The 71,724-nt window shown below is 42.2% G+C and overlaps 4 protein-coding genes and 1 long non-coding RNA gene across 7 annotated transcripts in view; 2 read left to right on the plus strand and 3 right to left on the minus strand.

The window, feature by feature from the left end:
• Positions 1-8,048: 8,048 nt before the first annotated feature.
• LOC306698140 (glycine cleavage system H protein, mitochondrial-like) lies at positions 8,049-10,964 on the minus strand. Its single transcript, XM_079162322.1, has 5 exons — positions 10,785-10,964; positions 10,487-10,572; positions 10,317-10,380; positions 9,392-9,523; positions 8,049-8,619 (listed from the first exon to the last, which is right to left on the minus strand). Exons 1-5 carry the CDS (start codon positions 10,933-10,935, stop codon positions 8,522-8,524), a joined length of 531 nt encoding a protein of 176 aa, XP_079018448.1. The 5' UTR covers positions 10,936-10,964; the 3' UTR covers positions 8,049-8,521.
• A 1,845-nt stretch (positions 10,965-12,809) lies between these two features.
• fam107b (family with sequence similarity 107 member B) lies at positions 12,810-29,704 on the minus strand. 3 transcript variants are annotated; one of them, XM_079162575.1, is made up of 4 exons: positions 29,528-29,704; positions 16,854-17,025; positions 14,028-14,184; positions 12,810-13,831 (listed from the first exon to the last, which is right to left on the minus strand). In XM_079162575.1, the coding sequence occupies exons 2-4, from the start codon at positions 16,979-16,981 to the stop codon at positions 13,712-13,714; spliced, it is 405 nt and encodes a 134-aa protein (XP_079018701.1). In that variant the 5' UTR covers positions 16,982-17,025; positions 29,528-29,704; the 3' UTR covers positions 12,810-13,711. The 3 variants fall into 3 exon arrangements, with proteins under 3 accessions (XP_079018701.1, XP_079018702.1, XP_079018700.1); XM_079162576.1 differs by having other exon boundaries at positions 29,524-29,704; XM_079162574.1 differs by lacking the exon at positions 29,528-29,704 and adding an exon at positions 17,803-17,905.
• Positions 29,705-44,126: 14,422 nt separating this feature from the next.
• LOC306698876 lies at positions 44,127-45,875 on the plus strand. The gene is made up of 3 exons (XR_013767158.1): positions 44,127-44,341; positions 44,696-44,852; positions 45,166-45,875. It is a non-coding gene; the product is annotated as an uncharacterized lncRNA (long non-coding RNA).
• Positions 45,876-50,473: 4,598 nt separating this feature from the next.
• elapor2a (endosome-lysosome associated apoptosis and autophagy regulator family member 2a) lies at positions 50,474-60,765 on the plus strand. Its single transcript, XM_079162453.1, has 20 exons — positions 50,474-50,646; positions 50,727-50,874; positions 51,664-51,753; positions 53,165-53,270; positions 53,374-53,526; positions 54,520-54,608; positions 54,693-54,873; positions 54,993-55,121; positions 56,201-56,291; positions 56,410-56,512; positions 56,603-56,740; positions 57,419-57,682; positions 57,790-57,963; positions 58,068-58,254; positions 58,477-58,573; positions 58,665-58,766; positions 58,878-59,004; positions 59,418-59,596; positions 59,983-60,151; positions 60,251-60,765. Exons 1-20 carry the CDS (start codon positions 50,489-50,491, stop codon positions 60,317-60,319), a joined length of 2,754 nt encoding a protein of 917 aa, XP_079018579.1. The 5' UTR covers positions 50,474-50,488; the 3' UTR covers positions 60,320-60,765.
• A 6,569-nt stretch (positions 60,766-67,334) lies between these two features.
• Positions 67,335-71,724, minus strand: part of grm3 (glutamate receptor, metabotropic 3) — a gene marked incomplete at both ends in the record, with an annotated part of 19,221 nt that continues 14,831 nt past the window's right edge. The window contains 5 exons of the mRNA XM_079163310.1: positions 67,335-67,401; positions 68,251-68,432; positions 69,778-69,910; positions 70,193-70,386; positions 70,490-70,799. Of these exons, the coding sequence (XP_079019436.1) occupies positions 67,335-67,401; positions 68,251-68,432; positions 69,778-69,910; positions 70,193-70,386; positions 70,490-70,799 (886 nt within the window). The remainder of the gene's footprint in view (positions 67,402-68,250; positions 68,433-69,777; positions 69,911-70,192; positions 70,387-70,489; positions 70,800-71,724) is intronic.

The raw sequence follows: 71,724 nt of genomic DNA on the forward strand, positions 1-71,724 counted from the left end.
TGAGTGTTTGAACAAGGTCTTTCTTCCAGGAATATGAATACTGAACATTCTATCCACTAAATCACGTCGACTCTAGACTGTGTTTTATGCTGTATTTTGTCTTTGTCCCTTTGTGACTGCGTTGATCTTAATGTGTGGTCCAAACTGTGTGGTAAATTCAAGCTCGCCCTGATAGACGGTGAGTAGCCTTGCTCCTGTCTAGGATAAACACCTATAATACTCTGGCTCCCTTGGCAATCACCATAGCAACAAACCATGGTACCCACGTGAGTTGCATAATAAGATGTTCTCCAAGAGCACGGACCATAAAGCGGCGACAAACTAGACACCCGCAACGATGATTTCAGAAAATAAGTATTCAAATGTCAAAGTTATCAATAGGCTTGCATCGCATAACAAACACTGTCAGATGCTCATGCGCCTTCTCTCTGTCTCTCCAGACCTTAACAGGTGCTGATGAGCCGCAGTCAATGATTGTAATGAGCTATCGATCACCGTGGGAAAACCAAGGGACAGAGAGGGGTGAGGGAGGTAGGGGGAACCAGAGGACACACACACACACAGAAGGAAGTGGACTGCCAGGGAAAGAAAAAAAAACTTCAAATGAACTTAATGGAGACAAGCTACCGACGACAGGGTATCAATACTTGCTTTAATCAAGTCCTTATCTCCTATTGTTCTGCTTAAAATAGAATGTATGGGGATGTGCTTTTTTGCCAGCGCAGGTTGAATGGAAGTGTTCAACTGAGAGCAGCTTCTGGACAGGCTGATCCGCTCAGGATGACCGTGCAGGCATGGTTGTCATGACTGAGTTCAGATGCCAGTGAATGGCACTGACGCAGTATCTCTATTTTCCTCTTTTTGTGCTGTGTGCATGGAGTGGAGGCAGACAGCTTTAGGGAAGGGGGAGGTGCGTTGTGTGTGTGTGTGTGTGTGTGTGTCGTGTGTGTTGGCTGGCGTTTCAGATAATGAAATGCAGCAGGGAACAAAGAGCTGGGGGCCCCTATTCTCTGTGCTGCAGCTTCATTTTCACTCCCGTCAGTCTATGATTCTTCCATACCCTCTTGTGTACGTGTATGTGTGTGTTTATGTTTGTATGAGCGGTTTGTTGTGTGTACCAGTGTCCCCTCCTCCTCCTGTTAGTATTCTGCATGGCAGATCCCCCTAATGTAATAACTGTGTCTGCATGTCTAATTTACAGCAGGAGAGAGTAAATAGCCTGTGGTTAATTACAGTACGTGTGTGTGTGTGTGTGTGTGTGTGTGTGTGTGTGTCTATGCATGCGTCTATGCGCGTGGGTGTGTCAGAATGATTTATGAGTTGCAAATAGCTACACCAGTGGCCCGTTCCTCCTCACTTAGTTTTTAATCTGTCTTTCCATTAATTTTCCTGGAGACGTTATTATGGTTTTATAACAGTGCAGACGATGCACATGTGAGTGCACATATGTGTTAATGAGACAAAGGTGAGGACATTTTGTGAGAATCGAGGCCATTTGGGCATCTGAGCTGTACTTTGCTTTTCTCCCTTCAGACTTCTCCATTTCCCTTCCTTCCTTTCACTATTCCGGTGCTTCATTCACTCTCGTCATTGAGAGCCACAATGAACACAGATCTTTATTGACAGTACACGGTAGAACATGGAAACAGCAGGTCAATCCGTTTAGCCCAAGGGCCGATACACCAATTCACCAATTTGTCAGTGTTAGTTTGAGAGAGAAAAGCAGCTAATCTCTCCTCTCTGCTCTCTATTGATCACACACTTAGACTCCACTTCTCTGTCTAAACACTATTGATTCTCTCTCTCCCTCTCTTTCTGTCTTGCTCTCACCACATACCATAGCTCTCAACACATCTTCCTTCATACACCGACTTCTTCTTAGATAAAAGCTTGAATAATGGAGACTGCATGTCCTTGGCTTGTACATGAAACCCCAAGTCATATTTTGGATTTACAGCTTTGATTAATTTCAGTATAGCTGGAGCTTATCAACTATACAAAGCATTTTAGTGTTTGGTCCAAAAATGTTGTATATTATTGTTCCCTGCTGCGTACATTCACAAGCTTATGCATGGTATCATTAAAGAAATCAATTACTTAGCAACTCCTCTACAGCTTGAATATGGACCATGATTAAAAATTCACTGCTTGGGTACACTGTCTCCTGGCTTTGTTTATCAGTCTCACATCACAGGGTGAACTTGAAAAGGACCACATTCCTGTCAAGATGAAGGCTATGCAAAAAATATAGAATGATTAAGGGAGATGACCCCCGCTTCATTTTCACATCAATAAAAATCACCAAAAGATCTTTATTTGATTGGATTTAGCTTGTGTGGGCCCTTGTCATGGCACATGTGAGTTGACGGTAGATTACCATGTCAGTGTAATCATTACTGTAGATGAAACAGGGAGGAAGAGACAGAAACCTCTGACAAAAACAGAAATTCACGGAGCATTTATTATATATTTAACCCTCTCTACCCTAATATCAAATTAAAGAAATATAAACAAGGGAATCCCAAACGTTCCTCTGATGCTGTGATAAAAACAGGCACCCATGGGTTTCACTATCTTCCCCCCATAACTCTTTATTTTTTAGACTGGTACACCCCCTACAGGTGAGATTAATCCATTACAAACCTTTAACTTTGCAGGTTACAAAACACGAACACATGGCTTGTGTAACTCTGCATCAGCTGTTTGATAACCGGTACTGAAGAGTAGGTTTCGGGACGTAGGGCGCATTGTGTGATACATGTGTGTTTAAACTATGCAGTAGATGATTATTCACAGAAGTTTGAAAGCATTTCATTGCTACAGTTGACCGTTACCTTACGTTTGAAGATGCCTCCTTCAGCAGCTGATAGCAACGTGTTAGTGAGGAAGACGTTAAGGGAAGTGCTGGTGGGTCGAGAGGATCCAGAGGGATTCTTTGCGACGTGTGTGTCCGCTCTGGGGCACCAGGAGACCCGCTCACAGTTCCTGTCCCTCATCCAGCCTCTGTCCACGGCCAACGGACCCCTGCACGCGACCCTCACCTCCATCTACAGGGAATACTTCTCTAAGGTCAGTGTTTGATAAGGATATACGAATATAAGTAACGTATCGGGTTGTAATGTTAGCGTTTTAAGATAAGAATGCATGTCAACGATATAAATAGCCGACTCTTTAGTGATGGTAGGGAGCGTTAAAGTTAGCGTGTGTCCGCTTAGCGCCTGCGGTGGGAGCAGCTCCTCCCCAATAGCAACGTGAGCTTACAACCAAGAAGTGTGCTTACAATGTCTTTAAAAAAGAAAATCCCAATAATTAGTCACTATCAACTGCACACCCAGGTGTTTGACTAGGTTATACTGCTGCTCATCAGAGTTCTGATAATAATTAGTTGTCATAAAAGCAAACAAATCAATTAATAGATATTAGTTTGTTCATGATAAGTGTTAACCCTAATGGCAAAGATGTCTGTGCACACCCACACAATCCTGAGAAGTCGTCTAGTCAGCTTAAATAATAGAAAACACCTCAGTGTGAGGAGTACGTAGGACTTCAAGTTGACACTGTTGACAGCAACCTTGATAGTCTATAGTAAAGTCTAAATCAAAACTTGGTTATTTGTCACTTCCACAATCATACATAGTACAGCGTTTAGTGACATTTCGTGCCTTGCTCCTGAAAGCAACAAACAAATAGAAGAGAAATTGCATAGTTTTTGCAAAACACCAACCCTGGTGTTTGATCGTATACGGTACACAGGTTATAACTACAACAACTTGCTTTCTTGCTCTTGTTATGCTTTTTACTATTTTCATGTTTCAAATATTATACATACACTTTGCCATTTCCACCCCGATGACTATATGCAGTTGTTTTATCAATAAATATAATAATGGATTGTCGTAATTCAATTGTAGAGTGAAGATGATGAACTGGAACTTGCACTGGCACTCTCTCTACTGGAAATGAAAGATCAGCAGCTGTCGACCCCCAGCCACGAGTCCCGACCTCAGCAACCTGGAGACAGACCGAATCAACTGACATCTGTGTCTCAGCCACAGGGAAGCAGACACACGAAGCTAGCAGATGTAGTTGTCAGGACAAAAAACAACAACTTACCACAAACTGGACCCTGGTTCAAGGCGAACCCACCACAGACAAACCAAGAAACAGAGCTTCAGAAAAGCACCCATGTTGACAAATATGAAAAGGAGACACCAGGAACAAGTCGGAACAAGTTTGGCTCAATTTCCAAGCAAGACACGGTTGAAGAAAGTGACAAATTGATGGACGAGGGTGATTTGAATCCATCAGGGAAACCAAAACCCAAAAAGAACAGGCGACAGAGGCGTAAAGGTGCTGGCCAGCAGGTTGTAGGTTTGCCCTGTTCTCCGTCAGCTCTGCCACCGGTTCTGCTGTGGTTCAGGAGGGACCTGCGACTTTGGGACAACCCTGCTCTCACTGGCTCATTGGAGGTTGGGTCACCTGTCATCCCTGTCTTCATCTGGAGCCCTGAGGAGGAGGAGGGACCTGGGATCACAGTGGCTATGGGGGGAGCTTGTAAGTTCACAGAGAAAATAGTGATTATTGGCAATCTTTGTCAAAGCACAATGCATCACTGCTCTTTGTGGTGGCTGCGCTCGCCATATAACTTCACATATAGAACTAAAGCTTAGTCTCCTGACCGTTGTCCAATTACACCTTTTCTTTCTCAACAGGTAAATACTGGCTTCATCAAGCTTTGTCTTGTTTCTCTTCATCTCTGGAGAGCATTGGCAGCCATCTTGTCTTTTTCGAGGCAAGTGGATCTTCTTTGCGTACCCTTAAGGAGCTTGTAAAGGAGACCGGGGCGAGGACCGTCGTGGCTAACGCCGTCTATGAGCCTTGGCTGAAGGAGAGGGATGATGCGGTGGTGTCGGCCCTTCAGAAAGATGGTGTTGATTGCAGGATGTTCCACTCGTACTGTCTCAGAGACCCTTACTCTGTCAGCACGGAGGGTGTTGGACTCAGAGGTTAGTCACAACAAAATGAATTTGGTGTTTGCTTAAATATTGCTATTGGAAAGAAGTTAATTTGGTGCGGAACTGTTTTTTTTCTTCTCTTGATTTAGGAATAGGTTCAGTGTCTCACTTCATGAACTGCTGTAGACAGAACCCAGGGTCTGCGTTAGGGGCCCCCCTGGACCCTCCTGCATCTCTCCCCACACCTGCCCACTGGCCTCAGGGTGTCTCTTTGGGCACGCTAGGCCTGGCACGCATGCCCCGCAGGAAGGATGGCACAACGGTAAGTAACCACAGCAGAGCGATTAGGTCATGAATGGGTGCATGGCTGCATTTCATCCCCTGCCTTTCCTGTCACTCTTCAAGTTATCACTATCCAATAAAGCAGAAATATTGGACAATACCGCAGAAAAGAAGATTAGGTTAGATCATGAAGTCCTCAACATATTTCTTTGTTCATTTTGGCATTCAGATTGACTGGGCAGCTAACATCCGTAAATCTTGGGATTTCAGCGAGGAAGGAGCATGTGCCCGGCTAGAGGCCTTTCTGAATGATGGTGAGACACCTTGTGTGCACTTTGTAAACATATCTATGTTTGGAGGAATGTTAATAAGTGTGACATTGATCTTACAGTATCATATGATTCTTCCATCTATCCAAGGTGTGTATAGATACGAAAAAGAGTCCGGCAGGGCAGATGCCCCAAATACCAGCTGTCTGTCTCCCTACCTTCACTTTGGTCAGCTCAGCCCACGCTGGCTGTTGTGGGACGCCAAAGGGGCACGCTGTCGACCCCCAAAGTTCCAACGCAAACTGGCGTGGAGAGATCTGGCGTACTGGCAGCTGGCATTGTTTCCTGACCTCCCATGGGAATCCCTCAGACCTCCATACAAGGTAGAAATTGGCTACGAACATGTTGATGATACATCAAGATGTACTGAAAGAGTTACTCATAAATGCAAAGAAAGAAATATGTTACGTTGAACTACCCTTCACTTTCTTCATCATTACTAAAGAGCCTATATCACATAATGAAGAACTGTTTTTATGACAAAGCATTATTCATCCACTGGTATTTGCAGGCTCTGCGATGGAGCAGTGATCGGGGCCACCTGAAGGCCTGGCAGCGAGGGCGAACAGGCTACCCTCTGGTGGACGCAGCCATGAGGCAGCTGTGGCTGACGGGCTGGATGAACAACTACATGAGGCATGTGGTGGCGTCTTTTCTGATCGCATATCTCTATCTGCCCTGGCAAGAAGGTTATCGCTGGTTCCAGGTGAGACGTGCCATGTCTAAAAAGGCACAAAATGCACTCGCATTGATATCACAAAGCCGCAACACATAGTATAATAAGTACTGACTGTGTCCAACATTTACATGTGTTTAGGACACCTTAGTGGATGCTGATGTTGCCATAGATGCTATGATGTGGCAGAATGGAGGCATGTGTGGTCTGGATCACTGGAACTTTGTCATGCACCCCGTCGATGCAGCAATGACCTGTGACCCCTGCGGCAGCTATGTTAGGAAATGGTGTCCTGAACTTGCAGATCTGCCCGATGAGCTTATTCACAAACCCTGGAAATGTCCCGGGTCCATGCTTCGACGTGCAGGTGAGGAAACGATCATGCACAGTCTCAATAAATGTTGGTTTTGAAGCGCGCTACCTACAGTTCCACACCGTAACATGTAAATCTCCTTTCCCTGCTATCCTCACTGCTTAGGTGTGGTCTTTGGCCAGACATATGCTGAGCGAATAGTTACAGACTTGGAGGAGCGGAGGAGTCATTCCCTGCAGGATGTCGCTCTGGTGCGAAAAGAGTTTGGACAGTACGTGGACAAGCGTTCAGGCTGCGACATGGTGCCTCTGCCCCCACGCCTCGTCTCTCAGGCTCTGGGCGTATCGCACAGGGATGGCGGTGTGGTAACAGAAGGGAAGCAGTTCCTGTTGCCCGTCATCACCCGCATGGAATTCAAACACCAGCAGGAAGATCCAGATGCAGATGCAGCCTCAAACCCCTACAATGCCGTTCTAAAAGGATACGTGAGCCGCAAGAGGGATGAGACCATTGCATTCCTTAATGAGAGAGACTTCACTGCCAGTGTGTTGTACGAGGGAGTTCAGAGAAAGGAGAGGCTGGAGAGCGATCATCGCAGAATCGAGGGACTCCCTCAGCCTCCTGCTCCTCGGGGCGGAGCCAGACGAACTCCAACAGCCAAGGAGAGGTTTTCTGTGGTACCCGGTGGGGCGGTCTCCTCAGTCAGGTGATCCAGAGGTCCAGATGGAAAGTTTACAGGTTCTAAGTGACCAGACAGTTGCTAGCTATAAAATGCACAAATACAAAATGTTACAGAACAATAGTCTTCAAGTGCAAAGATGAGGAAATAAACTCTACACTGGACTCTAGACTTTGGATAGAGTGAGGAAAATGTGTTGAGACAACTGAGACAAAGAGGAATACAGAATGTTCATTCAAAACATTTTACAAATATACATTACGCCATTGAGTCGTAAGTGAGGAAAAAAGGCATTTGGCATCATCTCAGCATGTCTTTTTTTTTTAAATAGGTCTATTTGTGTTTACAATCTCATCTAAAACACATCAAGACAATTTATATTTACTTGTCAGTGTTTATATCAAAATAAATAAGTTAACTTTGAGGTGACAGCTTATGTTTTGAATTTTGGTTCAGGTGCTACCATATATATATATATATATATATATATAGATAGATAGATATAGAGCTGTATATTTGGGGGAGGACTTGTTGTTGGAAATATGTAGGTGTGGATATAATGTGTGTGTGGGGGGGGGGGGGGTTACTTACTTTTGAGTGATGCAAATGATTAAATATACTAATATAATTCATATGATGCAATGCTCTGAAAGTGTCAAGCATATTACCTGTTCAATACCTGTGTAATGTCAAAGATCTTGTGTAGTCACATGAGTGACATTACAAGCAGTATTTTTTTAACTGCCCACTTTTCTAATATGAAGTCTAGACTTTGGGATTTAATAAAAATGACAGAAAACACAAAGTCGCAGGAAATGTTTATTTTCTAATTTTAAGGTCCAATGTCTACAATTTATCCGTCATACATGCAGAGCAGACCAACATTATTATTGATACCATGAAGACCAAAGTGCTTTTTAAAGTCTGACAATGTCCTACAACAGAGACTCAAGTTTTCCTTTGAATGAAATGTATGGAAACTGCTCTATTGACCGAGTCTCAGTCGCTTTTGTTTGGGGATCTGAGACTGCAAAAACTCAACACAAGATGTTTAGTCAGTGCAGATTCACAGGTCCACTAAAGTCAGTCTTTAACAGTAGATAAAGGATTCTTAATATTCACAGCTTTACAACACTGGCAGGTCAACCTTCTGGAGCTCTGGAGCTCTACTGGTGGATGCTAAGCATAGCGTTGTAGCTGACACAGGCACAACTTGTGGATCTTCCTGCCAGTAGTGTTTGAAAAGGAGAAGGGGCACGTAGCACTTATTAGTGTAGAGGTGTTAGGTTAGTCCTCAATGGAGCGGATGTATCTCTCATAGGCTGCTTCATCCATTAGAGTATCGAGCTCTGCAGGGTTGCCAATGGTCATCTTCATCAGCCAACCTATGTTGAATAGGTTCAAATCAGGTTATGCTGGGACTTTACGACTCTTTTAGCGTACTCAAGCCCATTCAGCACAAGTCAAATGTTTTTATACATCTCTGCCAACGTCAGTTCCAATCAAAGACTTCTTTTGCTCATTACAGTATGGAGATTGAATTAGGCAATCCAACACAGTGAAGAATGTTTGAACAAACTTACATTTTCAATGCACAGAAAAGCAGTTGTGACATGTTCTGTGTGATGGATAACTATATCAACCGAGCTGCAAGTCTCTAAGTGGAGCAGTAATTTAAGTACTAGAGAATGGGCTAAAACATGACGTCAAGAGTAAAGATGGTTCACGCTTGAAAGATAAAATGTGCTATTAAAAGGTTAATTTTAAAAACAAAACAACAGATTGAACAAGGTACGAGATATCAATTTCAAAACAGGCTTCATCTCCTTCATCCACAGTGGCTGCCTTCTATGTTATGTTGCGTTACCGCCATCTACTGTCCAAACAATAAGAAAGTTAGAGAGCCTTTCCTTATCGCATAAACTTCTCCCCAGTGTATCGACTCTTAACACTGAACAAATATATTTAACACGGTGTACACCAATCTGCAGTCATATTTTTTATAAAGGTAAACAAAGACTGGTGTCAATTAAAAATCACACAAATGACCGTAGGACTCCAGAGTGACAAACATCACACTTGCTCTTGTTTAAGCCCTAACTAGAGGCTAGAGTATACTACATAGACTCGACTACGTGTTGGTATGGATGCGCTTACCGTCTTCGTAGCAAGATTTGTTCACCAGACCGGGATTGTCTGCCAGGAGTGCATTAACCTCTACAACTTCCCCAGTCAAAGGGGAATAAAGCTCACTGGCAGCCTTCACACTTTCCAGAGCTCCAAACTCATCTGTGACAGTAGAGGTTAGAAACAAATGCATTTATATACAAGTTATGTCCTTTCACAATGGCACAGAAAGCAAAAGGCAAATATTGCTGCTATGTTCACATTAACTAAGGTGTTTTGTGGAATGGTGACAATTCATGCGTATTCCAAACAAACTACATTCATGTTACTACCAAAAGCATTTATTTTTTTAATTATGGATGGAAAGTAGCCAAACAATTGCTTCTCAACACAACAGCATCTGAGGAAAAAATGATGCATCTCTCTCTATAAAATGCTAAATCATGATTTAGATATATTTGCTTTGAAAGGCATGGTGTGTTGGAAAAAATGCACGCTAAAAATATTGGAAATTTTACCGACAGATTCTCTTAAACAAACGCAGATAATTTAGTTTAAAGTCTTTGCATTGAACGCAAGCGTAGCGATCTTACTGTCATCTATCAAGTAAAGCCTGTGGTGACACTCACAAAATAAGATAATCAATCATTAGCATGTTGATCAACAACATAGAGGAATCATTGATTGTTTAGCCCACTAGTCAGATACCTTTAGAGAAAAAAAGATATACTTTAGCAACATTCAAACTTTAAAACAATACTCAGTTAATCAAAAAATGTAAAAAGTCTACCAATTACAAAGTGTGCACAGTTTGAACGTTCTCATCCACGCCATTAACTAAGATGCATGACATCAGGTTTTATTCCTTCATAACAGTATTTTACACGTGTATTTAACATCTGTGTTTTACATGTGTGTACTGTTAACCTGAGCCACACTGCCCTCAACTTCATACCTTGCTGAGCCAGCTGTGTTCCCACCTCTGGTAGTCCACAGTAAACTACATCTCCCAGAGCCTCCTGCAAGCGACAGAAAGCAAGGTCAAAGACTGTAGCAAAAGTATTTAGTAACCTACACGTGTGTGCGTGGGCGTGTCTGTTTGGGTACACGCACGATATAACTTACTTGCGCAAACTTGCTGATCCCGACAGTCCCGACAGCTCCGTCGTCTCCTACTCGGATCCATTCGTGCTTGTCTGTGAATTTAAGTGCTGCAAGATAACACAACAGACTCAGACCACAACGAGCCTCCCACTGGACGAGTGTGGAGTATTTTGTAATGCATGACAACCAGACTAAACACAGACAGACATGAAGCAGCGTCGTCAGCTCACGTGTCCTTTTCTCTAGCTAATGTTACCCTCTAGCAACCGAAAATGTTAGCTAACATGCTACAATAAAACACGCCCACGGGGGGGAATACCTGCTGCTGATCGACAAGAAGTGGCTAGTGTTCTTCCAAAGTAAGGTTGAGATGCCAGCCGCAGCGGTGAAAGTGTTGCCGAGCGGGTAAGTAAAGGCAAAACTGTGAAAAAGTTGGAAGACAGGGAGCGGAATAGCCCACAGGCGGCCATCTTTGTCGCGTACTGATGAGAGCGTTGAATTCTTCTTCGTGGATCTGCACGCCGCCGAGCTTCTTCTTCTTTGAGGTTAATCAGCAGCTGGCGCGCGCAACGTTTGCATTGCAGGCACCTTGTGGAGTTAGTTAACTCCTACAGTGTCCGGTTTGTCATATTGTTTCCTCATCCTCCTGACTGCTCTCGTAAAGAAGCTGACCCAAACATCTTGTCCTCTGCCAACACACTCCAGTTTGCTGTTTAATCATGGTACACGGCATCACAGTGTTTACAAAGAAGTCCCATTCCTTTCTGTTTCACTCATGAATGTATTACTACTCTAACTTTCCCCATTATAATCTGGAGTCAAACTATACTCCTAAGAGCCAAAATGTCAAAACTGTCTCTAAATTCTTTCCACACAATATCAAATTACTTTCGCTAATAAGAACATTGCTCATCTTATTTCTATTGACAACTAATATCCCCATGTCTCCCCCTCACATTTCAACTTCATTTCTTCTTGACAATTTATTTACTATATGACCCTAATGTCTCCTCCTTTTCAAGAAAGCACCGCCATCTGCAAATTATGATCTTCTCATATCTATTGATAATCAAAAAATATATAATATATCCTAATTAAGAATAGACTTATGTCACTCCTCTGAGGTGTCCCATTTTCTACCTCATACGGATTGGATATTTCAGTTACTTTTACCTGGATAGTTCACTTATTGAAAAAGTCCCAATTAAAAACTTTTCCTCCTGTTCTCATTAAGTGTAATTTAATCAGAAGCCTCTCCTTCCATAACATATTATACATTTTTTCCACATCAAAGAATGCCCCAGCTACTATTTTTTATTATTATACAGTACTTGTAAATAATTAAATCCCTTTGCATTTATGTTTTAATACAATAAAGCATATTTCATCTTTGGTAAGTGCCCTTTTTAACTGGATGAATGTTTATTTTACATAAGACTATTGTCACTACCTACGGCTCCTTATTGGTTTATTTTCTAGTCACATATTGGAGGAATGCTATTTGAAACCAATGTAAGATCGAACACAGACTCCTTTCATGTATTGACATCTTATCTTCTTTGACTACAACCATTGAATTCCTCTCATCTAACAAATCTCCTATTACCTGACCATTGTCATCAGTTTTCTCATTCCCCCACAACGTGTTATGTGCACCGAAGTCCCCACACCACACAATGCCTGCCCTACTTTGCTTCCCAACGACCAACCCTGTTGTTGTTCCAAATACTATTCATCTCGACATTTGACTGTTGCAGTCTGTGAGCAAAACCAACATCTTCAGTCTAAATATCACAGCAATAAGCTGTTTGATAGGCGTACCGCTTTGCTGATACTTTTGGATCACGTTCCACTTAGAAAAGAAAGACAGCTATTAGATAACAAATCCACAGACTCCAGAAGCACACCAAATAAAGAAAAAGAAAAATTAACATGTGTGTTAAAATTATGTTTATTTGAAAGAAGATTCCGAGGAAGAACACAGGGTTATGTTGTCATAAATCTGCTTCTTCCCATCAGAATAATAACTATCATCCCTTGGAGACCCACACATTGTTTTGCAGTCAACGGCCACTTTTATTCAGATTCATTGACTTCAAATATCTGTCTGCACATCTATGGCTCCATTGTTTATAAAAACAAAATACTGCAGTGATTAAGTTCCAGGACTCTTATCAGAGTTGTTTCAGGAGTCACACAGATCCCAAGAACTACTGATTAATTATATCTTTTTGTGACCGGTGGCCTACATGTGTATGCGTCCCACCAAGTCCTTTGCTCATAAAATCACACAAAGACTGATCAGACAGGGCTCAAGGCTTATTCTTATAGACCACCCTATAACAAGAACTTAAATTATTTATTAAGTAACACTTTTATTTATACAAAACAACAGAATATATAAAGAAAAGGTCACTCTCATGCCTGGGAGTTCTACTATTGCTCAAAATTGCATTAGCTGAGGAAATGGCATGTTTGGAATAAAAAATAATAATAATATAGCAAACGCGAGTGTTTCACACTACCATACACTCCCTTTGTCCTGCTCTGGCTTCATAAACTATGCTGTAAAACAAACTAAAATACAGAAAGACTAAAAGTGTCCTCCCCTATACCTGGGCTAAAAGCTACAAACATAAATAACAAAAGCACATTTGTTTGGCTTTTACATTACACAGCTTCAAGAGTCCATCCAGTGTCCACTTTTCCTTATTTGATTCTGAAGATGAGAACAAAAATAACAACAACAACGGTAACAACATTGATAACAGTAAAGAGAAATGACAGCTTGCTGTGGAGAGAGGTGTGAAAACAGAGGGGATGAAAACTCCTGTCTGTGTGTGTGTCTGTGTGTGTGTGTGTGTGTGTGTGGTTGTTTTCTCCATCAGAGCTCATTGGAAGCTTGTTCGCCCTCAAGGCGTTTCGCATGAAACATGTCTGTGTTAGGTCCCTCCTGCAGGGGGTGCTCTGTGCTGCTGAATGGGTGCGAGGAGCAGAGGTGAGTACTGGCGGTCCATGGCAAGCAGAGGGGGGTCTTTAGTCTGTAAAGTCTCTCCTCACTGCGGGAAGGAACAGCTAGGTTGGGAAAGCCAGGAAGTGCGTCTTGGACCGCGGTTAGGTCACCGCCGTGCACCAGACAACACACTCTCTCTCTCTCTCTCTCTCCTTTGTACACACACACTCCTGAAGTCTTCGTGTTCTCAAACACGCGCACAATCAGCCAGACCCAGACACCCCGGCTGGTTTTTAGGTGGTCCGTTCTTCCCCGTCAGCCTCCTGCTTGGTTCTGCGCAGGTTGCTCTTCATCTTCACAAACTCAGGGGTGTTCTCCTGTTCCTCCTCATTTTTCTGTTGGTCCAGCTCCAGCTGTAAAACCACACAGACGTCGCCAAATTCAGATTAAACAAATTACAGAGGTCATAATCTGTTGATGCATCTTGTTTCAGCTTGCAAGTTCCAGTCAGTACCTTTAATCCTGGTTTTTGCTTGTGATCATACACAGTAGCAATGTGCATCCATCTAAGTGACGGTTCATAATTCATATATGCTTTCAATCATTTACCTGCTCTAGTTTCTGTTGCCTTTTCATGAGCTCTATCTCCAGGTCGCTCCTCTTCGTGTGGGCCTCCTGCTCCTCCTTCTGAGCCTTGAGAACTTGCTCCCTCTTTCTCTTCTCCAGAACCTTCTGGAGCTCAGGTTTGTTCTGAGGAGCCAGACCCCTGTGCAGAATCAGCGAGACAGCATGTTCAGAGGGAGATTAGCATTCACATTCATGGGTAACACATGACGACTATGACCTCATTCTAGTTTGACGTGCAGATCTGCATTTGATTTTCTGGAGTGAGTCAGTTTTGAAAAAGTTTTGATTCTGACCCCAATCTGTATGTGGTGGTAGGCAGAATTGGACTGACTTTGGAAAACTGGGTTAAAACCAAGAGCCGTTGCTCATTTTCTTTCCCTATTCTAAGTACCAAAACAATCCCAATGTATCAACCCATATCTTAAACTATCCAACGTGGAACTGTTCCTCACATGGAAGTGGTCTTGGGGTGATAAATCAGTGGCACACCAGACAGATTGTTGCACAACTGTCTGGGTTTGTGCAGCAACATTAAAAAAAAAGGGACATCATAATAAAGTGCGAGTGTGCCTTGTGAAGAATAGCAAAAAATACCGAATGTTACGTAATGCCACAAACTCCTCCAAATTACGAGAGAGAAGGGTGGGGGCTGAGGATGAGGCTTGGGAGAAGGGTTACTTAAGACAGAGGGGAACAGAGATGGGCTGGAGTCAGCTAGAAAAGGCTGAAGCCAGTAAACAGCCAAGTCCACAAAGGATTAGGGAGGCACAATAAAGTGCCACACACGAGAAAAAAAGAAATCAAGAGCAGTAAAAGGGCCGAGGCTATCCGTCGGTCAAAAAAAACATGCCGCAGCCCTTGATCACTTGATCAATTCAATTTAAAACCATATTATCCAGATTACTTTCCTCGTAGTTAATCATTTTCCGTTCGTCATGAAAGCTCGTCTCTGCACAGGCTGCGTCTGTCCTTCAAAGAAAACACAGCGCGCTTACCTGACTGCAGTTCGGCAACAACAATGTCTTAATTAAATGTATTATTAAATCCTGAAGATTGCATAACCGGGCCCACGGTGGTCCAAGACGGAGTGGGAGTTAATTTACAACAAGGCCCTACTTTATTTCAAGCCGCGGCTGCAGTTAAATGCCCTGGTTTTCCTCACAGTGAGGGTTCTGTGAAAGCACTTGACGTGCTGAAGCAGAGCAGAGGGTGAAAGACGCGATTGAGTCGGGCTGTTTTCGAGCACCACGCGCAGAAAGGGAGCAGGGTTAAGGTCAATGAAGGCACTAAGACGGGCTATAAAGATGCTTACTCCACTCTCCTTTCACAGTTGGCATCGTTTACATAATCACTGACCCTCCTATCCATGACCCCTCCTCCCATGAGTGCACACCCTCTAGCAGACTAGGACGAATGTGTGTTCAATATCTCACACATCAATATCTCCATCTGCTCAAATGCTTCCCCAGTCTTGGTGGCTGAAGTTCTGAAATTCCTCTGTAAATACTTCATGTGTGTGTGTGTGTGTGTGTGTGTGTGTGTGTGTGTAGGAAGAGTCATCACAGCTAAGGTAGCAAAGGCAGAGAAAGGCCCTCAGCTAAGAATGTTTTGTAATCTTGATTACATAACACATTTTTTCCCCTCTTCGTGCAGCCAATCTATCCAGCCATGCCTCCATCCACCCTCCCCACTCTCATCAGCGTGACTAATCCACTATGCATGCAGACAAGCTTTCCAGCTTCAGTACACGATAGAAAGCCCAAACATAACAAGTATATCCCCCCAAAAGCCCACTAGATTTATCTCACGGACCTCTGACACTGCAGGACATTCTCCGTCTAGACGACTACAAACAATATTCTGCAGCATTTGGAACTTTTTCTCTATTATTTTTTTTTTGGGGAATTACATTTCTTGTATGGCCTCCCTATCCTGCCCATCCTGGCCTCTTCCCATTATTCATTAATGCCTCCATCACTACAAAAGCACCTCACTGTTTGACCTGTTTAGGACAGAGCATCACTGCTGCTGTGATGTAACAGCTGTCAACAGCATGTGTGTTTACGTAGCTATTTATAGCTCAGGCACAAAGCTGCCGCCACTGTTTGGTGAGAGAAATTACAAACATTTAGTGTCAAAAGGGTGATCTCAGGTCCCAGTACGCATGTTTACTGATGCATGGATGCTCACATGGACCGCGTTAAAGCCTGTATTGTATGATCCAGTATTAGTATCAGCAGCCAGACCAGGTTTAACCATCTGTAGAATATATCTGCGTGACCTTTACGTAGCCAATTTTTGACACATTAATGCACTTGGGGTTTTATATAATAGATCACTATGACAGTTTTATTTCCTGAACTTTACATAATACTGCTGCTGCTGGAGGTCGAAGGGACCAGTGAAGTCAACAACAGTGACACACTGCAGAAGTATCAGTACAGTCTGCATGGATACTAACAGACCAATTAGAAGAAAGTCGCAGGGCTACTGGTATAACTCATCTTCCATTAGTAAGTAAATTAGCCTGGATCTGGACACTGTATTGTTTCCCCCCGTCTAACCCATTCTGAATAGGGGCACACTTGATATTGATGTTGTATTTTACCACCCAATATATGCATAAACCATGAAATGTTGAACACTGATCTGAATTTGTTCATGTGCTATAAGCCGTGGTAAAACCTCCGGTTGCTAATTGTAAAATATGAATCCCTTCCTTAAAAGTAACCTGGGAATTACTGCGCATGTTCGCCAGGCAACACAAAGGGAGAAAGGTATCGAAGGTGTATTTTTCTGTCTCCTGACCTCTTCTGGTTCATGAGCAACTCTCGGTGCAGGTCCTGGTGATTACGGGAGGTCTTGACTGGGTTGATCAGCTTTTTAGGTTTGATGAGCTCATCACAGTCTCCGTTCAGGTAGTCGGGCTCCGCCATGACACTCCTCCCCGGTGACAGCGATAGACCAGGGTCACGCGGATCTGAATCGACAGAGACAAGTAAAGATACTTTAATTTGACCACTATGTCACAAAGACATGAATGCAACAAATGCATCGGTGACAGAAGTCTTCAAATCTGCATTTTTCATTTTCAGTGGTCTATTAATTCTCCTTTCAACCTGTGATATGAGCATCTGCCTGATCCTCCGTCACCAGCTCTTTTGAATCGTCTCTATAGTGATAGAAGGACTCAGCGCTGGAATTACATAATTGTTCCCACAGAGTGAAGAGGAACATTTCGTTCCCCTTTATAATGAACAAATGAATCAGAACCGTACTATCAATATCGTACAGGCACATAGTTATGTACATATTTCAATACACACCAAAAGGTTCAATCCATTGTTCAGTATTTTCTTCAATTAATAGACATTTAACCAGATCATGTGTGGAGATCTACTATCTCCGAACCAAAGGGTCACCTATCAGGTCATTATAAAGCTGAGAAATAACTGAGATACAGCAAGGTGCCTCATGTTTATCACATACAACAACACAACAGTAGGAAACTTTTAGAGGAGCTAAGTGCCACTGCTCCCCACACTGCTTATCTCAATGAAAACAATCCAATTTGCATCCGTTTGATGGCTCACATGCTGCATTTAAAATAATGAAAGATCAGGAATAAAAAATAAATAAAAGTACACTTTAACCGATACAAATAAGTTTTGACAAAAAAAAAAGAAAAAGTTTAAAAACACAAGTAAAGCACATGTAAGACAAAAAGTGCACAATATTCAATCTTGGCTTAACTCACCCTGCAGATGAGGAAAGACGGAATATCTAAACATTGTCGTCATCGCTGCTATTTTGATCCTGAATATATTTTCCAGAAAAAGCTATTAAAACTCGCTGTCCTGTTTATCAGTATGTTGCAGAGCCTCACACAGGAGAGGTGCTTTGTCCTGCACAGTTGTCTGCTACTGAGCTGGTTGGAGATCAAAGTCGGTTTTATAGCTACCCTCACACTGCCACCGCCACTGCCCCCCCCCCTCTCTCTCTCTCTGCTCACTCCCTCACCTACTCCCTCCCACTCACTTTCAACATACATCACGAGGCGAGGAAGAGTTTCTGAATATCCTTGCTCGTCACTGTAAAGAACTTCATGCCATATTTATCTTGTGGGTAATATACTCCCATATAGAAGAGTAGAGGAGTAAACTGGTGTACATCGTACACAAAATCAGCTGAGATTAGATAGCAAAGTCACATGCATTTCTTCTCCCACAGTCTGAGGAATGACTCAGATTTATAAACAATCATGTTCTCAAATGCCCGTGAGTGAGTCTCTCATGTCAGCGACTGATGAAGACTGAAAACATGGAGGGAAGTTTTGGGACCAGAGCGGGCCAATCATATTCATCAGTGGTGCCAAAGACGCATTTTACTGCACGTGCTAGACACAGAGGTGGGGGGGGGGGGGAAGAGTGTGTCCTCAGAATCAAAACATACATGCAGAGGTTTGGTGTAATGAGTTAAAGACACCACAAGAGGTCGACATTCTTGCATTCCAGAAACTAAACCATGTCAGTTACATAACAAAGAAGCCTAAGATAAACACGGTTTGTGGCGGCACACTGCTGAACAAAGGGGGAGAAATACCACATAATAATACTCTTGATGGATATAGCGAATATGTTGACGTACGTAATTACTGCTTTTTCCCCCGTTGGTTATCATCTACAGTCACAGGGATAAGTAATCCCTTCTAATCGCAGATTATTCATCTTTCAAAAAAAAATGTGTTTACTAACCCATGTGGCCAACACGAATCTTAAAATGTACATAGTAAATTCATGAAACAATCATCTTAAGTATCACAAGTTTAGGGTTGAAGTTTGGAAAATAAATATTCATGAATCTGTTTCTAGAAATAAGAGATTGTACCAGTTTGGTTAGATATTTTCACCTACATGCTACATCATAGGCCAGAATGTTGTTCGGAACATGCCAGACACGGCGTATTTTGTGACACAGGTATACAACGGTGACAGTGTTTGTGCAAGAGATGGCAGAGGTGGGCAGAACAGTTTGTGGCTGTAACCGAGGGTTGCGTGTAAGCACACAGGTGCCGTGTACATCAAAGGCGGTTTCTGTTGAAGCCGGTAGTAGGGGGGTAGAGGAACTTACAGACTGGCAGTGTTGTCAAAGTGTCCGTTAGCTTAACACATCTGCTCCTACTTCCTCTGTGCCCCAAGGGAGAGGGGAAGTGACATAGGGAGTTCAAAGGGAACCTGCAGCCTCAAATTGGAGCCCCGGAGCCCCTTAAATCCTGCTTTATCACTGGTGGTTCTGCATGTTATAGTGAGTCTCGTTTTACCTCAAGAGTATATAGATAACACGTTTCACTCATCAGTTAAAAAGTCCAACACCTTTAGAGAAATATACAGATAAACGAGTTAACATGCTTATGCACCTGCATTTAATGCATCAAAAGCTCTCCTTCTACAGGTGTCTTATGTGTGGGTTTAAGAACTGCAAAACAGTAGTCAACACATACTTTTTATATTTATATTATAATTAAACAAAACATATTCTATGGAAGCAACCCTCCAAGCACATCAGTGGGTGGATAAGGTTACACAGTTTTAGGGGCAATACTTCCAGGAATCCCATTAAAACAGTTTGTTTATTGGTTGTGGAAACACAGCCTTAGAGCACAGACAACAGACAGGCAAACACACACACACACACACACACACACACACACACACACACACACACACACACACACATAATGAGCATCCAAAAGACCTGCATCTCCATTATGTCCAAGATAAATGGGGCAGCATTTAGAGGATTCAAAATGTTCAAGCAATACGGGATAAAATGAGAAGAAAGTTGGTGAAACCAATGGAAAAGAAAGAAGAAAAAGTGGGTCAGACGAGGAGAAGAGGGAGATGGTGAGTTGAAGACTTCACTCACTCCCCATTATCCTCATGACTGTGATCTCATATACCGTGAAATGACACATGGTTTCAATCTTGCAGCTAAAGGAAAGATCAGATCAGTCATGTAAGACACTGAAAGTTAAATCCACATGGAGGCTGAAACTAAACGCATACGTTTTGAATAATATATCACTCATATGATGCTCACACACACACACACACAAAATAAAAATAGGTGTATTTTGCAGCTTTTCTTTTCAAGGTTTAAAAAAGGAAGTAATTGGATGAGTGTTTGATAAACATGTTTGCTGTGGTGTGTGTGTGTGTGTGTGTGTACCCCACAGTGGCAGGTTGCACTAGAGTTTGTAGAATGACTTATCTTAGACGGATAAGAGTGCCTGCACTGTGCCAACTGATTGCATTACCACCGGCCAGCTCGGCTATATGAGCACGCACAAAGACTTACATTCATAATACAGACTCATTTCTCAATTTCCCCCTCAACTGTCATCTTCTCCAAGTCGCCATGGAGACCTGCCATCACCCGCTCTGCATTTAGTGACACAGCATTCAGGGACAGGAAGGCGCTGCTGCCAACTAATACTGAGAGTCTGCAGCCTTCCAATGGTCATCACCGATGGTACTCTAGAGAACCGAATTGCATTCATTTTGTTCAGCCTTAAAAGCATTTATAAAATCAGTATTTCTTTACCAACAAAGGATCAAACGACTATGTGTAACGTGAAAGGTGTTGCTCGTAGTGATAAGTCCAAAGAGAATTATCACCCGACACCGTTTGTGTTTTTGTGTTTTCTTCAGCCCGCAACGTTAGTGGTTTTGTTTCCTCTCATCGTAGTGATGTTTCCTCAGTACAAAAGCTCAGATAACTCACTGTATGCCACTTGCTTCGCACCAAACCGTTGACAAGTCAAGCTGCAAAACATAGACGAACATTCAGCAGCTAAAGAGTCCGATATGCATTCATGAAAAGCATTTTTCCTCGTCTAACCCAACAGTGAAGAGCACAGATGGGCAGAAAGACTAATGATGGGGGGGGGGGTTGGCCATTATCAGCCCTTCTCTTTCATTTCACTGCTAGGAAGACAGCAATACTATGAATACTACAGGAAATAGGAACAATTGCAAAAAGTGGATTGTTACTAAAGTGGAAGAGAAGAAGAGGTCGATAACTTTGTGTTGGGATCAGTGCCGAGATGGACAGGCTGGGAAATATAACATGACCTGGTTTGCTCTCATGAGTCAACAGTGGCCTTCTTCTTGCTGCAGCCCCGATTGAGAGAAAATGAAGGCGAGGAGAGCAGCTGGTGGCCTGCTTCACCATCTGACCCCCCCTGTCCTCCTCCAGGATACGGGCACAGATCATCCAGAGCTCTGCATGGAGTGGGGTTGAGCCGTTAACTGTCATTGGTTGTGAACACATGGCTGACCACACCCACTCCATCATCAGCCAGCCAGGATTTGTTTTACACAGTATCCAGCGCAAAAGGTACACATGAAAAAGGATGCATCAGCAATACGAGTATCCGATTCCATACATGCTGATCATGGACACTAACGTCTAACATTAAAAAAAGGACTTGAAATTTGAAAGAGCAGAGTCATTTTTAACGGAAAGCTTAGAAAGCAATTCTAATCGAATGAATACTAAACTAGACTTTTGTAAACCATGACTTTGCCTTTATATTAGCTGCCGTTTTGGAGAGCTGACACACCAACCGAATTGCCCATATTCATATGTGAAGAAAAAACAAGATCAGCTGGCTTTAAAAATCACACTCACAGTATATTTCCACCAAACACTAAAAGAACAAATATGTAACATTTTCTTAAACTATCCGCTCTCTTGTCCCTACATCTCCCTCTTGTCCCATATAGTTCCTCTTGTTCACTCTCTCTGCATCCTTTTTTTGTGGCCAGATCCTGTCTATCCACTCACAGATGGGAGGTCCACCCCTCAGGGGAAATTGCGTCATCAATACCCCTGAAGCATCCCCCACACCCTGTTCTTTCTCTCACACACACACACACACACGCACACACCCTTTCCCCTCTCTCACTGCGTGTTACAAGATGGAGCGATCTGAGCGTGCGTCTCCGAGCGTTTCTGTTAATGAAGCGGTCATTCAGCCATAAATAGGGGAGGCCCTAATTAAAACACACAGATAGATGAGCTTGTAACTGACAGCTGTGGGGGGAATGGGGGAGGCAGAGCGGGGTGTGTGCGTGTCAGAGCGAGAGAAAGTGAAAGAGAAGCAGAGAGTTCGGGGGCCTGGTAGTGACAATGAGGTCATTTCCCGGAAAAGCCTCCGTGTGTACGTGGTCATTTACAAGCCTCGCCTCGTGACGACACATAAATCACGGTGGGCAGCGCAGTGACGTACATCCGCACATATTTCTAGAGCACAGAATCAAACAATGGAAACACACTTTCTTTCTTGTCACTCGCACCTACAAACCCATTCAAGGTCGGTATCAACAAAAAGAAATACCCACATACCCACAGCATTTGTTTTCATGTGTGCATGTGTAAGCACAATTACATGCGAGTTCCCCTCAGGAAAAAACGGAGCTGCAGCGCATGCTAAAGAAAGAAGCAGCCAATAAGACGAGACAAAACATGAACACCACGAGCTAGCCAGGACCAAGCACACGTTTCTGTCTGTACACAATGCTATCAAGAGTTTCAGTTTAAAATGTATACTTACTACCAGACTACAGAAAACAATATTGTGAGTAGAAAATGAAGATGTGATCTTTAGTCAAGTACATTTAGACTACAAACACATCTAACATTCACAGTATTTGGCTAAAGAGGACTTCATTAAGAGATGATCTGAGGGAGAAACACAGGAAGACAAGAGGGAAATGGTTCCTCAATAGCATGCTCGGGAGTTTGGGGATTGAGATCTGTTTTGTATTTCCTGCCTCGGAGTGGGGGTCTGGAGCAGAGGAGAAGAGGAGCTGGGGAATTCTGGGGCCTCATCGTGTACTGACCTCTGAAAGCACCCAGTCCGCTCCCACAATGTGATGATGTCACTGGGGAGATGCTGGGGTATGGGAATTTTAGAAATCAGGGTTTTAGGGTTCATAAGGCACAGATGTGCAGCACAAACACCCACACAATGAAAAACACAGTGCGTCATGTGAGGGAGGCGTGAGCTGTACTCTGTGTGTGTGGGTGTGATGTCATTATGGGAGTACTGGGTGGCTCTGTAGACCGTCATGATGAAAAGTAAACACCCATATTCATTACTACGCCTGGACACCAGGAGCAATATTTATAAAAGAAACATCTGAATCGATGCGGTTCCTCGTTTATCGCTCTGGCTACCCAATGTTTACTGTGAAAACCTTTTTTTGTCTTCACTTGCAGTTTGAGTAATATCAATGTTATATTTCTAGTAATATTTATATTTCTAGTAGATCTGGACTGATAACAGCTTACTGCAGACATACTGGTGTTGGCGTATATACAGCATAAACATCTCTGCTATTTTTGTCGGTCATTTGGAAGCAGTATCTCCATTTCAGTTTTCTTCAGAAACAAATCCAATCAATCTTTATCAAGTACGTTTACTGTTACATGTCTTTGTAAAAAGAAAAACACTTTCAGTGGATGTTTTTGCGTCACTCGGACTATATTTTCTATCTCAATACAGTGCTGCAGGAATGAGTCCTGAAACCAGAATTAGTTAAGTTAGACGTTAGATGCCTGAGATATAGTCTGTGCTTAACACAAGCTTAAGATTTTAACATTTTGTTCTACAATATAAAATACACACGTAGATACCCCTCTCGTACATTCTAAAGCTTTTACGAGACTTATAAAATGTGGTTGCTAACAAGTGCCTAAAGTAGTCTACAAAATGTCATCGCGTCGACCAGTCCACCTTTACAGCTGTATACTTGCGCTCATGAAACCTTGATGTATTTCATTTATAGCTTAACGCTAGTTTTTAACTTTTTACAGGAGTTGGCCTACAAAAACACGTCAGTCTTTTTTTATCTGGAGCCTCCACTTTGGAAAGCTTTCTTGGACGCTTTTTAGGATTTTCTGCCACAGCTTCTGTCATACTCCAAGCTGCTGCTCTGTCGCTATGGTCTCCCTCCCTTCCCACCTTCAGCTCTGGCTGGTTCAAGATGACGTGAAACGCATCACCGGTGCACCAGCACGGGAAAGTATCCACAGACACCAGACACTACAACTCCGGTACGCTGCAAAATACAGTGAGCTTTCCCCGACGGCGTCAGGCTTAATCTGCAACGTGTGAATTTGTTCGGCAAGGGGTTGAAAGAAAACGGACGATTATTTATATGTAAAAGTTGGCACCTCAGCTTTTAAAGTAAAAACTATCCCATCACACAAAGGCCTTTGTTGTTTTTTTACGGATGATATTATAATTTTGGATAACAGGCCGAAATAGAGGAACCTTTATAAGACGACTTCTCGTTCTGCATTTTAACTAAGTTTAAAAACACATTCATCACTTTGGCAACAATTGTGTGTACAATGTTAATTTGGTTCTGGGGTCTGATCGGAATCATAGTGATCTTGGCTTGGAAACAGTTGTCTCTTTAAATCTGTGTCCGAGTTACTTTCCATCCCTCTTCGTGACTTGCATCTGTGGGCTAACCACCGCAGCGGCTGCATTTGGTCTTGTCCGACTAAAATAAACGTTTGACTGCTTCCATATCTGGCTTTTAAGAGTTGACAGCAAGGCGAGCAATTATCCACATCTGTTAGTCGACGCGACCCAACGTGTTTGGATGAAGAGTAACCGACATCTTTTGCTGTTGAGATGAGTCAGATAAGCACAAACTGATCGGGTTATACTGGGATCTCTCCTTTTGAATTGTGTTGACAGTTTGTACTCCACAGTGACTGAGGGGCATTTAATGCGGCGGCTCATGCGCAGTCCTGTTGCGACGCGTTGTGAGCCACAGGCGGAGGCAGATTACAGAATGAATGGGGTGGATTGAAAAGGCACAGACACCACTTTTGAGTCACGCAGTGGGAATGTGATGAACCTGCAAAGTGATTATTACTTTGGACACACAACAGCATACATGTAGGGGCACACACACACACACACACACACACACACACACACACACACACACACACACTGCCAGAGACCTATATTCATGCACTGACATCTTTGAGGTACAGAATGATTTGCCATGCGCACACCATGTGCACTTTTTCTTGAAAAAGGTTCAAATCAAAGTGCTTACTCCAACCAAATTCTGAACACATGTCCTGAATAATTGGGGAGGGGGTACATTTTGGGGACACACCTGTCAGTCCAATACAAAAGGCTGGTCTATACTCTCTCACAGCTGACACAGACACATGGCCTTGTATTTATATATATAGGCCTCATGAGAACAGGTGCACTGAGACAGATGCACAGTATCTAGACGGTTTTGCTACATAGACACGCCCTTAGAGGACAAATTATAGACGGAGCACAAGCATGTTTCATGTGGCTCCTCCTCACCCTGCAGATGTAAACATGTGCCCGTATACTGCACATTCCTCACACACATCGGCCTTTTAAATGCAGTTAAAATATCTGTCTCCTTAGTGGTGTAAAAGCCATATCGTTTTAAAAAAAGCCACAGCCGTTTTGTCTGGCTCAGCAGTGTGAAGTGCCGTTCAATCATAAAGGAGGAGTCTTTGTTATGGCTCCGCTGTCTGTTCCAGTTCCAGATTCAAAGCTTTGTGCTTTACTGCTGCTTTTTCCTTATGGAGCAGAGTCACGCCCCTCCTCAGCGTCTACTGGCTGAGCCCAGCTGGGAGCTTAATTCTCATTGGCTGGGGGGAACACCGGGAGGATTTGGGAGGTTCTCCTTTGTTTACACGCTAGTACAGAAAACCCCAATAACAACTGTTACCTTGGGCAACCAGACAATCCACAGTTAGCCAGACAGACACACAGGGGTGCAAGCGGATCCTCCACACACACACACACACACACACACACACACACACACACACACACACACACACACACACACACACACACACACACACACACACACACACACACACACACACACACACACACACACACACACACACACACACACACACACACACACACACGTAATGGGGGAACCAGGTGTTCGAAAGCAGGCTAAATGAGGAGTCTTTGTTCTATCCGATTCTATCCTTTATGCTTGACGTGACTCAAAATACTCGGTATGTACATGCATATTTTTAGTTGAGGACAGTAGGCAATCATGTGGTTTCATTGTCTCATGAAACTTTCCAATACATGTATACATTCTGCATATCAGGCTGTGACAGGAAGACGAGGCTCTGAGGGCGTATATGTTTGTGTTTGTAATAAAACAGGATCATATATCTTGATACGGACTTACAAAGAGCTTAATCCAATTCACGCAGCTCAGACTTCCAATCTCTCTATTCTTCACCATAACAAGATGCAAGGAGGAAGGCCTTTAGAGTCTGTGTGCATGCATTTGTGTGTGTCATCCATTCTCCAGGACCACGCAAAGTGGTCAGCACAGTAATGGGGCTTTATTGTGATTGAAGCTCCAGCATAACAGCAGGAAAATCAATGAGATTCTTTGAGAAGCTGGGTCTCTTCTACGTGTGTGTGTGTGTGTGTGTGTCTGTATCGTCTCTGGTACGCGTTTCTTATCTTAAATCAACATCAAGTCCTTCGCCTGCTCAAATAAAAGTAAGTCAAGCCTGTGCATGTCTGACTTTCATATGTACTGACACCCACCACGCATACAGCCAAGACACACACACACATCAGCTCCTCTCAGGAAACTCAATACCTGAATCGTGACATCATAATATAAAACCATGGCAACAAAACAACCGCACAATGTAAACAGATCCGTTGTGCCGTTGTAGGTATCTGTGATTGCATCACTTGCGTTTTCATTGCATCATAATATTTTATTCAGCCTGCATGCGGGGGGCCGTGACACATCCAGTGTCTTTAAAAAACTGCCAAATCAGATTATAGAACCAGCACCAATATAATTGATGCATTCGCTTAATTTGTTTAGAAATGACTTCACTTCACCACGTTAGCTAGATTAATAACGCCCGTGCTCACATACAGCCTGACATGTGCATGGGGCATTTGGGTATTGTTTAGCAGATTCTACACATCTTGTCCTGTGCACAGTTAAGTCAGCAGATGACGGCCTTAAGAATAGCCACACTCAACACTTGCTGTGTGAAATAGCACCTAAAACTATATTATTTCATAAAAGTGTTTTAATTATGATGTTAGTAATGGTGGTCTTTGTTTCAGGGGAGGCGGCCCACCTCCACTATAAAACACTGAGGCAAACCCTGGGTCTCCTCTACATACTCTTTGATTAGATATTTTGTGATCCAAGCTATACGTTTTTCCAACTGTACACTATTTTGAATTGGCAAAAGTACTGGCTTGTATGGCTGTTTTGTGTTAGTACGACACTGAACACTGCTGTGTTTGTTTTGTTAGAGTAAAAAAAAAAGGTGTATCAGAAGAAAACATTTTATTCAACATAAACTAAAGTTTCCCTGCAGGCTGGAGCGAAGACGTGTTTGCTCCAACCATGAGGACTGGACTCTTAGTGCAGAGACCCTCTGAAACCGTACTCTATGTTTACATGGCTCATTACAGGGGAAAATATTTTTTGCTACAAGGTAGTCTTTCACCGCGAGTGAACAAAATGTCTAGTAACACACAAGCACAAACGCACACGCTCACACTGTCTCGTGCAGTGTGGATCTAACGGATCAGTGCGTTCTGCTGAGTAATGAAGATTTTGTGCCCACAGACCAGCAGGACTGTGGGAGATAATAATGTCAACACACGTGGTTGCCATTTAGCCCTCCTGTATATATACACACACACGCACACACACACACACACTTCTGACCCAAATACCTTGCTTTTCTCGAGGTCAGGTTGAGTCCTTGACATGGACTCAGGTTCTATAATGATACATCTGAGAAATGCACCAGAACCACTAATGGACACATGCTATTATAGAATGGAAAGTCAGACATTTCATTCACATTTTTAAATCCCTGTGAGTGCAATAATAATGGAGCAGAGAGCATTCCAGTTGTAACATCCACCACACACACACACACACACACACACACACACGCAGTGACAGCATCAGCATCAGCCCTTACGGGAAACAGGAGACAGCAAGAGAGGCAGCGTAAGACAAACGGGAGAGAGGAGGGAAGGTGGGGGTTCAAAGATCAGAACACAGATGTAAATGGTTTAGCAAACTCCCCTCTAAATGACTAACACATGTGCCAGAAACTTTCCCCTCCCTGCACACACAAAACATCTCTTGAAAGCTCTGCACCTATAACATAGTCATTCACACCACCTGCTTTTGTCACTTCTCCTCTCATAGAGCACATCCGACGAACCACAGTTAAACTACTTCACGTGTTAAAAGCTCAGTACGCCCAGGCTGCTGTCCGACCTCCACCCAGCAAACACACACGCTGGCCAGAGTCGGTTCAGCCCAGTTTGTTTAACTTCTTGTTAAAGTTTGACAGCAAACTCTCGGAGGCTTTTTAACAAAGTTTATGGCACTGTGAAAAATAAACACCATAACTCATTGCCACGTTAAAAATATTGCGCATGCAAACACACACACACACACACACACACACAGACACACACACCTCTTCACATGACAGTTGGTCTTTGCGCCTGATGACAGCACCGGGGCCAGTGTGTCAGCTCTGACTGAAGCCATGTGCTTTGACACAGAGGCCAGTAGTCAAATCTGTGCTATTACACACACAGTCTTACTCACACATGATACGTTCAGATACAGCTCATCCATAACATATGGTCTTCTCCGATGCCGTTTGTCTCAAAAACGGGCCTCATTTCAATACATTATTATCTATAAACTATGGCAAACAAATAAGAAAAATAGAACCAAAAGCAGGGCACGTCTTGTGTTGTACAGATTGTAAAACACTCTGATGTAAACTTAATCAATCTTGACACGGCTTAAAAACAAGAGAGTGATTCTATATTTTAGACGATTGTGTACACACATTGCCAACTATATTATCCCACGTGAACATAACATGGAGCATAAACACCCATAACATTCTCTCTAAAACACCTCAGCGAAACCAGAAATAATAAACACTATTTATTACTACTATTCTCCTCCCAGGGTACAAAGTATCAAGTGGCATGAATAGTATCAGTGCGCTACTATGTCACTGTAGTGTCTGTACATGCTGTACAACAACCTCAACGTGTTTGTTCTCCACTGTCCCGTCGGCTTCAGTCATGCGCCGCAACAAAAGGAGACAATGAAACAAGAGTTTGTGTTTTTGCAATCTCATTCTCTCTCTCCTCGGTCTTTTCTCTTCCTCGTTACTTTACAGGTTTTTAAAAAAAAAAAAAAAAGCAAAAACCTGCTGCTTCTGCCGACGGGAGCAGACAGACCAGTTGAAACGTGCTGCTTTTGTTAGTGCGCTCTTGAAACAACCTCACGAAAAACACACACGCGAGCTCCAGACACACACACATACACACCTACCTCAAAGTCGACCCCGACCCGACTTCTCCAACTCGAGTAGTTTATTATTTAAAATGACAAAGTGGTTCAGGCCACATCAGTGGGTCCCCGGATCACTTCTTAGCTTGAGGTGTGTCTGCGAGACTCTGGTTTTGTAAACTGCTCAGTTGCCGTAGCGCGCACACACACACACACACACTCACACGTTCACTCAGTCAGGACCCATAGAAAATGTAAATGTAAGATGGGTGGGAGGGATGGAGTGACGTCACGCACGGGCTCCTCCTCCTCCTCTCCTGTCTTCGTTTGCTCTTTGAATAACATGAGTGGGGACTCCTCGAGCGCAGGGCGGGGCATGGATGGAGGGGTGTGCGCACCCACACACGCTTACACAAATAAACACATTTACAAACCAAAAAAATGTCATAGGTATCTGTGTCAGCCTTACCGAAAAGTGCCTGTGAAAAATACCTGTGATTTGTAAAAAAAGAAATACTGTAAAGAGACGTATTTTGTCTGTTGTTTTCAAAAATGTAATAGTGGGCTACTTGTTTGCCTCTACTTTATGTATTCCTAAATGTTGTATTATTTCCTGTGATATTACAATATATTTTAATATGATAATATGTTTTGCTAGAGTTTAAACCTTCCAATTGATTTCTTTAACATGTTGTTTAAGCTTCAATAACTACATTATATATCTTAAAAGGGCCAGTGTGTAGCATTTAGGGGTATCTATTGGCAAAAATGGAATAGAGTATTAAATAGTATGTTTTCTTTAGTATATAATCACCTGAAAATAAGAATGGTTGTGTTTACGTTATCTTAGAATGAGTTGTTTATATCCAAGAACGGGCAAAACAAACAACCTTCAGATGGTGCGTTTTGTGTTGGCCACCCTTGTTCTCCTACACGCTTGGCACACGGGAGAAGTTTCAACTGGTTGCAATCGGTAAACTCCCTGCTAGATACCGCCAAATCCTACACACTGGCCCTTTAAGATACTTTCCCCCATTTTTAGCAAGCCCGTCAAAAGAGTGCAGCAATTAGCAGGTGAAGAAAAGCTATTTCTCTGAGCTGATGGAGACCAAAAGAGAGCTAAAAGGAGTGTGCATTTTGGACTTTTATTCATGATGGTGATGATGTGATCAGAAACACAACTTCGTCTGAAAGCTCTTTGTCTGCTGCATGTGTAAATAGGCAACATGTTTGCCACAACATCTTTATGTCACAATGTCTACGACTTGTTGCGTCGCCCCCAGGTAGCCAAAATAAATAAAAAAATACATTATAAGTTATTTTAAGGTATCATATCATATATGATATTGAAACATAATGAAATTCAAACCAAAGAATTGTATGGCCACAACATTCTGTCAAGTGGATATATTCCAGATGTACTGGGCATCACTTTTATATATATATATATTTGGTATCTTTGGTAAGCATATGATCTCCACTATATATTCCGTGGGTTAAAAAAATGTTTGGCTGCATGGCATTTGTATTTACTTATCACTAGTGTCCTTCAAAAATGATATATTTACGAATTCAAGAGTAAAGTTTGCATCACGCCCTCAGGGAGAGATCAATACTTCTTGACTTTAATCACAACAGTTCACTCAGCTGTCTGTTATTGTCGCCGACTAAATATCTCAAGCATTCTTTGTGATGAAGAGTAATCTGCTTACTGATGAAGGGTCAGTGGATCTGCTTATCCACCCCCCTTCTGTTAAATCGTCTCACTGAAACTCTATAGTTTCAGGGTGTCGTTTACGTTGCCCTGCTTATTTCAGGAGGCATACATCTTTCTCCACTATATGTCTCTGGGTTCAATCTCTGTTGCATAAAGATCTAAGTTGCCATGTCATTTCCAGAGCAGGCTTACTGGAAATGACAAAAAGAACAGAAAACGACCCACGGGTTGGGTTTGATTTCCAAACATGTGGGAGGTGGGGGTGCCAGAGAAGTAAAACATTCCTAAGGACCTTCTCACAATTTAAGAGTGGGGTGACTAAGAGTGTTGCGCTACACAATAGGATGAGTCATAAGAGGGTCGCCTCGGACAGAGAGGACACTCCCTTCAGAGACCACCACACTCAGAGCTCCCACCATGCAGGAAACAGATGTGTATGCAGTGTGTGTAAAAGCTGGATGAGAACCCCAAAAGTCAGACCCAAGAATCATTTTTCTTACAAGCCATCCTCACCGTGGTATTTCTATTGCGCAAAGGAAGAGTGTGGTCATTTTGGAAGTGCTTAGTCTCTTGCTGAGATAAGAGAAGATTGATAACATTCTCTAAATGTGTAGCTAGAGCCAGCAGCCGGTTAGCTTGGCCTAGCATAAAGGAGGAAACAGACACCTAGCATGGCTCTCTCAAACTCACCAATTGAACCATTATCTAATCCGGACAAAAACTAGATTTTGTCACCTAACATCTGGCAAGAAAGAGTGTATTTCCCAAACTATGAAACTACACTTAAACTTAAAACTTAACCTAAAATAATATGACAGTCATTATCTCATCTATTCATGACAGACTATTTTTTTTTAGATAGACTGGTTGTCTAAACAAACACTTTCACTTCTATTTATACTAAATTCATGTTAAACTTAAAACCTTTACCACAGGGAGAAAGCACTTCCTCACTGCTATGGCAACAGGCCTGCGTGTTGAGCAACTTCTCCTGTGATATTGCATCTGTCAGTGGTTTCCGTTGAAGTTTCATACTTCTTCTTCCTATAAACCACCACAGAGATGAAAAGATTGAGCGGGACAGTTACATTGCGGAGACACACCCAAATAGTGGTTTGAAAAAAAGGCCTTTTTGCTGCTCTAGAAAAGATTCACTTAAAACCACTGCGCTCTTTATACCCTGAATACACACATGTTCTGATATGCATGCACACAATAGGATGCCTGCTCAAAACGTTAATATGTCCCTTGGCGGACCTGTGTGGACACATGTCAGCATATAAAAACAATCCTTTTACCGTAAATAAAGGCTGATTGGGTGAAGCGGACAGGTTTGGACCCTGAAGGTCATGTTGTTGCCTCTTCCTGTGTGTAGAGTTAAAGGGGGGTTTCCTCGATCAGTGTCACTGCCTGGAAGTGGACAGCTTCCCTGCCCCCCTCCTCTCTATCTCACACTGCTGGTATCTGAAGTCTAATTTCTGGGACAGATGTTTCTGTTATCGTCCCAGGGTTTCCCACAGTTCATGTGTGTGCACGAGTGCGTCTAGGTTTGCATGTGAGGCCCCTTTATTTTTTCTTTGTCAGGCCTCCAAGGGCCTCCACTTTAAACAGGATATGGCAGTTATCTGAAAACCATGGTGACAGAGAAGCCTTCCTGTGAGTGAGGGCGGGTCTTACAACTGATAATAGTGAATCTTCTATGGTAGAGGTTTGAGGGATATTCATTTCTGGGCAAGACGTAAATAAGAGATGTATAGCCTGCTCAATGATAATGTAAATCGAAGAAGAACGTAATTTATTCACTGCTGTTGTGAAGAATGTAAAGCCACACTTAACATCACACCAGCACAGGAAAGGAGTAGATGGCAAATAATTGCATGTAATTGTAGTGTACATAAACACCCCCCCATCATGTGTGACCTACTTGTGAATGACTGTGGGTTTACACCAGCACTACACCCACCATATGCTGAAGCAGTGTATGTTCAAGAGCCCACTGGTTACATTTGAGATACTTGTTGAAATCCTCAGCCCTTCCTTTTTTTAACATCAAGCCACCATTTTCTTCTTTTTCTCACTCACCCCAAACCAGACTTAATTCTTTCCACTCTGTGTTCTCCCTCCTGTCTGACCCAGCAACAGTTAGGGCTTATAACCTCAGTGCACTGGTGGAGAAACCACAAGATAAAACTCAGTACTCAAGTAATATTCCACAATTATGACGTGTTTTGGAAGAAATTGCCATTTAGCTAACTGCAATGCGACTTTGTGAGCTGTGTGCACATTGCAAAGAGGGTGTGTGCCGGCTGTTTGTGTAGCATTAATAAAGCTGGATAATTCTTTTAATAAAATCTGGGTGACACTCCCACTGTCAGCCTGTCTGTCTCCGATATGTGTTCACCAGTTGAGGGAACGTAATGCGTTCTCCTTTTCCTCCCTGTTCCTCTTTTCCCTGTGAGTGTTCAGCCAAAGTTCAGCTAATTCAATCACTGCTGGATGACTCACACCACAGTGTCCCTTTCTGCACAGACACACACACACACACACACACACACACACACACACACACACACACACACACACACACACACACACATGCACCATGATGCCTGGCTGGATGAGGTTTGTGAAATCAGTGCTGCGTCAGCCTCTCAACGCACTTCTGAAATAATCTCTTGTTCCCTAGCTTCATAACCCTCTCTCCCTGTCTCTGGTTTTATAATCAGCTGATGCTCTGTCATGCTTTTCATTCTCTCTGTCTCTTTTAATACCAACCCAGACATTTCCCTTGTCATGAATGTATTGGCTAGCAGAGAGAAAGACATAAAGCATATCCATGAGCAATAATAATTACTGTGAGTAATAAATCCAATTTTCATTCAACTTTAACACTTTCACAGGGCCGCCCCTCTGTGGTTCATTGTTGTTTACTTCATCAACGATGGCATATACAGTTTCTTTTCCTCTTATCTGTCTGTTACCACACTCCTACTAGCCATACGAGGTGAATTTGACAGCAAATGCCCCTCTATTCAAATGGAAAACAATTAACTGGAGCGTAGCAGATGAGAAAATGACAGACTGCATGCCATTTCCAGCCTTTGCATGCCTGCATGTGTGTCCGTGTTTGAATGTGTTTGAATGTCATGCAAGTGGGCACATGCAAAAAGATCAAGATACAATCATTTAACTGCAGTCCCCGGATGTTGTCGCAGAGACTCTTATTACTGGTCAAGCCACCCAGATTTATTGAGCTTTACTGTACCGAGCCTTTCCACTTAGCCTAATGACTGCCAACAGGAATGAGAGCAGATGGCTCTGTTACAGTACAGTGACGGTGAAATATCCACAGAGTTGGACAAAAGCGCCCAATAATTACCATGTCTATTTTATCACTCAGACCACATTACGTTTATGTGTCTCTTTGCTGGACACTCTGGAATGTATACACCACACATATGTTCAAACTATTAGGAACACTGTTTTCATGGATACACATATTGAGTAATTCATTACTCCCAGTAAAGTTTCTAAATACAGACATAAAAGCTTTTTATTCTTGGGAATGTGCACACAGTACAAGCAAACTCAAGTACTCCCACACAGCATGCACATAAGCTAACAGGTTATTTGGTTTGTATATGTCATTCATTCAAGTTAATCATAAACTGTGAAGAAACAAAACAGGCCCAAATAATGAAGTTTGAATGCAGGAGGTGAGCAGGCCTGGGTAAGCTTGTATGGGAGACACAGCAAAGCTATGTGTTCCCCTCTCTGTCCGTCCACTCTCTGTTTGTCTGTCTGCGTGTTTGTGTGAATAAGCTGAATAAGCAGGATTTACAACACAGAGAGCAGGAAGGCCCATCCAACAACACACACACCATGACCACAGGAAATCAAGGTCAGTGTGACAATTGTGTGCATGTGTGTGTGTCAGAGAGAGAGACAGAGGAGGTTCTGTACTTACATTACCCCCTGGTGCATCATAATCTCTCCCATTTTATCCTCGGTGTAGGGGGGGGGGGGGGCAAAAGTGTGCTTGCATTGTTAAAATATCTGTCACTGGAATAAAGAGACCTCAGTTGTCAGGCTTACTGTGCTCTTTGTGTGCATATTATAACTCTTAGAGGACCTCATGTAGCAGATGTTCTCTTGTTTTCTCTTTTAGTGTGTGTGCATGTGCTTGTGACACAGAGGCAGAGTTAATCTTTTAAAAGCACCTAAAGCGCTGTGCTGGGTTAGTAAAGCATTAATGTCAGTCTTTGGTTAACTAATTCTGCCTGTTGATCCACCCTTCATACAGGAGAGGAGTGCCTTCTTTTCACCTTAAATACATGTGATTTATAATCAAAGGCATCGGGTATATTTTGTGAAACTTTCAAAATTAGAATTTTGTTCATGTTGTCAAATTTGATGTCATAGTTTAGTGTGATTTTGCGCTGGACTGCTTTATTTTTTTAGATGTTTTTACCTCCCAACCCCCGCCCCCAAAATCCGTTCTTTGCAATGTTATCAGATGGGGTTAGTAAACAAAAGACAGAGAGATTGACTGTAGATGGGGCTACACACCCTCTGTAGGTCTACTAGCACACACTACTCACATTTTAGCCACGCTTGCAGACACACAACGTACACACCCAATCACATTATTAATCGGGCACTCAACTCCATCCTTTTACCCATTTGTACCCCTCCACCCCTCCCAGTGCTTTGCCCCAAGACTCATTGCCAAGGTAACCGCCAGCACTCAGCTCCTCCCAGACATCCTGGCAAGGTGAGTGAACACACACTGCACACACACACACACACACCTATACACACACACACACACGCACACACACACGCACACACGCACACACACACACACACACACAAAGTCATACACACAGAATGCTCGTCCTTTCCTCTGGATCACTATTATCTACAGACAAAGAGAAGTCTCCCTAATCACTCATGAACAGACAAGTTATGGAACAACTATTCTTTCATAAAGACACGTTAACACATTGGGGGCGCAACTGTGTGAACCCGATCATTTCCTCACACGCAGAGCAATTCTTTTCACAAATATGTTCCTCCCCCACATAAAAATCTAAGTTGTTTTTCCATCAGCACAGGACAGCTCCAGCCAGAACTTTTTCCATTGTCAAATCTGTGCTCAACAACTCCAGCAGGCCAGAGCTGGAGGTGGAGACGGGAGCGGAGAGAGAAAAGAGGAGGAAGCTCGTGTTGTTTTCCGTACCTGATAACCCTCCATCCTCTGTCTCCCTACCGGCCGACCTGTCAGACGCTGTTTCCTGGAACTCTGATTCCTGAGGGGAGTATTTGGGAAGGGAACACAAAGAGATACTGTCAGTCCCATCACTGAATAACAAACACATCAATCTAACAGGCATGACAAGTCACACATACATGCCTGCTTGAGGCTGAACAAAGCAAGGAGTAATTAAGGGGCCATAAAGAATGTAAGGCCAAGGATCCTAGCACACTGGCTGATATAGACACACAGGATGTCACACTTTATTGTGATGCATAATGTAAAGCATTCAGGGATAAATGTCTGCATGCAACAAAACAAGAAATTACTGTCCGATACATTATGAAGCCAGTGTAAAGATAGACAGGGAATGTTCATTTTCTTTGCTCTCTGTCATCCTGTTCAAACCACCCACACATTTGCATAATAACAGTAATCCTTTACTTCTGTGTGTGGCTCTCTGTGTATGTGTGTGTGTGTGTGTGTGGAAAAGAGTAACACTGAAGACTTTGCATGATTGTTTATAGTTGAACATTCCTTTGATCATTGTTCCGCATTTTGGAAGTGTCCCATAATCTCGTCCGGCTTTAAGATAGGGGTCAGAGATAAATGCAACAACTGTATCACACACTGATACGGACACACACATATGGATAAAGCCTTAGGGCCCAGGAGATCAAAGCTACATCTGTTGCTGTGCTGGATATCTTAACAAACACACTAATGATTAAGTTCGAGGAATTGCACACTGTGGAATGACCCAAAATAACCCAAAAGTCACCTTCTGTTAGTCATGCTCACGCACTCCCACTCATTTGTCTTTCTGGGCACATTGTTCAGCCGTTTCACAATATGCCTGTCATTAATTGCCAGTATTTTCACATTCAGTCCCTTGAGCTCTTCAACAGAGAGGGCATTAATTAGAACCTCGGCTGTGATTCGAGAGGGGTCAGCTGATAAGAAGATGGAGGCCCACAAAGGTTAATGCACATGCTCAGATCATGCCTGTGCTCCACTGGATCCATTTTTTAGATCCTGCTGTCAAGATCACACTTGAAAAAAAAACAACCCCGGGTGTTGCACATGTTTAATATTTGCTTTGCTTAAGTAAACATTGTGAAACCTCTTTCCTGTTTCGACAGAAAGCGAGAAACGTATGCTCAAGAACACCGTTTTGAAACTCATTCTGACACAGTACAATACTGGCTGTGTTGGGGGAGGGCCCGGTTGTATACATTCACAGTCTTGTAACCCTGGGAGGTGTCCACTACAAACATGCATTGCACTGTTTAGCAGCTTTGCTGCAGTTTTAAAGGGAGGCTGGCACAAGCTTGTTAAAGGGCGCCTTTAGATAAATTGTTGAGCAATGGTTACAGCTGGCTCAATGTTTTAGTCGCTCAAGTAATTCTCATACCAAGCTTGTATCCAACTGTCACATTAATCAACCATGTGTTTGACGCTTTCACGGCACATTTCTTGATTCAGATCGCATCGAAAGTGACAATCCTCTGCTATAAAACGATCAAGCCACCAGATGTCTCAACATCTGCTGACGTCTCCCTTTGGATGAAGGATTACTTCATACAGTATAAATTCCAGGATTCCTACTAAAACCCGCCCCTCCTCCCTCTCATTCTTCTGCAGTTTCCACTGCTGATCAGCATTATTGATCAGAGCCTGGGGAGCCACGGCTTCCATAAGGTGTCATCCTCTTCTTGGGATAGGGAGTCAGAGCTTGAGCTTCAAAACTGTTTTGCCAGTTTTAGTCAAGACTGAATAGCTGACACATATAGGCAAGTACACACACACACACGCACACACACACATACACACATAGACAGACAGACAAAGGCACACGTGTGTGTGTTTAGAGAGATCAGGATTCACAGATCATGTTGAACAGGAGCTCAGGGCTCATTTCACTGACATCTAATCTACGGTCACTGAGTACTTTGACCTCAAAGTGGGTGTGTGAGTGTGTATGTGTGTTTCGGAGCTTTACATCTCATTGATAAGAATATTTTGAAGTTTTCTGATGAGAAGTGAATGAATTGAATCTTGACAGGTGAGGATCAGCTTCCACTTAAGCCCGACACAAGTATGAATAACTTAATTTGGATCTACACCCACCTTGTGGTAATATAATGTATTACATTAACTCTACAAACAACTGCAGTAGACTGGCAGATATTACTCCATAACTGATTTGCTTCCTGTCGAATTGATTGCTTTCATATTGAATTACTATAGTGTTTATTATTGAATACATATTTACTGACCACAGCCTTCTTACCTTAGACTGTCTGATAATAATTGATGGTCTGGGAATTTGAGGATATTTCAGCTCCATCTCCGGACTAAAGTCCACCTCCTCATCATCCTCTGAGCTCTGGGAGAGGCGAAGGCATGCCGGAGGAGACTCAACGCATGGGCCGTCATCTGCGTCCTGCAGGTGGCAGATAGAGTTTGAGTTGGTACCATTTACTATTATGGTTGTGGTGGAGTGGTCGGAGATACAGCTGACAGTCCTCTGAGGCTGTCTGTGCTGCTGCTCCTGTGGGCTGCATGGTAGGGCTTCTGGTTGAGATATAACTGGGTCTGCTGCCGGAAGTCCACTGTTATTTCTGCTTCGTCTGGAGTAGTTTGACTCTTGAGCAGGTGCTGGATCAGTGTTAACATCAGATGGATTACCAAAACAGTGGCCCAGAGAGGAACAAGGTAGTCCATGCATGCTGTGGGATTCAGAAATGACTAAAGCAAACAGTAAAATAAAAGCTAATCGCACTGACATCAGGTGGACCTGGGGTTTTCCAGTGTGTGGGGCAACATTAGGCAATTAATCTGGAGCAGCATCTTGTACATCATTACTCTTGAGCAGAGTATGAACAATAATCAGTAAGGTATTTACACAATTTCCTTAAAGTGGGATGAGGCAAATGCACTTCATAAGAACGTGCCAACCATTTTCCACACTTTCAAAGCTAGGTATGAAATAAAAACATCTCTCTATCCAGGGAAGACATTCACTTTGATCCATGCCAACAAGTATCCTCAATAGCTGTCCTCCATGTTTGGCATGTCTTCTTGTTATGTCATAGCAGCATAAGTTGTCCACTTGTCCAACAGCAGCAACTGTATCAGTGTCATCAGTTTATCCCAGCATTAAACTTAAAATTCCAGACTGTGTCGGCCATCTCAGTAGGCCGATCTCTCATCACATCTTCTTTTTCTCTCACAGAAAATAGATTCCAAGCCAGGTTGCTTCTTGGTGGCTTCAACCACTCTTTACAGGCAAGGGTCACTCTCAGTCCTCAGCCCTTCATAGGCCCTTGTCTGCTTTCCTGACAACCGATGTGTGTGTCTGTGTGTGTGTGTGTGTGAGCGTCTCAGGGTGTGTGAGTTGCAGTGTGTCAGAGCTGGGTGTCTAGTTACTTGACCAGGTAGTCCCTGGTCTGTTGTGAGTTTGGGGGCAGGCGTTGGGCCACAGGGACTCTGGTTACCACCTGACTCAGGGTCAGTTGCTAATACACTTGCCTTACACTTCACTACTATTAATTAATGAACTCATCTGATCACAGAGCAGTGGTTTAGAGTGTAAAGATTATTGGAGTGTAGCCGACGGTTGAATATGAGAGTTCAAGTTACAGGCAAACACCGTAAGCGATAGGCCTCAGATGAGAAAGAGAAAGGAGGGGAGCGAGAGAAAAACTCAGCTGCCCTTGGGTGACGGACTAAATATACTTAAATATTCATATATGACATAAAGCAGACTTGCATCAATAGTTTATCCAGCTGGGTCTACTGGTGAATATGTATTTTTCATACGACAACGTCAAACTCAGCATTTTGACAAAAATGCAGAGCATGTGATTGGTTGTTGTGTGAAGTTTTGGATTGGTTCCCTTGATTTTGATCCGTTATTGAACAAGTACAGCAAAAACTCTTTTGATGCAGGTTAAAATGTTTGAAAATCCAATTGTATGCCAATAAGATATAGCTAATAGCCTAAGTAAGAAGTCCTTCTCGATTCATGGACGCCAGTGAAGACAGTCGAGCCTCCCCAGTTGTATTTCTTGAATACGTTTTAATACGTTTGAGGGCTGAAAACGTCTGCTCCACAGAGGCAGCAGATATTGGGATTGTCACCGCCCAACATGTCACGCTAGCCCACTGACCAATCACGTATGGCTAGGCCAGCTAGCAGGCTCGGACACGTCAAAGAATACGCCCAACATGTCAAACTAAAGATCTGATTGGTTGAACACTATGACAATCAACAATATTGTCCCCATTCACTTAAACTGCACATGGATTCACTTGTGAGTCTGCAGGCCTCGGGCCTCTCTTCTTACTAGAGACACAGAGGTGAAATCTGATTGGATAAAAGCTCTACTTAAAACAAGCTGCACTGGAAACAGAGCAACCGAGGAAGACAGTAGCTGTGCAATGAGAAAATAAGATAATGGGAAAAATATTTTTATAAATTATAATACATGCAGTGTATTTAAGAAAAAATATTAAATTATAAAATAGCTATAACTTTGTGATTCTGTTTAGGCCAGCAGAGAAGGCTTTGCAGGCCCTGACTGCCCACCACTGCATTTAGGTGTTCCAGTTTCAGAATTGCACGTACTCACTCACCGACCACTGACATACTGGTACACTTATTTACACTTGTGCATTTCTTGCTTTGACAACTCAAAATGCCTGCCTTGAAAAGAGACCAATACCCCAAAAGTCTTGTTTCTTCATTTGATTTCTCGACTGAGAGTGACACTCTGTTAAAGCTACTGTGGCGCAACTTCCATTTTGTGTTGATTTTGGCAGTCCCTGTGGTAGCAGGTGGATTGTGAAAAAACTCTAATCTCCATTGCAAACATCCAATCCATGATCTAGGGGTTAAAAGTCTACCATTAAACTTGCCCAGGATGACAATATATAGTACAACAGTATGTCTTGGCCATAAAGTATATGGGGGCGACACACTCGTAAAAGCTCCACATTTCAACAAAAATAAAAGGGTTGAATCTATACTTACAGAAACATTAAAAACCACATACAACTGTACTGAAAGATGAATTACACATGTACTTTTGGCCCAATTGATACATTGAGTGGCAAGTTCAAATGATTCAGCTCCAGTTGGGTGAGATGACTGAGATTTAAGCAAAAATACTAATGGTGCCCAGAAATACGACAATATACAAAACAGCAGAATTTACTGCCAAGTTTCTTACAAGAAAATCAATGTCGGAAAAGGCTATTTCTGCAATGTGTGTCAAAACAGCACCCCATCATCTTTAAAGAATCCTGCCTGTTGCCGTATCAACAAAGGGAAGTCACGTGGACAGATTCTGGGCGTCCCAGGATCAGCACCGTGGACAGCGGTTGAGACGCACTTTAATGCAGAATGTCGTAACTTATCCACGTGAGCTCTACAGAAAAGCAGGTAAAAGGTAATGACTGTAGGATCATTTTCTCTTTAATCTGAGCGGATAGTATTATTTTAGATCATTATCACAAAATGTTAGAAACACCCCTGTAGCGAACATCCACAGAATTCTCTTGATACAACTGAAATGTCTATGACAATCTGAATAAGCTTCGGTCCAGAAACTGCCCTCAGGAACCTATAGGTCACTTAATGGTTGAACTCTAAGTTGACCATGTGTCTGGACAGAGTCAGATAAGACTTGGGGTCAATCTTGACACTCAAACCAATTTCTGAACTATAAGACCTTTGTTAAGGCTGACCCTACACGGCTTTATGACCCAACCTTTACGGTTTTACGAGCAGCCACCTTCCTGAGAGACACAAAGACCCATCCAATTGTCAATAAACAACTTAAAGAAACTTTTACTTGATATACTCCTAGTTTGAGTAAGTCCTTGCATTTTAAATATATATATTAATTTACCTCAGAGTAACACACTCACTGTATTGGTAAACCATTCGTAAATTGACTATGTTAACCGTTTGTTTGTATTTGTTGTGATCTTGTTCTATAGTCATACAACAGTCATTACTGACTCATTATAGTGTGTCTTCATAGTTTTCCCCTCCCTATCTTGCCTCTCACTCAGGACACTTTGGCACCAGGATTTGTTCTGAAATGTTGAGTTTAATCCTTGCCATTCATTTATTATGCATATAGGTACACATGTATATCTACATAGGTCTGTCTGTATCATGATACAAATGTCTATACAAAGGCCAAATCTATTTAAGATAATAAAATAATCTTAGACAGAAATATCTGAGACCTAAAGATCTAAATTAAATTCCAATTAAAACTAATAAGGTGCTTTACAATCTTCCCTGCTGCTCCTCAAACTCTCAACTGCATAAATCATTTGAACTAAATGTAAAACGTCAATCCACAGATTTAATTGATATACATCAATCGATGACATGAGTCAATGATTCTAATCTACCTGGTCGCATGCAATCCTTTTTATTTATGTGTGGTTCATTGTTATTCATTGTACTCTTCATCCTATTCTTCATTCATTCCATTCATTTTGTTATTTAATGGTTTATTCATTTATTTTCTGTTTAGTGTTTAGTCCAATAAATATTTCATTTATAAAGAACTTGACTTGTGTGTATATGAAATAATAGGTCCCTGTACAATTGAATCTTATGTGAAATTCTGTTAGTTAAACTAATGGTTATGGGTTCATAAATCATAATTGAATTATGAATAATCTGTAAACATCTTGATATTAATTAATTCATATTTATTAAATCTACTTGCAGCAACAACACTACACCCCTCAGTTTACTGCTACTCAATTCAAAAAGCACCACAAATTTGAATTAAAACAGTTTCTAAAACAGTTTCAAATAAATCTGAATATTATAACCTTCATGAAGGCAGAATCCATGGAAGGGTTGTTGTAATTTACTGCATGACTTTTAGCTAGATGCACCTGGGTATAATGCAGTATTAAATTGGGTTTAATTTGTGTTTAACTTTCATGCAATTTGAATACTGTAATAAATACTATACTTTGAACTTTTGATTGATTGTCACAGTAATAATTAGATTGATAGACCTCAATAATCTCTGTCCTCTAAAGAGGGATTTCAATAAACTCTCATGTAAATGTTTGTTTCCCCCTCTCTCGTTATAAGAAATGAAAGCTGCCTTGCGCTCTGTCTTTCCTCTATTTAGGCAGCTGTGTGTTGTGGGCGTAACACACATTGACAAATTAAACCAGGTTGTGATCATGAAACATGCATGAGCTCTTTTGTCTCAGGTAAACAGAGAGATAATTTGCACTAACTATTTGGAAGCTTAGAGGGGATATAGTTGCAAGAGTATTTAATGAAAAGTATGTGGTATGCTATGTAATTTATACATATCTGCAACATGTTTATTCTGATAAATAGAATACCTAAAGGTAACTTACAGTACACTGTAACAAATTGCTGTAAAAATACAAGAAATTCTCAACAGCAAGGTACTGTTCTTCGTAAATACAGTTGAATACAGTTAAATCCAGCAAAAGTTGAGGCCTTGAAAGAAAAAAAAAATTAACAGCAGCTACTGTCCAATCTTGCAGTATACTACAGTATTTTTTCCTTTTTCAGTTGACTAAGCCCGCCCCTTACTCTTCAACAGCACACGGCATCAAGTATCTACTGCTTAGTTAGCACATAGTCAACCTAAAGAAAATGAACAGAAAGCTTTAGATATCATAGACCGGTGATTTTATTCAGGATGGAAGAATAATAATAAGAGGGAATTTGAGAAGACGATTTTCAACGGACTCTGACCGAAGCACCGAAGCAGACCGAGCACCACCTGCTGCTTCAGCTCGCCTACAAACACGCAGCGGACACCGTCCATCCTGCCCCTGTGGCTCACTGAACAAGGTAATTTAGATGTTATGAAAGTTAGCTTGACCGTGTTCAGTCATTTTGTGTTGAATCTACATTGTATTGTACTGATTTTTTGCCGATAACGTGACTTGTTGCATGCTAACATGCTAACGAGCGGTGCTTGCAGGACAGCGACTGCTGCAGTAGCTCACGCGGTTCACTGTGCATACGTGGTGACCCGTGTGTTAGAAAAGAATGGCATGCGATCTACCGGCGTTACCAGCGAGAGTTATTTCATTTTCATAGATACCTGATTGAATTTCTCAGCAATTGAATCAACAAGCTGAGTTAATATATATATATTTGATATGGTTTCAGAACATTAACTATAATTGTTGTCTGCATTAGTTGCTGGTGACGCTGCTTGATAAGCATTGAAGCCACGTCGTCTGTGAAGGCATCCAGCCAAGCTTCATCACGTTGCTGCTGCGGTTTTCTCCAGCTACGATGTGTTCAACTTGCAATACCAAGAGGAAGCTGCAAGGACACTGGAGTTTGTTCAAAGGTAAATCTTCTGCAGTCTTAAATATTATTTGGATATTTTTCTGAAGGTTAATATGTTGCAACATGATTGAGCTTGTAGCCTTGATGTGAGAACGTGTAGAACAAAAATCAGACCTTGTATGTTCACATTTTTTGCTTATATGAAATATTCACACATATGTTAGATGAAAATAAGATTATTCTCTCATTGTTAGTAGACACAGAGGTCAGAATACTTGTAATTTGTATTTGTTTATTCCAATGGGGTTTAGTATTAAGTGTGAATATTCTTTACATACCACACCTAATATATATATGCTTTCTCTGTTATTTAGGCGCTTCATTGGTCTCAACCTGGAAAGGGGGACAAAGGCCAACCAGGGGAAGGTGGTGTCCAGAAAGACAGGGAAGCTGGTCCAGAAGAAGGCAGGAGCTGTCAATCCCCATGTGGCCACCCTCATAAAAAACCTCCTGGACTTTGAGTGTGGCTTTATGTAGTCCACAGCACATCTCCACATAGGAGGAAGGAGAGATCGCCCACACTGCTGGTGTTCTTTTTTCCTTTTAAGGTAACAAGTTTCAAAATTGTGTTCTGTTCAGTTCTATCGAGTTGTCTCAAATGTGCAGTTCCAGATTTGTTCTTTTACTTGCTTTCTATTACACTAATGACCATAACTAAATAAAAAAGTGATACTGAAGGCGGGGTACATTTAGTAAACTATAAGAGTTGTATATAGATTGTTGCGAATCTGTTTAACATGATGCAGTGTTCTGGTCTGATTGTATTGTACAATAACGTAATTACTGACAATGTTTTTTGTTCTAATTTACTTTAATGAATACAATTTTATATGGTGCTTTTAATATTTGTATTTTGCAAAAATGTGATCACTGTAAAATTGTCAGTTATTGAATGTGTTTGACACTGCATTGGCTTTAATAAAAGCTTTTTAATGTAAGGCCATCTCTTGTTTGAGTCGTTTCTATGCTCGCAATTTTCAGGGGTTTTATTTTGAAATGTAACATTTTAAATCATTAGCTTCTAGCAGTGTCATACTGTAAATACATTCTACGGTAATGAACTGTTCATGCATTTTCTATACAGCACTGTACTGTCATACTTTTTTACAGTATGAAACCGTTGTTGTACATTACAGTAGGTATGCTGTAGAATTACAGTTAGAAGCTGGAGCCTGTAGCTGCCAGCTCTTTACTGTAATTTAACGGGGAAATTTGTTACAGTGTATAAGGGTAGACATTTGTTGGAAGGGGAAAGCAAGAGAAAGAAACTCTGGGGAAATCTGAAAATAGTAGGTTTAATATACAGTCATACCCATATTGTATTCATTTTAACTTGATACAAACATTACATTGGTGCAGCAAGCTTGGTTGACATAACTGCTGTTGCACTGAGGAAGTCTTAACAGAAAGAGCCTTATATTCTCAGTTGCACACTATTTCCCAATAACACATCACTTGTGTTGCCTTATTTCATTCTACCGCTGCATGAGACTGTATGATGCATTAAGCCTTATTGTCACAGTTGTTATTGCTTTCATTTGAATCAACTATTCACACCCTAACAGGAGGCATAAACTGACCTCTCTTAAAATACAGTTTGCCCTATTGCCACAGCACCAGGACCTGGCAGCTGAGTAACTTCTGCTCACTGAGCCAGACCTCCTTAGCTGAAAATGAAAATCATTCACTTCGCGCTCTAAAATACAAACTGGATGCTTTCATTGTAGGCAGAAAAATAACACCCATGATCCATGCAGTAATGATGAAGAGTCGCGGAGCTTGGCTTCCCTCTGGTGGTCAGTGCTGTGGACTGCAAAGGTTGGGAATTAGGAACAATACACTAGATCTAACCGAGGACGAAATGCAGCTTTGTCCTTTCAAAATGTCTATTCTCACAGCAGCATCAGCCCAAAGACATCTGCAGTCCCAACAAAGAATGTTAACTTGCCTATTTTTATTGGCATCCAATCTAAAAACACATAGACTGAGCGTAAGAATATGTTGCACATTTCTTTATTCTTTTCTCATATCTACAAGATAACAAAATATTTTTTCCTGAGCGACGTCATAGGAGCGTCAGAGCCGGGTGGATGAAGGCGCGTGCACACACACAAACAGAAAAATAAGAGACGTATTACTACTTTGCCTTCAAAATAAAGCGAGAAAATGGTAAATTTTAAGAAAATTAGGCAATTGACACGGTTGTAGGCTTCATAATAACAACATTGTATTACAACTAAAGGAAAAAACAGGCCCAAAAATTGAACTGATGACTGACGACTCCTTCACACATGCGTTGCAAGTTTTACTTTGAAAACCATAACCGGAAGCACTCTTTTATTCTGCTCGCTTGATTGTGCTGAGGATGCCCTGGGGGCGCACAGTGTGAGGATAATCGCAGGTGGTAAGGTTACAATCTGCCGACGAGAGAAGACAGGAGCAGGTGTCGACTAGTAACTGGTTCGGGTTTATGATCGGCTTCACTTATCCATCCCGGATCGTGGTTGTTGTTGTTTTCTTCCCCCTCGATGATCCACAATGCGGTCCCCGGCTTGGTTCATCGCCAATTACGCTCTCATCCTCTGCACGCTCCGGTTGATTGACGGGGCCAAAGAACATCGACTGTGTACAGAGGTGAGAGATGCCACAGTCGATCAATAAGGCTTCATCCGGTTTATTTGTTGGAGCTCACTAACAGGGGTGGTGATGAGAAAAACGCACAGATTGGGCTGCTATGGCTGCACACGCTGCACACGCTGACAGTGAGTTGGTAATCCACATCTAAATACGATTAGAAATTGATGACACGTTTCCGGGTCGATTTATGGTACACTATTTAAATGAATCATGCTTTGCAGGTGGGAGGTTGTATGCCGCTTTAATCTTTGTTAAGAGAACAAGTTTGAGCAACGCGAATCTCTGCTGAGGTCTGGTGTGTGTTGAACTTCACCGCTCGAGTGCTGTTCATGCTGTTATCAGTTTCCTGCATGGACTGGCCCTTCCTTCCCTCTGGTCTGGCTCAGCTCAACACCTCCCAAGTCCAGGCTGGCAGCTCAGTCCCAAAGCAGACAGTCGGTCCCAAGATAGAGGAGCGACATTCCTTTAATTTATTGGCTCAATCTCTCTTTTCACACTGGCTGAGAGATTACTGCAGCTCTCCAGCGAAGGGCTATATGGTGCTAAGTTTTCTGGGATGACAAAGCATGACATCAGAGCTGATATCTTGTTTTCAATCTCATGAAATGCATTCAGGAGTAGAGACTCTCACGCTGAATTATGGTGTGAGATGAGTATTAAAGTTTGCCATATCAATGTTCGACCACAGCTCTTGTAGGAGTCACAAGAGATCGTTTTAATGAGTTCTGAGTGCGACCATATTCTTAACGTTTCTCGGATCTCTGCAGCTGTAATTTTAAAACCTTGGTCGGCAGTTATGCTCAATTCGGCCTCTCTTCTCATTATCGTCAGTGTGACTGAACTCTATGTCCAGACCCACAGACACCAGTGAAAATCATTCCGCACACAACAGCCTGCATGTGCTGCGGTGTCAAAATCTGGTTTGGCTCAAGGAGCAACATTATGTAAACTGTCAGAAATTAGGCCGCCCTCCTCTGTAGAGGCTCTGTGGAGGCCAGAAGGCGAGAGTTAATGGTTTTTGCTCCAGGCCATAGATTCAAACTATAACACGTGATCATCAAATGTCTAAATGGTCATCCAGAAAATGTAAAAAAAAAAAAGCTGCTAGTAAAACGCCTCCGCCTGCTGCCACCTCCCCCTTGTTCCCATCACTGTGGAGATGGTATGTTGTGTATCCAGGGGAGAAGAGTGGTTGTGGCTTGAGAGATAACGCAGCGTAACAGGCGGTCATGTTTTTAAAGCCCAGAGCAGCTGGTTACGGAAGTTAAATTCAGTGCTGGTTGCTAATGCAGTAGCACCAGCTATTTAGTCTGCTCTGATGCATTCTCACCCAGAATGAGATGACTCAGGGCTCTGATGTGGGTGGAGGCCTTTTGTGGTGTTTACTGACCTTACTCTGGCCTACATTTGCTAATTGTTTGGGTCCAAGACTGTCGTGGTGCCTGATTTCTAATGCAGATGTTTTGTGTGTGTGTGTGTTTGTAATTGGCAGACAAACTACTACTATGAGTACACAGAATGTGACAGCACAGGATCTCGGTGGAGAGTGGCCATCCCACAGAGCCCCGGGGCTTGCACTGGACTACCAGAGCCAGTCCGCGGCACAGAGTGCAGTAAGTATATGTGTGTGTGTGTGTGTGTGTGTGTGTGTGTGTGTGTGAAAGTGGATGTGTATATCTCACCTTCTTATCCGTAGCCTGGAATTTCTACCACTACAACCTGACTGACCCGGTTTGTAGATTCTATAGCCAACAACAGAGCAAAGCCACGGGCCAATACTCTGAGATTAAAACACTGTCATATAATTGCTCTTTGCTCAATCATTGATGGGGCCATGTAGGCGCTCACAATAATTGTATGGGTCTAATAGGAGGTGCAGTAACCATAAACAAATCTGTCCAAATAGAGAGTCTTGGTTATAAATGAATAGAATAAAAAGGCAGTAGGTTGACAGAGTTTGTGCTTTTGAATGGACAAACTCATTCATAGGCCGTATAAATAATCGTTCCAGATCAGTGCTAATGTTTTGCCATGGAAACAGGTCTGCTAAGGTGAGTCACAGAGAGCGTTTAGTTGAGAGGAGGGTGCTGAAAGACCTGTCAATTGTGGTGAAATATGTCTTATCATGATGGAGCCAGGAAGGCAGATTTTAATTGTGTAAAAGCACACACATTTCCTACAAGGTGGTCAATCAAGTTTGATCTTTTGTTAGACCTCCCTAGAACACGTTCGCCCTGCGCTGTCACAACATCCCTCACCTTCCGCATTGCTTGTATTTGCGTCTTCAACTTGCATACCTCACCTTTTGTTCTTCTGACATCTTGTGTTTCCTTCTTCCGGTTCAAATTCGTGCACATTTCACTAGAAGAACACCAGAAACTAGTTTCCTCATAGCAATTGGACAAAATATCTTGCATCAGATATGATGATGGTTTGCACCGTAATGCATTGCAAGAGGCCAAGTAAATATAATTAATTGTCGCCAATTAATTATGTGAAGATTAGTGCCACAGCCAACTATCCTAAATCAAATCACACCAAGCACATCATGCTGCACACATCAACATGCATCTGCTTTCGTGTGCTACACAAATTGCGTAAACCCACGCGTATTTTGCATTGGTTGTTTTTTTAAGCACAGTGGGGCATCACAATGGCATTTGACCAGCTCAGGTATGAGGAAAAGCAGACACTGGGAAACGTTGGCAGATGCAGAAGACATGAAGGCTGCTGGGTGAGCAAAAAGCACTGAGACAGACACAGTGTGTAACAGGATATGTAAGGATTACGTTCCCTGATCACTGGGGCTGCATTCTACTGAATGCGGCAGTGATTTGCGTGGCCGTTCCTCTGTCATCTTCAGTCTGTGCGATTCTATATTGCGTTGATGATTTTTTGCAGCAGATTTCAAATGACTTCTCCTCTCTTCTTTCCACCCCTCTGTACCTTGCCTTTCCGTGTCCTCCAGCCTTCTCGTGCTTAGCCGGGGAGTTCCTCGAGATGTCGGCTCAGGAGTGTACCCCGTGTGCAGCAGGAAGCTACTCCCTCGGCAGCGGCATCCGCTTCGACCAATGGGATTCCATGCCTGCTGGATTCAGTAGCCTGGCAACCTCGCTGGAGTACAATCCCCACAGAGACGACAGGCTCACCTGCAACAGGTGTGCGGTTAGGACGCGAGGAAAAACTAAAATTCGGATTGCAAAGTGTAAAATCAATTACAAATGTTTTTTCCTTGCAGCTCTACCTGGGTGCCTCAAGGAAACTATCTGGAGTCCAACAGGGATGAATGCACGGTCTCTCTCATCTATGCTGTTCATCTGAAGAAACAGGGCTCTGTCAGCTTTGAGTACCAGTATCTAGACAACAACTTGCTGTTTGAGTTCTTTGTGAGTTTTAAATGGTTTTATCTTTTTACTTTTGTCTTTTTTGTCTATTGATATATCTGTTTAAGTGGATGCTGTTTGTGTGTACATGGTGCGTTTGTGTTTACACATGCTTCAGTATTTCTTTAGTTAAATCTCAAGCAATTCATTCATCATAAATGTCCCATAATGTAATGGGCATAGTACTAATGTTAATGAGAAAAAAACCTGTATCTAAGTAGAAATAGCACCAGATCATCATCATGCTAATTAGATGCATGAATCAGACAACATACTATACTGTTAGTAGGCCTTTCTTGTGGCAGGCACAAGGACACGTCATAGCAGGAAAAGCAATCATAACAATATTGGCTGAATTTCATTTAGGTGTCCCAGTTCCAAGGCCCTGCATTGTGCATGCTGGCTCACCGACATGGTTTACTGCTTAAATAGAACAGAGCCATAACTAACATCAATTGTTGCACCTGTGCTTTTGTCTGCAATGTCAAGTCAAATGATGAGTCCCTTATTTAGTGTTTATTCGAAGGCAGGTGTGCTGGAAAGATTAAGATTTTGTGATCTGTAGTAAATTGAGGACATTTCTTATTTATTCTCCATTATGAAAGACGGGTGTTGTATTGTTCAATAAACAACACACAATGCTGCCAATAGACAAAAAGTCACATCAGCACTTTGTTTTTTACTGTGTGTCAGTGCATGAGTGTACATAATGAATATGGAAGTCATAAAACACTACACTGCCATACAAGAGACGAGAGTTTCAGCTGACATTGATTATTTGTGTGTGTTTAGATCCAGAATGACCAATGTCAGGAGATGGATCAGTCTGCTGATGCGAAGTGGCTCAAGCTCACCAATCATGGTGAATGGGCAACCCATACGGTAAGTGTTGCATGCCGTAAGATGAACAATAACAACGGAGGACACATCTTTGGCAGCTGTCTACCAAAATAAACATGTCAAACTCGGGCGGAGCAGCAACAAGTGGGTGGATATGAGCAGGAAGCCTGCTAGTTCACAGAAGAAGACTGGCACCACGTATTGTTTTCTCCAGTATTTTTCCCGTCACACAGTAACATGAGTCTCTATCTGTGCCGTTCTTGCACTGTGGGTATGTGTTATGGCAGCATAGTTTTGTGTCAGTTTAATTGAAATGCTTTATACAACAATCAAATTACGTTGCACCAATGATGTACATGGAATTAATACATACAAACTATATCAAGTAGAAAATATGAATTCAGTTCAGTAACATTGTTCTCTTTATGCCTTAAAGCACTTTGCCTGCATGAAGTTGTTGTTGAATGAACTACTGGCTGCTTTCAGATTTTATTTCCAGAATATTCATGGTGCAGCTTTTTGCTTTTCTTCCATTTGAATTACATGATCATATGCAGTGATGGCCCAGCTCTAGCATTTGGGCCGATCTTACACATTTGTAACATTTAGTTATTGCAGCTGCCAGTTTGTCACTTTGTTTTTTCTAAATATAATTTGTTTCAATGTTTAAAACAAAATAATTGGAATTAAATATTATTTTTAAATGTCTGAAAACCGTGTGGCAAAGTGCTACATCTGCATCGTGTGTTGAAATGTGCCTTGAGTGGAATTTTGTCTCGAATGCTTTGCATTTTTGGGAAGCAGAACGCGCAGAGATCATTCTAAATGTTTTGTTCATGTTTAATATCGTTTCGGTTGTATGATTTTATTTGTTTTCAGTCCAGTCAATGGCTTACATTTTGGAGAATTTTTTTGTAACCCAAACCAATCAGTAACTCTTTATGAATCCTTTATGGGCTGAAAGCATCAATAGCATTTTCATTCAGTGTTGTCTTTCCCATCCATTCAAAGATGCACTTTATGGTTCCCTCTATAGATCAGCCTGAGAAATATCTTGTAAATAAACCAGTAATAGTGTTTGATTTAAATTCAGACCAGATTTATTTTTAGTTTAGAGGGTATGATTTAAATTTTGTTTCATATTTATTCTCATTATTATCTACCTAAGATCTTCTTTGTTGCCAGTGTTTTGGTACATTTTGTAAAAATAAAATAAAACATGAAATCTTAACTAAAGAGGTCAAAATGAAACACCAAATATGGTTTACATTTTGTACTACCTTGTCATTCGCAAGTGCCTTAATCATTTCACGTGTTGATTGTATCCGTTATTTTAAGATGGCATATCTTGTTAATTGGCACTACATAAAGCAAAGCCTGACTTTAATGTGCTCTCTTATCTACCGCACTGGCACAGCCTGACTGATAAGACATGAAAACATCTGTATTCTAGGTGAACCTGAAGTCTGGCACCAACATCCTGTACTGGAGGACCGGTGGGGTCCTGATGAGGGCCAAAGGGGTGAAGCCTGTTCTGCTGAAAAATGTTCAAATAGAAGGTCAGTAAGAAATTCCCATCTCTTATTCCAACTTCTCAAATCAATGCACTTATTCAACAATTATTTCCCTTTTCATTCTCATTCTTTAATTTCCTTGTACCAGGAGTGGCCTACACATCAGAGTGTTTCCCATGTAAGCCGGGGACGTTCAGCCGAGTCCCAGGATCCACCGCATGCGACCCCTGTCCTCGGGACACCTACGCTGGCCACGGTGCCAGCTCCTGCACCCCCTGTAACACTACCACTCAGTATGCAGGTAGGAACGCACACAAGAAGATGTGCAGTGTTCATTGTAGCCTTATTGTTATCAGCGCGGCTCACGGAGGCACATAACACAGCCACAGGATAGAAAGAGAGCTTGTCCTACTTTCAGCCACATTAGTCAGACTTCAGAAGGAGAAACATTCTGGTTAGTTCAGTGAGGAAGACTTGTGTTATCGCAAGGGAGTCGCAGATGTTGGCACAGATTGTAGTGGGTATGCTCTTGTATATTTAAACATTTTTGTTTTCTAATATGCTATTTCTAAGGTTAGAAGTAATATGCTCCCTTGTCTGTTTTAGTATGTTTCTCAACAAGGATTTACTAGAGTACATTTGCACATGTAAGGCAGTCACCTTTACTAGACCCTGCTGAGAGGCAAGGCCAGCTATTCCAAATCAACAGAAGGTAGTAAATTAGTTATAATAGCAGAGATATGGCCTACTGACCTGATACTTTTGATATTCTAACGTGGTCTAAATAAATGAAATGGAAGTAATGAAAAGACTGCTCTTTTCTCTTTCTTTAATTTGATTTGCTGTGATATAAAGTATCTTCACGTCCTCAGATGATTCTGTGAATCTGTCTCCTGTTTAGTAAAGTCACTGAGAAGTGATTGTAAGAAGGTTAGAGTATTCAGAACATAATACATATTTAATTCAGTACACCTCTTTATGCATTTTGTATGACTTCTGTGCTTCACTGCTCTGTTTGAGTCTCCTGCCAAAGCGCTCTTCTTTAAGAGCACATTCTTTTATTCCTCTTCTTCATTCACATCTTGTATCACATTTTTCTATTTTCTTTCCTGTATTTTAACTGAATGGTTCTCTATTTTATTTGAATTCCTGTGTTTTAGTGATTTAGCTGCATGGCTTTTGTGTTTAATGCTTATTGAGGTTATTATTAAAGTGCTACAGTATTTGCAGGGCTCTGTGTAAATTCTTTAAATGATAGTTTTATTTTGCCTTATCACCACTTTTCTTTTCCAAGCTGAGGGCTCTGCTGTGTGTAAGGACAGACCTCCATGTTCAAGGAAGGACTATTTCCAGATCCACACAGCATGTGACCATGAAGGCAAGGTGAGAGAAGTATAATACAAAGAGAAATCCCATTCTGTCATCACAGTTTCTTGTCCATCACCCTACATCTTTGTGTAATTTCAGACGCAGGTCATCTATAAGTGGATTGAACCTAACATCTGTCTGGAGGGTGTGACTGGAGCTGAGTCATTGCCTCCAAGTGGAGAAAGGGAGCCCTGCCCTCCCTGCAATCCTGGTTTCTATAACAATGACACCGCCACCTGCTCACCATGCCCACCTGGGACCTTTTCTGATGGGATTAAACGTACTGAGAACTCTCTTGACTTATATTTTATTCCTCGCTGCCATTTTCCTTCTGTTATTTTAGTTTTAGCTGTATGTGGTTTCCAAATTGTGGTTTTCATTGTGGTTTTCATCCCCCAGCATGTGACCGGTGTCCAGCAGGCACTGAACCCTCCTTGGGTTACGAGTATAAATGGTGGAATATTCTTCCTGCAAACATGAAGACCTCCTGTTTCAATGTTGGAAACTCCAAATGTGATGGTATGAATGGTGAGTATATTTGGCTCGATGTGTCCAGTAGTGATCTCTCTCTCTCTCTCTCTCTCTCTCTCTCTCTCTCTCTCTCTCTCTCTCTCTCTCTCTCTCTCTCTCTCTCTCTCTCTCTCTCTCTCGGTCATTCTGTTTCTGAATGCCTCTCTTAAAGGAACATGTCGTCATTGTGGGAGATGCGCTTTCTTGCCAAAAGTAAGATAACAAGATAGATAGTGCTCTCAAGTCTGTAAGGTATATATGAAGTTGAAGGTAACTTAGCTTAGCCAGGGGCAGTGATTATCTGGAGCCTCTACTGGTTGCCTAGTTGCTCTCACCAACCATATGGTGACAGCAACACTCCTGTGCTAAGCTTGGACAGCTGGCAGCTGGCAGCTGGCTGCTGGCTGCGGCTTCACTTTTACTATACAGACACGAGCGTGATATCCTCTCATCTGATTCTCTGCAAGATGACAAATAAGCATTTTTCACACATTGTTGAACTATTTTTCTCTGGGGCCAGTGTGCAGCAATTTGGGGGATCTATTAGCAGAAATGGAATATAATATTCATAACTATTCACCTGAAACTAAGCATCCTTTTGTTTTCGCTGACATTGGATGTGCCCTTCATATCTACATACAGAGCTGGTCCTCTTCATGGTGTCAGCAGGTTGAACACCCAAGTTTTAACAGTAGCGCACGACGGACAAACCAAACACTGGCTCTAGAGAGAGCCTTTCGCCTGTTTACATCACCTGAAGGTCACCGTAGTTCTCCAACACTCTTGTGCAGTAACTGCAGTAACGTGACACACAGAGGTTCTCAAGCTGGCGTTTGACTTCTGTTGCTCCTAAGGATGGCCTCTGAGCGAGGCGAACGGACTTACCATGATTTCGCTTTCTGCGTCTCTCGCTACAGCGGTCTTGGAGGGAGCGGAGGGGTATTCAGTTGGTTGCAATCTGCAACCACACGGCTAGATGCCACCAAATCGACGCACTGTCCCTTTAATGTGCAGTGACGAGAGTTAAAACCGCCAATGTTATCTAAATTTATATATATATTAATCGTTGAGTAATGTCGATTTGTCCTGTCCTTTAGGCTGGGAGGTGGCAGGTGATCATATCCAGAGTGGAGCAGGGAGCTCGGATAATGATTACCTCATCCTCAACATCCATGTGCCTGGCTTCAAGTAAGTACAGTCATGTTTTTTTTCTTTTTCTTCAGTCTCCATCATTCTCGTCACTCAGCTGTCTGTTTTTGTTTCGCTGTGACTGATTCCACTCGTCTCTGTTTTCATCTGCCACCAGGCTCCCTACGTCCATGGCAAGCCATTCGGGGACGGAGTTCGGTCGCATCACATTTGAATTTGAGACTGTGTGTGTTGCCGGCTGTGAGTTCTACTTCATGATGGTGAGACAGCTGCCGACAGATGTTTGCTGCTAGGTAGGCATTGTTATGTAGATGGTGTGAATTACGTGGAGTGAAAATGTTGTTCTTTAGGATGTAAACAGGAAGAGTACGACGGTGGTAGAGTCATGGGAGAGAACGAAAACAAGACAGACCTACACACACGTCATGACACAGAATGCCTCGGTTTCCTACACATGGGCTTTTCAGAGGACAAACCAACCTTCAGATGTAAGTATGAGTAAAGTACTGGAAATATGTTTGTTTTTAATGTCTTTTATTGTTTTGTGTGTGTGTGTTTTGTATTCTTAGTTTCAATCAAAAAGCCCATAAGGCAGTTACTCAAATATGTGTCCCCTGAAATCCATCCTTAAAAAAGATTAACAACCAGCAAGTTCACGTTTCATAATATCTTCCTCTGTGGAGGTCTGGCCACTGACCCAGGATTTGGCCTCTTGGTCCTTCAAAAAGTCAGGAAACCTGGTCTTGTGGTTAAACCTTCATATTAATTGTCTCACGTCCAGAAACAAGACTGCTCTGAAAGACTTACTGTCAGTTTTTTCATGGTAAATCCACCCCACACTTGGTACAGCGAACACTCCCTATTGTTGGCTAAGAAAGATACTATCTGCTGTGGTGTTAGTGTTTCAACCTAACCACAAATCAAACAGACTTCTTTATCTCTGTGCCCACTGAGGTGAAGCTTGAATCATTAACTTGCTCTTTTAAAGCACCTGTTTAGCAGGAATGTGGGCATTTCAAGTAAGGACAGAACCTAAGGACAGAGTACCAATACTGTATGTTGCGATCCATATGTGGGTTTTTTTGTTAAAGTCTCTGGAAAAAAAGTTTTAAAGCTCCACAGCACCTATAAGCAGCATTGTTCTGTACCTTGTTTGTCTCTCTCAGGTACGCCGGTACGTCAACGACGTGGTGCGAATCTACTCCATCTCGGTGAGTAACGCGGTCGATGGGGTGGCGTCTAGGTGCCGGGCTTGTGCCCTCAGCACCGAACCCTCAACCTCTACGTGTGTGCCGTGTCCACCTGGACACTACATTGACGCGCTCACCAGCCAGTGCACGGAGTGTCCCCGTAACACATACCTCGTCCCTCATGCCACACCGGGCCCGGACGCCTGCAAACCCTGTGGACCGGCTAGCAAGAGCGACAAGGTTTGTTTTGTCTTTGTAATGGGGAAAGGAATCAAACCACTGGGAAACTTTTGTTAAATGATTCATATAACAACCCTATTCGGGTGTCCATGTTTTCTTTCTCACAGGACCACAGTTTATGTTACAGTGACTGTCACTTCACCCACACTGAGAGCAATGTCACTCTGACTTATGACTTCAGCCTCCTTGGGTCTGGAGGATCGCTGATGAACGGTCCAAGCTTCACCTCCAAAGGAACCAAGTACTTCCACCACTTCAAAATCAGCCTGTGTGGAGGAAAGGTGTGATGAGATGAAAACACACACATGCGGATTAAATGTACTCAAACGTTTGTGTGTATTAATGCAATGCCCTTGCTATTTGCTTTTTTTAATTTTTATTGAAGGGTCAGTTGGCAGTATGCACAGACAATGTAACAGACCTATCCGTCACCGACTCCCAGAGAGAGAAAGGTGAAGGAATCAATGCTGTCAAGACCTTCATCTGTCAGTCAACAATAATCCCAGCTACTGGACGAGGCTTCCACACAGCGCTCGCCTCACAGTCCATTAACCTGGCGGACACATTACTTGGTTAGTGGGCATAAGATGCACACAGTGATCGAGCTGCATTTGGTGTGTTTTATACCGCTGTTATTGCTTGAAAGGGTAAAGATGTAACGACACGAAAAGGTTCGGCCTTGTTGGTATTTTATCAAATAATATTACAGTCATGTTACAGGAGAGAGAAAATCAAAGACGCATTAATTGTACATACACACATTAAACGATAATGTGTCTGTATGTTATTAACAGGAGTGACAGTTGATAGTACACTTGATGGAATAAGGGCGAGACCAGAGCTGTACCACCAAACCACCAAGAAAGTCCCTGATGTCAACTTCTACTACAGGTACCTCTATTATTTCAATAAAAAAAAATAAAAGTTAAATAAATGTTGCGTCTAAGGTTATGTCTTGCTTTTTGTGTTTCCCTTTGCTAAGGTCCCTGGATCCGACTTCATCTTGTGAGTCAGGTCGGAGCGCAGTGGTGACACTTCGTTGTAACGCAGAGAAGAGCACTAAAGGAGAGCTCACCGTTCCCAGGTACTACGTCTCTTGTCTCCGTTTGTCTGATTCCCCGTCTAATACCACATGTAACTTTGATCTATGCTGTGATGTGGCGTCGAGGTGACAGCTTGTGTTTGGTTATTACAGTCAGTGCCCTGCAGGAACATGCGACGGCTGCACCTTTCATTTCTTATGGGAGAGCTCAGGAGCTTGTCCTACATGCACAGAGAGAGACTACCATCAGATAGAGGGAGCTTGCAATGGAGGACACCAGGTGTGTGTGGACATATTTATTGCACAAGTATTGTGAAGGATTTCTTTTGGTTCTTGAGTCAAACACAATGGATTTAAATGAAACAATGTGCTGACAGCTTTGTTTGAGGGTGCTTACTCCCACATCCCATTGACTGTGTAGAATTTAAAGCCTATTTTATAACCCCCCCCCCCCCCAAAAGTCAATATGGATGCAAACACCCTTAAAGCTGAAAGTCAGCACTTTAACAGTTTTTGTTTCACTTGAAATTTAGTGTGTAGGAGTAAAGCCACTCCATTTCAAGTACCTTAAGTACTTAGTCTCTTAAGTACTTACTAGTAAGACTGCACTGTATGTGAGGAACATTTCTATATACAATATTCAGTGTATGTTTGGGCTTATTTGCTGCTGTATGTGTGCATGTTCTTCCTCAGGACCTGCTGTATGTGTGGACTGAACCAAAGCTGTGCATGGGAGGTCTGACCTTGCCTGAAAAGAAAACCTTGCCATGTGAGGGTATGGAGTTCTGGGTACGGCTCGGTGCAGGGCTGGGAGCCTTCACCGCCGTGCTGCTCGTCTCGCTCACCTGCTACTTCTGGAAGAAGAACAAAAGGTGTGATTCCCGTTTTCCTTCCTGCCAGCTTTTTTGTTTCTCTCTACTTCCTTGTTTCTTTTCCTACTACTCTACGTCCTTCCTGTATTCCTTCCTAACTTTATCCTTACTTATCTTTTATTCTTTTCAACCTCCACTTTCTGCCTCTTTCCTTCCTGTCCCACTTATCTTCCTCTATCTAACTTTTTTTTCTTTTACCGCTCCCTACTTTCCTACCAGCTTTCTTTCGTACTTCATCTCATCATCTCCTCCAAACCTCTGTTGTTTGATCGCATACCTTCTGCGATTGTTTCCTTGTCACATCACACATTTTATCAATATTCATGATGACAACATTGGTTGTTTTTTTCCTACAGTATTGATTCTGTCATTTGTCTCTGTGCTAGGTTGGAGTACAAGTACTCCCGGTTGGTGATATCTGCCAATAAGGAGTGTGAGATGCCAGGAGCTGACAGTTGTGCCATGATGGAGGGTGAGAACGAGGGAGACATGGAGGATGAAATTGTGTACACAAAACCTTCTCTACTTGGCAAACTCAAAGCCATAGCATCCAAGGTAAGAGTCACATCATCGTCAGACTTGCATTTAGAAAATATCACTTTGATAAAAGTCTTTAGAAACTATAGAAATAATGTGTGTTTTTCATTTTCTCAGGGAAACGGAGAGCACTATGAACATGTGCAGCTAAACTCCTCTCATTCGAAAGCGTTGGTGTGGAGCTAGAGAGATGGTAAAGTGAGGGGCGAGATCGGACCCTCGAGAGACTTTCCACTGAACCCCCCCCCCCCCCCTTTAACCAACCACCCCCTTTATGAGCTCTGGTACCTGGAATACCAACTGTGTGTTCATACATAAACACACACACGTCATGCACCTAGAGCCAGGTTCAGAGAAGGCAAGAACATGGTGGCCTTAAAGCTCGGAACGACAGAGCCGTCCAACTCGAAGCATAGTACTGTGAGGCAGGTGTGTGTGATAGACACTTCCTGGTATATTCTGATACACACTGATGTCAGAGAGGCTGTTAGAGGAGCTCAGGGTAAGACAGGGACCTTTTTGATGTTCTCTTTTCATATTGATTTCAGTCTGTGTAGTGCCTATAGACAGCCATGGTGTAATTTGCCATCAAGATCACCAATGGTGAGTGTGTGTGTGTGTGTGTGTGTGTCCATCTCCCATAGACGTTTACACAGACTGCACATATTACACATATTATAAAGTCTCTATCTTCTCATCCGTTTGTTCTTTCGCTTGGTTGAAATTATTGTAACGAGGAGAAGTGTGTTGCTGACCAAGTGAAAATGAAGATGTCATGTTATGCGGATAAAGTTGTGTTGTTGACTGTCTATTTACTTCAATTAAATTATGATGTATTTATGTATAAGTGGACCCAGTTTGATTGATTTTTATCTTGTACCGATTATTTTGAGAAATTCTCTGAAGGGCTTGGAGACAGACAGGTCTTAAAATGGATTTAAAGCAAAAAGGTTCTGAATAATAACTTAAAACCTCAGCTGACATGTGGGCACTATCAGTCCAATAATCAGCCCTGAAAATGTCTCGTCAGGGAAAATTCTAAAATCACAATGGTTTCTGATCCACATAGCAAATAGACAAAATACATTGGATCCATCATAAACACTGCAAAATGTGTCATTACATATAATTGCATGTCAGACATGTAGAATAAATGTCATCATTTTGACACAGTAGTTAACATTGTTTAATCTAACTCCCAGTTTGTAAAACTGATTCATGTCATGATTACCAGTTACAATGTCATATATTTACAACTGTGGGAGTAATACTATAAGTTTGAGTTTTTTACTGATCAACTTGTAACTTTTAGCTGTGAGGGTGGGATCATCTGTGTATTGGGTGCAATATATTTCCTTGTAGACATTCAGCTATCCCACAATCTGTCTTGTGTGGCCCAGAATTATTCAATGCCTCAAAATCCTCTGTTACTTTGATACTTTGATTACAAAACCATTTGATCAATAACAGCTGTGATATGTCAGTGGTCTAGAATGAGCAAGCCCCGATATATATCCTCTCCTACAAGCCGAGGGCTCAGCAATTTAATTCTATTTCAACATAATGTATTACTTTCAAAATGGTCATAACACACATCGTCACATCACCAGTTTAGCGTCAGAACTTTCTACCTTTTAACCTTTACACAGCTTAAGTGAAAACGTGTAGAATGAGTTTTCTGTGTATGATCCACATTCACATATAAGCCATCAAATAAAAATGATAGTAATGTCAGACAGCATGATAATATCAAAGATATATGTATATTACAACTATATATATATATATATATATATATATATATATATAAATCGTTTTTTGTAAGATTATTCAAGTGCCTGTGGCTCCAGACTTCAGCTCTTTGCTGACCTTCAGTGGGTTCTCCTGTAGAGGGTAATGGAAAACAGAAGGAACAATGTCACCTTTTTTTGCTTACCTGCAAGCCAAATTGCAGGGGTGGACATTTTTTTGTGTACTTGTACTATTTTGAGTTTTTCTTAAAATATATTTATCACAGGTAGCCTACATTTCGTGTTGCATCCGCATCCGAGTAAAAATAAAATTCACATGAGAAAGTCCTGATAAAATAAGATAGTTCAGCAGCTGCTGCAGAGAAGAGGCTGCAGGTGTGTCTGCGGCCGCAGGAGAGCAGAGCTCCATCTCCGGAGAGGTGACTCTCCGGATACGACGTTACAAATGTTGCGGGCCACCGAGGTTCAATGGCAAAGGCCACTTCAAATCAAATGAAGCCTCACAAGTGGGCTGTGGTTATAATTAGCATTAGTGTACCTCAGCATATTAAAACTGTATTGCATCTATCTGAAGCAATGACTACTTTAATGCATTCCCCACTCCAGAGCAATCAAAGTGCCATGGCTGTATTGTCACCACGATGGTCGTGACCTGAACAGAAGGGGCACGCGCGGTCTGGCTAACATGCTCGGTGGATCATTGGTGCAGCGACCTCCGCGTCTTCTTGAGGACCTTTTAAGTTAACTTTGAAGTTGTCTGAGTTTTGTCTCTTTTCTGATGTATTCTTGTGAGGCTACACTGAAGAAGGCAGTTGTATATTTATCATTGATGATCAGTTGTTTGCACAGACTGCAGAGCGCCTGTTGGTCTGGACAGACGGGGTGTTGTTGTTGCTGATGTTGATCCACTTTGTGTAATTTAACAGTAGTATCACATATCAGCCCTCCATCCCTCCCTTAAATGTGACGCTGTAACGTTTACTCAGAGTACATTTCTACGAGTCTTGTGAAGTAACAGTACTTTTACTTGAGGACAGTATTCTAGTACTTCTCCCATCTTGCAGAAGTGTTAACTGAACTGCTACTTGCCAACAGTGGTGGAAAGAATGACACAAGAGTGATTTCCACGTAAACTTCACAGTTACATTTAAATAACAGTTTGAGGTCCAAAGAGGTTAAAGTATACAATATTTCACTAAAACCAAAGATTAGAGAAAAGTTTTAGAAATAATACAATTGTGTGTTGCAGTACTTTGGAAATGGAAATTCCTGCCTTATTCCTGGTAATGCATGTAATGACCTAGGTTCACCACCAGAGGGCGACATTTGTCTGGCTATAAGAAAAGAGTCAACATGTAGTTCTGCAAGAGTAGGAACTGTAGGCAGTATGATCCATAAATGAGCCATAAATAAGAGACAGGAGAAACAATGACATGAGTACATTGAGTACCTGCAATATATAATATTTCCATGAACCCAATCAACAACCTGACAGTGTAGGACATACAAGTACTGACAAACGTCATCTTAACTGTTGATTTCTTTTCTTTTTCAGACCATTTATTTTTGTTTTTCAGTCTTTTTTGAGGAAAGTGAGCCTACACACTGGAGTGCATTGTCCTAAGGCAGTGAGCATTCCAGTAGATGGTTTAATTGGAGTGCCATCACTTAGGGAACAGATTACGCAGGAGTGTTAAAGACGTCTTTCAACATTTGCCAACACGCGCTATGAATAGAGCGTGTGTGTGTGTGAGTGGTGGTGGGGAGGGGCTGTCGATGTCGCTGTAGAGACAAATCTATGTACACTTGCATGCAACATCTAGATTTTGGATGAGATTTATAGACACACTGTCAGCGGGACAGACTGGACACAGAAGGACGAGCAGACGACACCAGCTGTTTTCTTGTTGTTATTTATTATGACGTCATCACAGCCTCTTTATTGCACATATCATGAACACGGAACTATTGCTTTGATTGGTCAGTTCCAGAGTTCAGCTCGACCTCGGCTTCATTTTGCCCCGGAGATCTTGTCTTGTTTCAAAGTCTAGAGGCCAAGGACACATTCTGTTGTATAGCAAGGGGCTACAGCACAGAGACCTTTGTAGAGCACATGGCCGTTGGCAGAGGCTGAATAGAGGAACAATGTTCGTTGTGGATGGCTAGCTGTATGAAAGGGATATTCATGGGTAAAGCCAATTAAAGAAGCTTCCACAGAGAGTTAGCGAGTACACAAGATGATAAACTGAGTACAGTGGAGTGAAAAAGGTGATGTATTTCAAAGTGATGCGTTTTGTTTATTTGTAAGTCTCATTTTTATTTTCCTATACACTCTCCAAATTCTTTATCTCCCTTCCCATTATCCCTCCTCCAACTTCCTCAAGTCCGCCTCGTTGGCATGTGCTGCAGTGGGCACCCAGATCTGAGTGCTTCAGTTTAAGTGCGGGGCTACCAGTCTGTTGGTCTGGCTTTAGGTGGTCTTGGCTGAGACCGACTCAGCAGCAAGTTTCACACACAGAGTGGACACAAGGTGACGGGGGAAAGGTTCAAGGGGGTGAGGCGGGTTTATAGAGAGCGGGTCAGAGGAAGAGTGTGAGACTGTTGTCCGAGACCAGTACCCTGGACTAAATGAGAGGAGAATCCGGGGTTAAGTGCGCTATTTGTGCGACCATTAAAAGCTGGGAGTAGAGTACCGGGCCTGGCTGAGCCAAATCTCATCACTCGCTGCCAATTTGAATCGCAACCAGCAACCACTTTTTCCTCTTTCTATTCCTCTTATTTCGCTCTCTCCTCCCCCCTCCTCCCACCCTCCTCTCCATGCAGACAAATAGACATTCCGGCAGCGGATGTGGCGGTGGTTGTCCATAGCAACCTGCCATGCGGGGTGTATCTTGTGGGAGCAGGACCACTGAGTGAATGGCTAAGCCTTCTGCTAACAAAGACTGTGAATCTCTGAGATGCTTTCAGCTTCCATAGAAGCGCTGTGACTTCTGGGCTGTGGGAGTGCTTTACATAATCCAGCAGCAGCTCCCCTCTGCTCTGCCACATCACTCTCTCCTTCTGCTCTCTGCACCTAAACACACACGCCCCGATGTAGGTCGGCTCGTCTTGGCGCATCCTCTAGAATTCTTTCAATCTATCATTCAGTGTGATAATCACAGGGTGCTGTTGGAGACCGGCTGTGCAAAGGTGTCGACCGGTCAAGAGATGAATGTTCAACAGTTCTGCCTGTACCTTCAATATGGATTTTAACATTTAAAATGCTTCGTCCCGGGGAAGAAAAATAAGTGATTCTGATCACATATTATGTTAGAAATATCAAGTATAACAGTCACACTTTATTTTAGACAGCATTATTATAGTATGTAACCACTTACGATCAGCTTATCCTAATTGCAATACATTCTGACACGAGAGGCCACTTTTTAACAATAAAATATGATGGAACCTAGTGCTAAATTAGTTTAGGCTATTTAAATTTTCTTAGAAAAAACTTTATTCATCTTTTTGTCATTTGTTCTCCCCACCTCATAACTGTCACCCAGCACAGAGTCTGTTGTATTTCCAGCCACAAACAAAGAGTTTGATGGGATGTTTTGATAAATGTAATGTTCTGCTCTAACATCCTTTTGGTCGATGATGGGATCTGCCAGCAGCTGACATTGTGTGCTCTGCTTCCTCTCGTGAGCCTCTCTGGGACTGCCGTAGCCAGCTGCTCCACTGTGCCTCTCAACGTCAACACATTTAACACAGGCATGTAAACTGCACACTTGAATAAGTCGACGACTCGGTAACTTCACCTTGTTGTTATATGAGCTTTTCTCTTCCCCTTCCTCTTTTTTTTTTTTTTTATTGGAGCAGCTGAGCTGTAAAAGATGTAAAGTAAAGTCATTGTGATGGGTGTCTATCAGAATATCCATTTCATATTTTTTTAATCACAGACTGGAAAAAGAAGGGGGGTAGAGAAAGTCATTTCAACCTAAGAATTCCGCGGGTTCACTGTTTTAACACTTTAGGTAAACAATCAATAGCAGAAGGCTCGCTAGGGAATAAAACTAAGTGGCATTGTGTTGCCCTGAAACATGTGCTCTATACTGGGGTCACTTTTACATTTACCAGACATGGATTCGCATTTGGTAATGTAAAACTGATCTCTTTTTCAATCCCTAACTGGAGCACTATCAAACATACATTAAGGCACATAGCCATATTAAAAACATCACCACATACTGTATCTATGGGGCACGAAAAACATAAGCTACCACTCCCCTGTAGTTGAAAAAATGCAACATGTGTTCAGCAAAGAAGAACGTTTCCCTCCATTAGTGGTTGAGTTGTTTGAGCACAAATGCGTGATTACTGGGTAAGACACCAATTTGTGTTTGTTGACAGAACTATCGCAGCACTGTCTGTATTGACAGTTTTTTGAGGCAAAAGAAGTGCATTTGATGCGCTATATCTTTTCTGTCCTGTTGTTAGTTGTTATTAGCAATCCGTTACAACAATCCTCTTAATAAACAGGCAGTTTGAGAGTGGGAGTGAGCAGACTGTTTCCTTGGTGAACACATGTCTGGAACTATGGCCATTAAGATAAAGGGATTCCATGATTAGAAATAGAAAAATGAACATTTGTATCAAAGGCAAAACATATTTTCCCTGCAAAAACAGCTACAATGGGTTCTTTATATTGATCTAGGATGCAAAGAAAATCTATCAAGAAGTAAATAGATGAATTGTCAAACTGAAAATTGTTCTGGCACAGTGTAACTGTAAGTCGATGAGTTTGGTGGATTTTTGTACATGTCCGTTCCAGCCATCCTTTACCGTCCAGTTTATGCTTTTGTCCACATTCATTCAAGGGTTACAAGACTGTCAACATTGTGCTGTTTGAACCATCAGTAGTATAATATACAAATGTACAGATACACAATATAAATACATACATAATTGGTTATTACAATGAGACCTACAAAAAAGCATGAGAATAAAAAGTCTGTGGGATATTGCAGGTGAGGCAAGCAGAGCCACAAATGTGCATCCAGACTGAGGGACACACACCCTCCTACCATGATTAGCGCATGTCTATTTACACCGCATCATAACAAAGCTATCAAAAACAAAGGCTCCAAAAATTCCTCCTAAAAACTTTTTTTTGTTCTTTTGTTTCTCTACAACAATGTCGATTCCATGTATGTACATCCCTAGAAAATAATTTAATTTTAGTTACACACTTTCTACATTTTTGAAACAATACACTTCTAGTCCACAAGGGAGGTTGTTTGTTTGTTTGTGCATGTATTTGTGTGTATGTGTACATATGTTTATGTGTGTGTGTTTATGAGTGTATATAGTGTGTGTGACTGAGGTGGGGAATGATGGTTTCACGGGGATAATGTTCATGGATTGGCTAACAGTCGCAGGGGCAGATTTAGAGAGTGGACTGGATGTGGTCACAGAGAGGAAGTAGTGGAGTCGACGATTTCTCTCCCGTTGCACACGGTTGGGACGTGGTGGGCGCTGACAGAAGCTAGACAAAGAGATAGGAGAAGATGAATGCATCGATACAAATCTGATTTGTGCATATAGTAATTCATAACAGACTTCTTCAGTTGATGATTTTTGCTGCAAAATGCTAAAACTAACAATAAAGCAATATATGTATCACATTATGCAAATTGCGTTTAAATCACATTACCAAAATGTCAAACAATCATAATAGTGATTGAGGTCTTGACGCTAGTGTAGAAAGAGCATTGCCCTGATAGGCAAATTAAATGAAGGGACATCAGTGGGGGTGCAAATGCAGACTTAATCTAATGGTAATAAATATGGTATCACTGCTAATTTACGAGTCATTTGTAAAAAGAACTTGTGTGGAATTGCACCTAACCCTTAAATGATCTTTTTTGTGAGGCCAGTTCAGCACCAAGGAACATGTTAAAATATCTAGTCACCTCTTGCGGGCATGCTTCTTTCTTGACATCTCACTGTACTGTTCAACACCACAGCTCTGTCTGTCAGCAGGATGCCATTCTCTGCAGTCTAACAAGCTTACGATGGAAACTGTCAAACACGCATCACCGTAGAGGTAACACATTTGGAGGAGCAGCCGTCCACATTTAGAGACCTTTCTTGCTTGGGGCATTATAACTTGGCTGTGCTACAGTTTAGACACACAATACAGAAAACAAACGCCTAGATAGTTCATAATTCAAGATTGTGTGTCCCTCATAGCAAAAGTGGAACACAGGGAGGCTAAATATTGAATGTTGAAAACACCCATTTGACGGAGGCATGATAATAATAGAGCAAGACAGTGCTACTCTAAAACCCTGTCGCTTTAAAAATGAGGTAACTGCATGTAACCTACCGTGAGATGCGTATGTGGTGGCAGCCCCACTGACACTGAAGCGATTGAGGTTCAGCCTGTGGCTGGTCACATTCTTCTGGGGCTGGAACATGATGATATGGACCTTGGGAGCAAACATACAGCCCAGGACCACAAAGCCACTCAGACTGACTGAGATACACATGGTAGTGGTCTGAACCTGCAGAGAAAAGAGGGGGAGACAGTAATTGAGTAGCCAGACTTTGATGGATACATCTTATGCTAATGTGGTACAAACTAATTGCTGTTGAGAGCTAATTTGGTGATAATAATCTGTAATAAGGACCATTTGTCAAAGGGATTTTCTTAAATGAGTATTACAAAGTGCTTATCAGAAAATAAAACATTAATACATTGGATGGATACATTTAAAGCATGCAAATGCCTAAAGTAATTAGCCAATCTCTATACGTAAACAGAGCCAATGAGGCATGTATATAGCAAGCGTTACTATTTATTGGAAGACTCTGTTACCTTGCAACAGTTCAGAGAATAACAATTACAGGATGGATCAATGAAATACTTAATCAACAAAGACCACAGAGGCCAAACTTAACAGTATCTCAGTGGTAGCTTTTACTTCATTCTCTGTGACTTATTGTACGAAATCAATGCTAAATCTAATCTTAGGCCCGTCTGAAATGGTGTTTGCAGTAAGTCCCTTTCAGGTTGCCAAGTCATTGGTGTGTCTGATTTTGTGTGGCACAGATGTTTTACAGGGTTTAATAACATCAACTCACAGTAGAATCACAGTACTGAACACACAAGAACATTAATATTCAACCCTTCAACATCTCCGTGTATATTCTTATATTTACACTATATACTTGTGTGTGCGTGTGAGTGTGTGTGCGTGTGTGTGAGTGTGTGTGTGTGCATGTGTGTGAGTGGGTGGGGTTGTGTATGTTGGTGATGTTGTGCCTCTACCTGACTAATCTTAAAGTCAGATTACAAGGCCAAGGAAATGCTTATTTCCAGAGAGAGATAAAGAGAAAGAGAGAGAGAGAGAGAGAGAGAGAGAGAGAGAGAGAGAGAGAGAGAGAGAGAGAGAGAGAGAGAGAGAGAGAGAGAGAGAAAGCTGTTTTTTTTATGGGGATCAAATGAGCAGCCCTGGCATCAGCATTCCTCTCTTATGCCCTTTGATACAGTGCACAGTGTGTGTGTTTGCAGAACCGTGTGCTTAAGGTGTGTGTGTATGCTTAAGGTTTGTATGGATCAAATGAACACTCACCCCCCTTTGCTGTTAAATCTGGACACGTGTCAGCAGTTTGACAGAGCCTGTCTGTTTGTCATGCCAATACTGCAGAGCTGGGACATTTGCCAGCAGCATTAGAAATTGTTTAAGTTGCCTCTATGCCTGTGTTGTCACTGCTTTGTGACCTGTGCGCTTGTATTGACATGTTGAGGGGACAACAAAATGCTAAAGCAATTATATTGTCTTCAATATTGTCTTCCTAGAAGACAGAGACAAGTATTTGATCGTGTGTGTGTGTTGAAGAAGGTACCCTGTAGTCACTGGATGTAACATAGAAGATGGGAAGAAAGGCCAGCCAGATGATACAGGTGGTGTACATGGTGAATCCAATAAACTTGGCCTCATTGAAGTTCTCGGGGCACTTCCTGGTCTTGAAGGCATACCTAGAGGGACAGAATCATATTTCTGATTAGTTGGACAGCATCTGAAAAAAAGTGATGCCTACTCGACTGGAATGATTGTTGCTATAAAAACTAAACTTCTGAAATTGAAAGAAAAACTGGTTTGTGATTTTTTTTTAAATGTATCTAAGAGCCCAGTGAGATTGTTGAGCACATAGGAAAATATGACTTGTTTTTTTCTAGGTGTGCATGAAAACACCAAAACGCAGTGAACAAAGTTCTCAGGGTGGAGAACATAAAGGACTTTAGTTGGAACACACTTACACAGTACACAGGATGACCAGGAGCACGTCATATCCCAGTGAAAGCAGCATGCTGGAGTCGCGTACGTTACACTTGAGGATGACAGTCTGTCGTCGCTCTGGCAACGTGAAGCGGCGTGTCCCGGGAACTTCCAGCAGCAGCCACACCGACACCATCACTAACTGGACGGAGATTAAGCTCAGACAGATGAACACCTGAAACGGAAGGAAAGAAGGGTAAGGTCATCAAGATCCACTGTCTATCTGTCCATCCATCTGAATGATGCAGATGGATGGACATGATGCTGCAATCACTCACCTGAGAGGACGGGCTAATGAAGCGTGGCCTCACTGCCCCGGCGCCGTCTTTCACGCCATTGAAAATCCTGGCAATTCTGTTTGTTTTGGTGAGGAGGGCGGAGTAGCAGACCGCGAACGAAGTGCCCAGGCCGAGGCGCCGCAGGGCACAGATGGCAGGAGAGGGTTTGGCCAAGAAGAGAAAAGTCATGGCGTAGGACATGAAGACTCCAGAGAGGAGGATGTAACATAGCTCTCTGCCGGAAGCTTTCACCAGCGGTGTGTGGTTGTGTCGGATAAACACCCAGAACACCAGACCGGTGCACATGAACCTGTGGAGTTAAGCAGACAAGCACTTCCATGAAGTCACAGTTTTGACAGGTTCATATATTCTTCCATAAGTAGGGCTGAGCTATACAAACACATTATATCACAATGATCACAACATCTTCTAATACCATTTTACATGTTTAGGTATGGAAAAGCACATGTACATTGACCGCTTGTTACGCCCGACTCCAATTTTTCGCTGAGCACATATGCAATTTAATGGCGGCACATTTACCACTCAAAGTTTCCAGCTAACTACTTTTAAAACAAGAATCTTGTGAAAGGGATCTTAAATATACATGATACATGTGCATCATGCGAACATACTGAAGCTGCATGTCCCAGGCAAAAGGTCAGCATCATCACCAGATAATCCAAAGAAGAATAACGAAGCTGCAATGCTGTTGTATTGCAGTGTAGAGCTATAAGTCCTAGTATTGTAGGTATAATAAGGAAAACTGTGGGATGAGACTTTACTTCTGATGTGTTTGGCAAACATAACAGCATCTTGGGTAACATTGGCTGGGGTTGCTGCAGTGTAAATATCTCCAAATCCAATATAAAGCACCACAGAGCTGCTAATGCTATCTTGAGCTCTATTGGTATCCAGGACCAACTTTAACAAAGTGGGGAAATACTTGTCGTCGACCAAAGAAATTCTTAGTTGACTAACACTCATAGGATTTTGTCGACTAATCGATTGGTTGATTTAATCAACAGATCTGAGTTTTTCCACAAAGAAACATGCAAAAGCACCACTTAAAATATTGTGTTTACCAGAGATGTGTTCACAAGTTTCTTGTCAATAAGTCATTTAGCATGAAAAAGGGATAAAAAAAAAAATGGACTAATCAACTTCTTAGTTGACTGAAAGCAAAACGATTGATTGGTCGACGAATCGACTAATGGCCATGAAAGTATGAAAGT

This window comes from Pholis gunnellus, assembly GCF_910591455.1.
Source record: "Pholis gunnellus genome assembly, chromosome: 7".
Taxonomy (NCBI): Eukaryota; Metazoa; Chordata; class Actinopteri; order Perciformes; family Pholidae; genus Pholis; species Pholis gunnellus.

Excerpts from the sequence above, each read along its gene's own strand:
- LOC306698140 (XM_079162322.1), bottom strand. The coding sequence starts at position 10,935 with ATGGCCGCCTGTGGGCTATTCCGCTCCCTGTCTTCCAACTTTTTCACA. Across the intron at positions 10,381-10,486 it reads GGATCAGCAAGTTTGCGCAA|GAGGCTCTGGGAGATGTAGT; the intron begins GTAAGTTATATC and ends TGTCGCTTGCAG. Across the intron at positions 8,620-9,391 it reads CAAATCTTGCTACGAAGACG|GTTGGCTGATGAAGATGACC; the intron begins GTAAGCGCATCC and ends TATTCAACATAG.
- fam107b (XM_079162574.1), bottom strand. The coding sequence starts at position 17,845 with ATGACGACAATGTTTAGATATTCCGTCTTTCCTCATCTGCAGG. Across the intron at positions 14,185-16,853 it reads TTGCTCATGAACCAGAAGAG|GGGTCTGGCTCCTCAGAACA; the intron begins GTCAGGAGACAG and ends GATTCTGCACAG. Across the intron at positions 13,832-14,027 it reads GGCAACAGAAACTAGAGCAG|CTGGAGCTGGACCAACAGAA; the intron begins GTAAATGATTGA and ends GTGGTTTTACAG.
- elapor2a (XM_079162453.1), top strand. The coding sequence starts at position 50,489 with ATGTCGGCTCAGGAGTGTACCCCGTGTGCAGCAGGAAGCTACTCCCTC. Across the intron at positions 57,964-58,067 it reads TCAGCCTGTGTGGAGGAAAG|GGTCAGTTGGCAGTATGCAC; the intron begins GTGTGATGAGAT and ends TTTTTATTGAAG. Across the intron at positions 60,152-60,250 it reads TCAAAGCCATAGCATCCAAG|GGAAACGGAGAGCACTATGA; the intron begins GTAAGAGTCACA and ends TCATTTTCTCAG.